The sequence below is a fragment of the Tamandua tetradactyla genome, chromosome X, assembly GCF_023851605.1.
Source record: "Tamandua tetradactyla isolate mTamTet1 chromosome X, mTamTet1.pri, whole genome shotgun sequence".
NCBI lineage: Eukaryota > Metazoa > Chordata > Mammalia > Pilosa > Myrmecophagidae > Tamandua > Tamandua tetradactyla.
Genome location: NC_135353.1, coordinates 31,817,342 through 31,889,430, shown reverse-complemented (window position 1 = coordinate 31,889,430; position 72,089 = coordinate 31,817,342).

Here is a 72,089-nt window from a genome sequence, read left to right as displayed (position 1 = left end):
TTCATGGTATGTATATATATAATATATATCAGTAAAAATCAGGAGAAAGAATAAAAACAAAAATAAACACAAAAACATATATGCAACATAAAAAGGAAGCAATCCACAAAGAAAAAAGCAATCATCAATATTTATGCACATAACTGGCAAACACTGGCAAAATTGAAATTAGAAATAGACATCTCTATGACAATAAGTGTAGACATCAATACACCACTCTCATAAATAGATAGATCATCTAGACAGAGCAATAATAAGGGAGCAGAAAACTTGAAACTTGAATAAAATGATAAATGTACTAGACTTACAACAGATATTTACAGAGCATTATGCCTCTAAACCCTAGGATATACATTCTTTTCAAATATCCATGAAACATTCTCCATGATAGACCACAGGTTCGGTCAAAAATCAATTTTCAATATATTTTAAACGATAGAAACTATGCAAAGCACTTTATCTGATCAAAGTGAAATCAAGATAGGAATTAGTAATAAGCAGAGAATGTGGAACTTCATAGATATATGGAGTTTAAACAACACTGTTACACAATCAGTGGGTGAAAGAAGAAATTGCATGGGCAATTATTAAACATCTCAATATGTATGAAAATTAGAATAAAACACATCAAAATGAAACAACATATCAAATGTGAAGGTGGTGCTGAGATGGAAATTTATGGTCTTAAACACATAAATTACAAATGAAGAAAAAGTGAAAAGTCAAAACTAACTGCACATCACTAGGAATAAGAATTCTAAGAGCAAACTAATCCCAATGTAAAGAGATTTAAATAAATAACAAATACTAGAGCATACATAAATGAATATGGGAACAAAAACACAATTAAATCAACAAAACTGAAAGTTGGTTCTTTGAGATCAACAAAATGGACAAATTTTTAGGTATATTGACAATGTACAAACATATAAATGTTCTTTCATGAACTAGAAAAAATGTACATCACTATTACAATGCATTAATAATAGAGTGGTATATAGGAAAATGCACCTTTACAAACTATGGTCTATATTTAGTAATATTTTAATATTTTTCAACAACAGTAACAAATGTACCATGCCAATATGAAGAGTCAATAATGGGGGTGGCATAAGGGTTTGTAGAATCTTTTTGAGTATGAAATTATTCTAAAATTGATTGTGCTGATGAATGCACAACTAATATGATGGTACCGTGAACCATTCACTGTATACTTTGGATGGCCTTTTAGTTTACTAAGGCTTCTGGATTGCAATACATCATAAATGGGATGGCTTTTAGAAGGGAGATTGATTTAATCACACATTTACTAATTTGAGAAGATGATGTCTATTGGCTTCTGGGTTCAAATGTCTTTCCCCGGGGTGTTTTAAATCAGTAAATCTACCTCCCAACAAACAAAATCCCAAGACAAGATGACTTCACAGATGAATTTTACAAAATTTCAAAGAATTAAGACCAACCCTGCTTCAAAAAAGAACTTCACAACCAAAGAGCTCAGAGAACACAAAACAGGATAAATATGAAGAAAAACACACCCTATCATATATTGATCATACTATAAAAAGCAAAGGACAAGGAAAGAATTCTGAAAGTGTGAGAGAAAAATGACATGTGACATACAAGGGAGCTCCAATTAGATTGAGTGCTGACTTCTTATAAAAAACCATGGAGGTAAGAAGGCAGTGGTTTGAATATGCAATATATATGCATATGTATATATATTGCAATATATATGTATATATATATTCCTGAAAAGGTCCACAAAAACTCTTATACTAGTAGATGAATTTAGCAAAGTGGAGGCAAACAAGATCAACACCCAGAAATCAGTAGCATCACAAGCAATGAACAATCAGAAGAAGAAATCAAGAAAAGAATTCTATTAACAATAGCAACTAAAAGAATCAAATATCTAGGAATAAATCTAACTAAGTGTCTAAAGGACTTGTACATAGAAAACTGCAAAACATCATTAAAAGAAATCAAAGAAGACCTAAATAAATGGAAAGACATTCCATGTTCATTGGAAGCCCAAATATCATCAAGATGGCAATCCTACTCCAAACAATTTATATATTCAATGCAATCCCAAAGAAAATTCCCAACAATCTTTTTTGGAGACATGGAAAAATCAATCATCAAATTTATATGGAAGGGCAAGGGGCTCTGAATATGTAAAGTAATCTTGAAAAAGAAGAAAGAAGTTGGAATTTTCACACTTTCTGAACTTAAAACTTAGTACAAAGGCACACTAATTCAAACAGCATGGTGTTGGCTCAAGGACAGACTTATAGATCACAGGAATCTAATTGACTGCTCAGAAAGAAATCAACAAATTTAATGACAAAAGAATTTTGACATGGAGGCAAAGACAATTCAATTGGGGAAGAATAGTCTCTTCAACAAATGGTGCTTGGAAATCTGAATCCCCATTTTAAAAAAAAGACTTTGGACCCTTAACTCACATTTTATTCAAAAATCAACTCAACATGGAGAAAATACCTAAATATAAGAGCCATGACTCTTAGAACTCTTAGAAGAAAAATAGGGAAGCATCTTCAGAATCTTGTATTAGTCAATGGTTTCTTAGAAGCCCAAGCAACAACCAAATAGCCAAATGGGACCTCATCAGAATTAAAACCTATGTGCCTCAAATGACTTTATCATGGAAGTAAATTGACATCCTACATTGTGGGTGAAAATATTTGGAAAGCACATATTTGATAAAGGTTTACTATCCAGGATATATAAAGAAATCCCTCAACTTAATAACAATACAATAACACACAACAACATGAAGGAAACTTGAAGATGTCAATTTGAGTGAAACAGGCCAGACATAGAAAGCCACATATAGTATGATCTCACCAATTTGAGTTGATATAAGCAAACTCATAGGGTCAGAATTTAGAACATAGCTTATCAGGGGATGGGGTGGTGATAGAAAATAGGAAGTTAAAGCTTAAAATGTTCAGATTTCCTTTTTGAAATGATAGTAATGTATCATTAATGGATGGGGTGATGGTTCCACAACATTGTGAACATAATTAATAGCAAATATATATATATATATATATATATATATCTGAATGTAATTTAAAGGGGAAATGGTAGATTGTATATAAGGTAACCAAATAAAAATTTTAAGACAATGTTCAGGGAATTATATTATATAATCAGTGAATCATTATTTAATCTATGAACCATAGTTAATAGTACAATTATGAAAATGTACTATCATTAATTATAACAATTGTCCCACACCAATGCAAGGTGTTAATAATATGTTGGTATATGGGATTCCTGTGTTCTTTGCATGATTGTATGTAAGCCCACAACTTCTATAAATGAAAAGAAAAAAGAAATGAAAAGTGTTATTAATGACACCACAGAACAAAATGATATTCAAGGAATCCACTATGAACATCCATATGCCAACAATTTAGGTAAAGTTGGGCAAATTCCTAGAAACACCCAAACTACTTCCACTAACTCAATGAGAAATATAAGGTTACAAAGACAGCAATAATTATAAAGAGGTTAAATCAGTAAACATACCTCCCAACAAATAAAATCCCAAGACAAGATGACTTCACAGATGAATTTTACAAACTTTCAAAGAAGAATTAAGACCAATCCTGCTAAAAATCTTCCAAAAAGTTGAAGTGGAAGGTACACTTGCTAAATAATTCTGTGAAGCCATCATCACCCTAATATCAAAACTGGATAAAAGAAAAGAAAATTGCAGATCAATATCACTTAAGAATGTAAATTTTAAAATTCTCAATAAGATAATAGCTAATCAACTCCTACTGCACATTAGATGAATTAGACATGATAATCAAGGGGGATTTACCCCACGTATGTTAGTTTGGTTCAACATAATAAAATCTATTGATGTGATATACCACATTGACAGAATGAAGGGAATAAACATGTTATCATGTCAATTGATGCAGGAAAGGCATTTTACAAAAACCAGAACCCCTTCTTGACAAAAAAACCAAACAAACACATAACTAGGGATAAGAGGAAACTTTATCAATACAATAAAGGGTATATGTATTTAAAAACTTGTTGCTAACAGCATACTCAGTGGTGAAAATAAAAGCTTTCCCTCTAGGAACAGGAACAAGTGTATTAGTCCGGGATCTCCAGGAAACAGAACTGATGACGTAAATAATGCAAATATTATTTGATTTATTATACGAATTGGCCCACACAACTGTGGGGATAGGCAAGTGTTTTAGTTTGCTAAAGCTGCTAGAATCCAAAATACCAGAACTGGAATGGCTCTTAAAAAGGGAATTTATTAAGTTACAAATTTACAGTTCTAAGTCCATAAAAATCTCCAAACTATGGCATCTAGAGAATGATACCTTGACTCAAGAAAAGCCGATGTCTGTCACATGGGAAGGCACATGACTGGCATGTGCAGGCCCTTGTTCTCATTCCATTGCTCCCAGCTTCTCAGGCCAGTGATTTCATCTCTAAGTACCTGTGGGCTTTCACTTTGCTGTTGCAAGACTCAACTCTGAGTCCTGGCTTGCTTAGCAACTCATGGGAAGGCACATATTGCTATCTTCTGGGCTCTGCATCTCCTAACATTCATATCTAGGCATGTGTCTCTCTGTTCACACTTCAAGTATCTCCAAATGACTGCATCTTTGCTGGCTCTGAAGCAATTGTAGTTTCTCCAAAATGTCTTCCTTTTTAAAGGACTCCAGTAAACTAATCAATACGCACTTTAAATTTGCAGAGCTACATCTCCATCTAATCAAAAGTCATACCCACAATTGAGTGGGTCAATCACCATGGAAACGATCTAATCAAAGGTTTCCACCCTCAGTAATTGAATCAGGATTAAGGGACATGACTTTTCTGGGGTACACAATATTTTCAAACCAACACAGCAAGTCTGGATTCCATAGGGCATGCTGCAAGCTGGGAAATCTGTTGAAGGTTTTTGATGAACTCTGCAAGAGAATCTGGCTGGCTAAAGTAGAGATGGACATTCTTCTTTCTGATTGCTGAAATCATCACTTCTCTTTTTAAAGCCTTTAACTGACTTCCCTAGTTGTTGAAGGTAAGCTTCTTAGTTCTTTATAAATATAATCAGCCATAGATAAACTGAACTGGCTGATGACCTAAATTCACGAAAATATACACAATAACGATCAGGCCAGTGTTTGCTTGAACAAACAACTGCTCATCAAAGTATGGCTAAATTGACACATAAATAAACCTAACCATCACAAAGTCAAGGATATCCATTCTTACTACTGTTATACAACATTGTACTGGAAGTTTTAGTCAGAGCAATTAGGCAAGACAAAGAAACAGGAGGCATCCAAATTGTATAGAAAGAATTAAAATTCCCTATTTGAGATGACATGATTTTGTACATGGTAAATCCTGAAAAATCCACCACAAAGTTTCTTATAGTAACAAATCAATTCAGCAAAATGGTAAGGTACAAGAACAACATGTAAAATCAATAGTGTTTCTATTCAGTGGTAATGAATAAATTGAAGAAGAAATTAAGAAAAAATCCATTTACAATAGCAACTAAAAGAATAAAATATCCATGAATATATCTAACCAAGGATATAAAGGACTTGTACACAGAAAACTACAACAAATTACTAAAAAATAATAAAGAAAAATAACTAAATAAATGGAGAACATTTCGTATTCATGAATTGGAAGACTTAATGTTGTTAATATGTCAATTCTACTCAAAATTATTCACGGATTCAATTAAATCTCAATAAAAATTCCAAAAGCTTTTTTTTGGAGAAAGGAATAATTTTATAATTAAATTTATATCAAAGGGTAAAGAGCACCAAACAGTCAAAACCATCTAGAAAAAGGAGAACAAAGTTGGAGGACTCACACTTCCCAATCTTAAAATTATTACAAAGTCAAAATATTCAAAACAACATGATACTGGCACAAGGACCAATGGAATCAAATTGAGAGTTTAAATATCTGCCTTCACATCTATGACCAATTGAATTGACTGTTGAGAAGGGTTTCATCCCATAAATTGGAAAAGAATAATCTCTTCAACAAAGAGTGCTGGAAATATTGGATATCCACATGTAAGAGAATGAAGGTGGCCCCTTACCTCACTATATAGAAAAATCAAATAAAAATGAATCAAAGACTTAATCATAAAAATAAACACTAACTATAAAACTAAAAGGAAATATAGGAACACATGTTCAGGTATTTATATTAGGCAAAGATTTATTAGATTTTACACTAAAAACATCAATTACAAAAGAAAAAGTAGATTTGACCTCGTCAAAATGAAAATCTTTTCTGAATCAGAAGAGTTCATTTTGAAAGTAGAAAGACAGCTTACAGAATGATATAAAATATTTGGAAGCCACATATCTAATAAGGGTTTAGTATCCAGAATATATAAAGAAATATTACTGCTCAACAACAAAAAGACAACACAATTTAAAAATGGTAAAAATAATTGGATAGACATTTCTTCAAAAAAATACATAAATAGCCTACGAGCACATGAAAATATGTCAGTATCATTAGGCATTAGAGAAATGCAAATCAAAACCACAATGATATAACATTTTACATCCAATAGAATGGCTGCTGTTGAAACAACAGAAAATTACAGGTCTTAGTGAGAATATGGAGAAACAGCAACACTCATTCATTGTTAGTGGGAATGTAAAATGGAGTAGCCACTATAGAAAACAGTTCAGAAGTTCCTCAAAAAGTTAAGTGGAGGATGACCGTATGTCCTAACAATCTCACTTCTACTTATATACCTAAAGGAATTGAAGGCTAGGACTTGGATAGATATTTGCACACTGATGTTCATGGAAGTATTATTAATAATTTCCAAAAGGTGGAAGCAACACAAGTGTCCATCAGCCAATGAAAGGATAAACAAAATGTGGTATATACATATAATAGAATATCATTCAGCCATAAAAGAATGAGGTTCTGATGCATGGATGATACAAGTTCAACATGGATGAAACTTCAAGACACCATATTAAGTGAAATATGCCAGCCACAAAAGGTTAAACATTGTGTGATATCAGTGATATGAAATAATTTGAATAAGCAAATTCATAAATATAGAAGCTATAATACAGGTTTCCAGGGGCCAGACCTGTGATATGGAATGGGGAGTTAATGCTTAAGTGGTATACTATTTCTGTTTGTGGTGATGAAAATGTTTTGATAATGAATGGTGAAGATAGCTGCACAATATTACGATGGTGATGGAAGATACTTGAACACCAATGTCCATAGAGCATTATTTACAATAGCCAAAATATGGAAACAACCAAGTATCATCTACCCATACACTGGGCATAGGGAGTGTTAGTCACAAGGCCTTTATATTCACACAGTCACAGAAAAAAAGCTATATAGTTTTGCAATCATTATCAAAGAGCAGGAGTACTGGATTACAGTTTAACAATATCAGTTATTTCTTTCTAGCTATTGAAGTACACTAGAAACTAAAAAGAAGTATCTATATAATGAGTCAGTAATCATAATCATTTAAAACCTAATTTCTCAGTTACACCTCCTCCCTCTCATTTGATCATTCTCTCAGTCTTCAGGGGTATCTGGGCAATGACAATTTTCACTATTTAGTGCTGGAAAGGAGTGTTGATCTGATGGGGTAGGGGGATGGAACAGTTTGATATTCTTGGAGAGGCTGGTACTTTTGGATTTCAGGAATTATCTAGCACAGGAACAATCTGGATGCCTTAAGTTTCTGAACAAATAAAGTTACTAAGAAAGACATTTGTAGAGTCTTAGAAAGAGCCTGGGGTGTTTTTTTGTTTTTTTTTTTTTTTTGGGTTTTCAGGGATGTGAAATGGTTGGGACTTGGCATACTGTGGCAATATGAAACATGTGGCTGAAGCTTGCATAAGAATAACATTCAGAATGACCTCTCAACCCTATTTGAAATCTCTTAGCCACTGAAGCTATTTTATTTCACTACCATTCCCATTTTGGTCAAAAGGGCATTCTCAATCCCATGATGTCAGGGCCAAGCACATCCCTTGGAGTCATGTCCCATGTTGCCAGAGAGACTTAGACCCCTGAGAGGCATGTGCTATGCAGGGTGGGGGGAGGTAGTGAGTTTATTTAAAAAGCTGGCTTAGAGAAAGAGGCCACATCTGAGTAACATAAGAGATTCTATGGGTGGGGGGTGACTCTTAGGCATAATTATAAATAGGCTTAGCTTTGACATTACAGGAACAATTTCATAGGAGCAAGCCTTAAGATCAAGGGGTGGTTTACTAAATTGGGAATCCCTAACATTTGAGAGAACATTAGGAACACCTCAGGTGGGGAAATGTAATAATCCCCAGTACCTCAAGGGGACTTTGTAAATATTTTTTTATTTTCTGCCCAAAACATTCTGGAATGTACTGGGATTTCATATTTGCATAATTCAGTATTTAACTTGGAAGCTACTGAACACACAATAAATTTTAATTGACTGAGCACATAGAAATTAAAATGTACATACAATTTGCTTTATTTTCACTTTTTTAATGTCAAAAATCTTATCAATGCTAACCATCTTAATATATTTTTGGTCATCTCACACATTTGATCAGGAAAACATACCTATCCTGTGCTTTCAGTGAAACATTGCGTTTTTAATGAAGAGCTAGCTGATGTAGTCTATGTCTGCTATTTCAGTTAATCAATTAAGCTACAATGGGAATAAGTGAGAGGATAAATGACTTAGACAGAATTTTTAACCTGGCACCCCTCATTAGAACCGATTCATCATTTTACCATGAGACAGAACAGAGAGAGAGAGAGTAATAATAGCCCCATAGAATGATTCCTGAGAATTACTGTGTAATGAACATCTTCACTTAGAAATTCTATAGACGGCACTCATTGTCTTCCCACAAGCCACTGTATTTTTATATTCTCTTTCACAGTGAATGGCATCACTGTCTACATAGTTGCAAAATAAATTATTTTAGAGTCATTTTAATTTTTCTGTTGCCTTCATTTTATATCCCTCAGTCCATTTCTAAGTCCTATTGATCTTACCTCCCAAATATATCTCAAATCTATCAATTTCTTTCCATTTTCATTGCCACCACCCTCATTCAAGACCCCATCATGTTATAGCATTATATAATTCCCTACCAAAATATTTATTGTATATTTCAGTTTCTTGTCTCTTACAGCTAGACTGTGAGCTCCCTGGGGTAATGTTTATTTCTAATATTCTATTCCTTGAGGGTTATGCTATCATCAAATATAGAAGTAGGTGCTAATAAATTAATGTATTGCTTTCTCCAAAGTAGGATATTTTCACTTTAACAAGGACTTTCCTGTGATAACGCATTATAACTGTATTTCCCAAGTGGTGATCTGTGGAATACAAGTACGGGTTTCCAGGTTAAATAAATAGCAGACTTTATCACTTTCTTGGTTAGTTATAATACCCATTACAATATTAAAGGTTTTGAAACATCCTTCAATAAAGCGTAAAATTTAATTGTGTATAACACAGCATTTCCACCTTTATTTGACTATGGAACCATCTTTTCGTGGCATCTATTAATGTCCTTCTGAATACTATATTTTTGGACACAGTTTATAAATTGATTCATAAATGTCCAACTGCTAACACTAACTTTCCAAACTAGGACAATTATAAAGAGCAAGAGGGGCTTAGGTGTGCCCTAACATCATCTTGAAAAGTCAAGGATGTCTCCCAAATGATCTCAACCCCCCTTAATAGCTTGATATAGGGTCAACTACATCAAAGAGCCAAATCCTTTAGGCAGTATTCTTGTCTGTCTGGTCTCATTTCATCCCAGAGTATCTTGAATACCCTTGGTGACTTTATAACAATGCACTCTTGGGAATACCAGGTGATCCATTCCACCACTTTTTCCATAAAATGAAGACTTTTTAATTGTCAGTTTCACTGTAGCTCATTAGTTCTGTTTTCCTTGGATAGAATGAGCAACCTTTTGAGTTTCTTTCCTTAATTGATATTCAAACTTGATATTAATAATCCTCAGAGAAAAGCATTATTTACCATCTTTGGAAGACCCTCTTTCCTGTATGTGTGTGTGCGCACGTGCATGTGCCTGTGTGTGTGTGGGGGGGGAGATAGGAAGGGTGGAGACAGGGAGGGAGGGGGAAGGGGGAAGGAGGAAAGGAGAAGTAGGAAGGGAGGAGGAGAGATTTATGGATTTCGACTCTTTCTAATGCACATACTTGACTAGTTCTCATTCTATTTTAAACTTCTCCAATGATCCTCCACCACCTACAAGCTCAAGCCCCAATTTCTTAGCAAGGCACATAAGACCCTTCATGATATGGCACCAGTCTGGTCTCTTAATCTAATTCCAAGTCCCTCCCTCCCCCTAGCTCCTGTGCTCAGGGCTTGGACTCAGGTGAGATAAGTGAGGTCCCTAGGGCAAAACTCAAAGAACCTTCCCAAATTTTTGCACTTTGGGCACTTTAGGTAGATCATCCTAGTCCTGATTCTACTATTAAAGCCACACTTGAGGGAACCTGTGTCCCCAAATACATGATGTGTTTTTAAATCTCTGTGCCTTTTTTTCACCACCCATTGCATCTCATAATTAATATCAGTTTGGACTTTTTAAACTTTTGTTTTTGTATTTAAGCCACACCTGTCCTGTCATTCCTAACTAGAATGTAAGCTCAAGAGGGCAGGAGGCATGTCTGTGTTGTTCAGTGGTGCATTTCCAGCAATTAGGAAGAGGAAGGTGGAAATGAATCCATCTCTAAAGCTCCTTTCTCCATGGAATCCTCCTTGGCTCTTCTTTCCCCCTACAAATACCTTTGTTCCTGATTTTTTGCTCACATAAAGCTCCATGGATAAAACTCAGTTATAGCTTTATCACATTGTGTGATATCTGCTCTAGGAATCTCTCCTTGACTATATATATAGTTGTTTTCTAATAAAGTTTTTATGTTCAAATATGTGTGAATTATGGTGAAGATAGTACAAAGTTTCTATAAACCCCACACCTAGTTTCCCTTATTATTAATTTCTTACATTAGTATGGTACATTTGTCACAATTAATGACCCAACATCAACCTATTATTATTAGATAAAGTGCATAGTTTATTCATATTTCCTCGGTTTCATTAGTTTTCCCCCAATATCCCATTTATGGTCCACAATATCTCATTCAGTATAGTACAATATACTGTCATATCTGCTTGGACTCCTTTAGATTTTGGCGACCTTTCAGACTTTCCTTGTTTGTGATGACCCCATAGGCCAGGAATTTTATAAAATGTATGTCATTTGGGCTTAGTCGAATGTTTTTCTTTTCAGGGTTAGACTAGCATTATATGTTTGGGGGAAGGAAGACATAGAAATAAAGAGCCATTCTCAATACCATAGGAAGGGTATATACTATCAATGTAACTTATCTCCGTTGCTGTCAACCTTGATCACCTGGCTTAGTGTTTGTCAGCTTTCTCCACCATAATGTTAGTCCTTTCTCTCCCTTCCCATGCTGTACTCCTTTGAAAAAAGTCACTATCAACAGTTCATACTTAAGAAATAGGGAATTATTTGGAATTCTTCTGCCTGGCATATCAGTCTATTTTCTCCCTATTTATTTACTTATTTATTCACTAACTTATTTATAATGGAATAGACTCATGGATTTTTATTTTATACTTTGGATTATAACCCAATACTATCTTGTTTGCTCAAAAATTTCTGGTTTTGGTGATTCAGTGATATTACAGCTGGTTTCAGTATGTCTTTGATATAATCTCATTTTTAAAGCACTTTCTTATTTTTGGCAGTACAATATGTTTCCAGCTCATTTTTTCTAATTCCTATCCCAATGCTAGAAACAGCCACTTCTCCAAAGAGTCCTGTTTTGTTTTATTTTATTTTTTTAAATGGGAGATGACATTAGAAACAGAGATCTGCACTCCTTGATTTTATCTTTGCTTCTCAGTCCTCACAGCTGAAAATGCAAGGAGATAGATCTGTGTTTACTAATCCCAGGTGTATACACATATCTATAAATATTTCTATATGTACCCAACTGAAACTATATTAAGTTAAATGTGAGATAATATTGATGTCTCCAACTATAAGCCATTACCACACGGATCATTCAGCCTTCTCCCTCTGCTTATCTGTAAACTCACACTTCCATCAGTAAGAAATCTGGTTCCTTCCAATCACCACCTATCTATTTAATTGTTCAGTCTAAGTATACATGTTCAACAGTATCAGAATCGATAACCTACACACCCACTGAAGACAAATTTGTTACTGGAGCACAATGTTGATTTCTAAAGTTACTCAGGTCAATTTCTTATTACACCTTCTTTGGTGAGGTTGTTCAATACACTTGTAATACATTTAGATTCTTTTGTCATATTCTGCATTCCATCTTGGGATTCTGTGCACACCTAAATGTTTTTTATAAAGTTGCCTACATTTAAATTTGGCTTTTGTGCTGTAAAGTTATGTGGCTTTTAATAATATTTAAAATAATAATTTGCATTGTTAGTGTTTTGGATTTCAGCCAACCTAATATGTGTGTAGTGGTATGTTATATCTGTTTGAATTCACAATTCCCTAATGGAAAATGATGTCATGTAACTTTTCAAGTACTTATTTGCCACCTGTGTATCTTCTTCTGTGAGGTGTCTGTTCAAATCTTTGCATATTTTACCTCAATATGTTTTTTAAAAGTTTCAAGAAATTATGGCATGCCTAAACATGCAAAAATCATAAATGACTACTTGTTATATCTTCACCAAGTAAACACACACATGCAACAAGCATCTGGATCAAGAACAACAATATTATTGACAGCCCTGGCCCCACCTTTGTGCATCCTCACATTCATTGACCCTTTAAAGGTAACAATTATACTGGCATCTAGCAGAATAATAGGTTTTGCCTATTTTTAAACATTTTATGAATGAGATCATACAGTGTGTATTCCTTTCTTTAAAACTTCTTTTCACTCAGCATTATGTTTGGAGAGTCATCATATTATTACATATAGATTTTTTTAACTTAGGGTTCACACTGTTTGTATAGTGTAGTTCTATGGACTTTTAAAAATAAATTATTCTGCTACCATATATACAATTTAACACTTCCTCTTTTAATCATATTCATATATATAATTTACCTCTTAATTGCATTCACAATTTTGTGCTACTATCACCACCATCCATTACCAAAACATTGGTTCCAATGTTCCAAATAGGAACCCTGTACAGTTTTAGTCTTAACTTCCCATTCTCAATTCCCACCTCATCCCATCCCTAGTAACCTATATTCTAGATTCTGACTCTATGAGTTTGCATGTTCTAATTGCTTGAAATCAGTGAGATTATACAATGTTTGTCCTTTTGTGTCTGAGTTATTTCACTCAACATGTTGTCTTCAAAGTTTATCTATGTTGTAACATGTATGAGGACTTTTTTATGGCTGAATAATACCTTTTTATGGCTGAATAATATTTCATTGTGCATATATATCAAATTCTATTTATCCATGAATCTTTTGATGTACACTTGAGTTGCTTTCATCTTTTGGCAATCATAAATAATCCACTATGAACATTGGTGTGCAAATATCTGTTCAAATCACTGCTTTCAATTTTCTGTGTATACACCCAGTAATGGGATTGCTGAGTCATATGCTAGTTCTATACTTAGCTTTCCAAAGTGCTGCTAAACTGTTTATCACAATGACTGCACCATTTTACATTGTCACCAACAATGAATGAGTGATCCTATTTTTCTGCATTCTCTCCAACACTTTTTATTTTCCATGTTTTTAATAGCAGCCATTCTAATGGATGTGAAATGGTTTCTCATTGTGGTTTTGGTTTGCATTTCCCTGATGGTTAATGATGTTGAGTATCTTTCAAGTGCTTTCTGTGCATTTACATATCTTTGGAAAGATGTCTATTCAGGACTTTGGTGAATTTTTAATTTGTGTTATTTGCTTTTATTTGCTAAGTTAAAGGATTTCTTTACATATTCTGGATATTAAACTTGTATTGGATGTTTCATTTTCAAGTATTTTCTCCCTTTGTGTAGGTTTTGTTTCACTTTCATGATAAAGCCCTTTGAGGTGAAAAAGTTTTACTTTTTATGAGGTCTCACTTACCAGTTTTTTCTTTTCTTGTTTTTGCTTTGTGTGTAAAGTCTAAGATACCTCTGCCAGTTTGAAACTGTTGTTTATCCCAGCACATCCATGTTCTTTAATCCTGATTCGATATTATGGGTGGAACCTTTTGATTAGGTGATTTCCATGGAGATTTGTCTCCATTTGTTCTGGTTTGCTAGCTGCCAAAATGCAATATACCAAAAATGGAATGGCTTTTGAAAAGGGAAATTTATTAAGTTGCAAGTTTACAGTTCTAAGGCCACAAGAATGTCCAAATTAAAACAAGTCTATAAAAATGTCCAATCTTAGGCATTCAGGGAAAGACACCTCAGTTTAAGAAGGCCAGTGTAGTTCAGGGTTTCTTTCTCAAGTGGAAGGCCATATGGAAAACATGGTGACATCCACTGGCTTCCTCTCTAGGCCTCTTGTTTCATGAAGCACCCCCACGGGCATTCTCTTTCTTCATCTCCAAAGACCACTGGCTAGTGGACTCTGCCATGACTCTCTTGGTCTCTCATCATTCTGAAGCTTTCTCCAAATATTTCCTCTTTTGAAGGATTCCATTAAACTCATCAAGACCCACCTGGAATGGGTGGAGTCATGACTCCATGGAAACCATCTAATCAAAAGTCACCACCCACAGTTGGGTGGGTCATATCTTCGTGGGAACAATCAAAAAGTTCCCAGCCAGCAGTATTGAATGAGGATTAAAGGACATGGTTTTCTGAGGTCTACAAATGGAAACAAACACATTACTCATTCAGAGTGGGTCCCCTACTGGAGACCTTTAAGTAGGAGCCATTTGAAAAAAGCTTCAGGGCTGACACAGAAAAGAGACCTTTGGGGATGCAGAAGGAAAATGTGCCCAGGGAAGCCTTTTGACATGAGAAGCCTGAGAAAATTCTAGTGGACATTGCCATGTGGTTTCCCAGCTGACAGAGAAATTCCAAACATCCTTGGCCCTTTCTTGAGTCAAGGTATCTTTCCCTGGATGCCTTAGTTTGGACATTTTTATAGCCTTATATTTGTAAACTTGCAACATAATAAATTCCTTTTTAAAAAGCCATTCCATTTCTGGTACATTGCATTCTAGCAGCTTTAACAAAGTAAAGCAAAACCACTGACTAACAAAATTGCTGATGATTCTTCTATTCATCTTCTTCTAGGAGTTTGATAATTCTAGCTCTCATATTTAGGGATTTGATCTATTTTGTGTTGAATTTTGTATATGGCTGAATAAGTGTCTAATTTCTTTCTTTCTTTTTTTTTTCTTGCAAATGGACATTCAGGTTTCCAGGGCCATTTGTTGAAGAGACTATCCTTTCCAAATTGAGTGGTCTTTGCCGTCTTGTCAAAAATCAGGTAGCCATAAATGTGGCGGCTTATGTCTGAACTCTCAGTTAGATTCCATTGTTCTACATGCCTTTATTTGTTCCAGTACCATGCTGTTTTTGATTATAAATAATGAACTTTTAATAGCAAGTAACAGGTTTTAAGATTAGGAAGTGTAAGTCCTCCAACTTCATTTTTCTTTTTCAAGATTGCTTTAGCTATTAAGGACCCATTATCCTTCCATGCGAATTGGGTGATTGGCTTTTGCATTTCTCTGAAGAAGGTTGCTGGAAATTTTTGCAGTTTGCTAATGCTGCTGGAATGCAATATACCAGAAATGGATTGGCTTTTACAAGGGGGGGTTTATTAAGTTACAAATATAAGTTCTAAGGCCATGAAAATGTTCAAATTAAGGTGTCAACAAAAATACACTTTCACTCAATAAAGCCAGTCACATAGGGGATTTCTCTTTCACATAAGAAGGCACTGGATGATGTCTGCTGGTCTTTCTCTCCTGGGTTGGTATCAAAATGGCTCTCTCAGCTCCTGTGGGGTCCTTCTGGCCTTTGATGGGGCATTTTCTTTCTCCAAGCATCTGTGCATCTTCTCTTAGCTTCTCTGGGACAAACTCTCGATTTCAACTCTCAGCTTAGCATCTTCCAGGTCATTTTCTTTCTCCAAATATCTGTCACATTTCTGCTTTCTACATCAGCTCTTAGCTATCACTTTATTTTCTGCCTTTCATTCTCTTCATAGAGAACTCCAATAAAATGATTAAGACCCACCCTGAATTGGATGAGTCATATCTCCATGGAAACAGCCTAATCAAAAGGTCCCACCCTCAATAGGTCTGCACCCATAAGATCGGATTAGAAGAACATAGATTTTCTGGGGTCCATACCAGTTTCAAACCAGCAAGGAATTTTTATTGGGATTACATTGAATGCATAAATTGCTTTGGGTAGGATTGGCATCTTTAGGAAACTTAGTCTGCCAATCCATAAACACAGAATATCTTTCCATTTATTTAGGTCTTTTTTGTTTTCTTTTAGCAATGTTTTGCAGTTTTCTATGTACAAGTCCTTTAGAGACTTGCCTAGTTTTTCCCTACATATTCGATTCTGTTAGTTGGCCTTGTGAATGAAATTCTTTTCCTTATTTCATTTTCTGATTGATCATTTTTTTTTATATTAACACATGGTTTTTGGTTGTTGATTTTATACCCTGCCACTTTGCTGAATACATTTGTGACCTCAGGAGCTCTGTTGTGGAATTTTTTTTTTTTTTTGGCTTTCTTTATATTGGATCATATAATCTGCAAATAAGGAAAGTTTTACTTCTTTTCCAATTTGGATGTTATTCATTTCTTTTTCTTTCCTAATTTTTCTGGCAACAATTTCCAGTATATTGTTGAATAACAGTGGCTACAGTAGGAATCTTGGTCTTATTTCTAATCTTGGAAGGAAAGCTTTTCATTTTCAACATCAAGTAATATATTAGCTGTGGGATTTTCATATATTTCCTTTATCATGTTGAGGAAGTTGCCTTCTTTTCTTAGTGTTTTAAATGTTATTATCATAGAGGGGTGCTAGAGTTTGTCAAATGTCTTTTCTGCATCAATTGATATCATGTGGTGTTTTGATTTGCTAAAGCTGCTGAAATGAAATATACCAGAAATGAATTGGCTTTTTGTTTGTTTCTTTGTTTTTTGGCATGGTCCGGTTCTGGGAATCGAACCCGGGTCTCTAGCATGACAGGCGAGAACTCTGCCACTGAGCCGTCATTGCCCACCCCAGAAATGGGTTGGCGTTTACAATGGGGATTTAATAGTTTACAAATTCACTTTTCTAAGGCCATGAAAATGTTCAAATTAAAATTAAAGCACCAAGAGAAAGATATCTTCTCTGAAGAAAAGTTGCTGGCATCCAGAGTTCTTCTGTCACATAAGGAAGTACATAGGTGGCATCTGCTGGTTTTTCGCTCCTGGGATTAATTGCTTTTAGCTTCTGGTTTCAGTGACTTTCTCTCTCAAAACCTGTGGGTCCATCAGTTTCTCTGGCTTTTATGCTCTCTCCAAGCTCTCAGGTTTTCTGTCTTTTATCCTTTCATAAATGACTCCAGAAAAGGATTAAAACCCATCTTGAATGGGCTGGGTCATTTCTCCATTGAAATGACCTAATCAAACTGTCCCACCCACAATAGCTTTGCCTCTACAGTGATGGGTTAAAAGAACATGACCTTTTCAGTGGTACATAACAGCTCCAATCCAGAATATGTGGGGTTTTTTTGTTTGTTTTTTTCTTCATTGTGTTAATGTGGTGTCAAATATTTAATTGCTTTTCTTATGTTGAACCAAGCTTGCATGCCAGGAATAAATCCTACTTTATCATGGTGTGCACTTCTTTTAATATGATGTTGGATTTGGTTTGTTAGTATTTTGTTGAGGATTTTTGCATAAGTATTCATAAGATATATTGGTCTGAAGTTTTCTTTACTTGTAGTATCTGTATCTGGCTTTTGTGTGTTAGCCTCCTAGAATGAATTAGTGAGTGTCCTTTTCTCTTCAACTATTTCTAAGAGTTGAGCAGAAATAGAGATAAGACTTCTTGGAATGTCTGGCAGAATTCCTGTTTGATAACATCTGGTCCTGGGGTTTTCTTTGTTGGGAAGTTTTTGATGATGGATTCAATCCCTTTACTAGTAATTGGTTTGTTGATACCTTGTATTACTTCTTAAGTCAATGTAGGGAGTATGTGCATTTCTAAAAATTTTCCATCTCATTTAGTATCTAATTTATTGGCATACAGTTGTTCATAGTATCTTCTTTTAGTTATTTTTTTTCAAAGGAGTCAGTAGTGATGTCCCCATTTTTTATTTTTAATTTTCATTATTTTCCACCCTATCTCTTTTTTCTTTGCTATTCTAACTAAACTTATAATCAGTTTTATTGATCTTTTCAAAGAACCAATTTTGATTTTGTCGATTCTCTCTATTTTCCTCTATTTCATTTATCTCCACTTTAGTCTTTTTTTATTTCATTCCTTCTGCTCTCTTTGTGTTTCATTTGCTCTTATTTTTCTATTTTTTCCAATTTTGAGTTAGGTCTCTGATTTGAAGTTTTTCTTCTTTTCTAATGTGAGCATTTACAGATATAAATTTCCCTCCCTACATTGCAGTCACCACATCCCATATGTGTTGGTATGTCATATTTTCATTTTCATTCACCTCAAAGTACTTCCTAATTTCACTTCTGATTTCTTTTTAACCCATGGATTATTTAAGAATATGTGGTTTAATTTCCGCATATTTGTGAATTTTCCATCTGTCCCTCTGTCATTGATTTCCAGCTTCATTCCATTGTGGCCAGAGTATATATATGGTATGATTTCAATATTTTTTAATATATTGAGACTTTTTTGTGACCCAACATATGGTCTATCCTGGACAATGATTCATGTTCATGTGCACTGGAGTAGAGTGTGGATTCTGTTTATGTTGAGTGAGGAGTGTTCTATATAACTCTTTTAAGACTAGCTTGTTGAGAGTGCCATTTAAACCTTGTACTTCCTTATTGATCTTCTGACTACATGTTCTACCCATTCTGAGAGTGATGTATTAAAATTTCATACTATTAATGCAGAACCATCAATTTCTCCTTTCAAATGTTAATATTTGCTTTATGCATTTTGGGCTTTGCTGTTAGGTGTTTATAATATATGTATATAATATATAATATATATATATACATATATATAATGTATATGTATATATACATATATATGTATATATATATAATATTTATAAATGTTACATCTTCTTGTTGAATTGTCCCCTTTATCAGTATATAATGACCATCTTTGTCCCCTGCAACTGTTCATGACTTAAAATTTATTTTATCTGATATTAGCTTAGCCACTCTGTCTCTCCTTTGACTACTACTTGCATAATGTATTTTTCCCCCCATCCTTTCACTCCCAAACAACTTGTATCTTTGAATTTCAGGTAAGTCTCCTGCAGACAGCATATGGTTTGGTCATGCTTTTTATCCATTCTGTCAATCTCTCCACTTTAACTGGAGAGTTTAATCCATTTACATTTGAAGTCACTACTGATAATACAGACCTTTCTGCTGCCATTTTTCTTTGTAGTCTTTGTGCATCTTACAACTTTTCCATTTCTGTCATTCACTTGTGTTAATGTCTACATTTATATTTATATTATTTTTGTGTCATACCGTATTGGATGCCTTCTCACTTATATTTGGAGATATTTTCATCTATTTTCTTTTATTATCGTGGAGTTAAAGTTAACATCTTATATATTTAAAACTCTTATTTGGTTTGATACCAAATTAACTTCAATAGCATGGACATATACTTTTCCTATACACCTCTGTGACCCCACCATTTTCTGTACCCATCACCACTTATAGTCTTTGTGCACTGTATGTCAAAAAATACAGATTTATAATTATTATTTGTGCATTTGCATTTTAGCACCTGTAAGAAGGAAGGAGTGTGATTACATACCAAACCAGCATCTAAAATTTCCCAAATGGTTACCTTTACCCCAAGTATTTATTTCTTTATGCTACTTTGAACTACTTTTCTAATGTCCTTTCCACTTAGTGTGAAGAACTCATTTTAGCATTTCTTGTAGGGCAGGTCTTGTGGTGATGACCTACTTCAGCTATTATCTGTCTGAGAATATCTTAATCTCTCCCTCATTTTTATTTTGAGGATCCATGCAGAATTTATTATGGCAAAGATAGCAGCAACAGCTGTATCCTTACAAAGTGTCTATGCAAATAAAAACTTTTCTTTAAGATATTTCAAAAAGCACATTGTTACACAGATATACAGTATTCAATCACTCTAAGGTCTAAGTATAAAGGTGAAAATTTGGGGGAAATTAGATCTTCAGATTTTCCCAGAAAACCAAGAATTTCTTTAACAAACATTTACTAAACAGTTTTATCACACTGTTCTAAGCACAAGTGTCAAATCTAAGACAAATAAGGCACTGTCCTTGATACTAGAATCCTTTAGTTCATTAGGGAAGAAGAGATACATATGCAAAAAATTCCAAAAATAAGTGGATTGTTACTCTGATGGAAATTTGAACAAAGCACCTTAACAGTGTGGGAGAAAAGTCATATCCATTGAGGGAGGAAAGAGAAGCCGTCAGAGAAGAAAGGGCTTTGAGCTAGGAGTTCTACTCCAGAAGTTTGCAGTTTTTTTAAAAAAATTTCATTTTTATCTATAACATACATACAAAGCAAAGAAATAAAAAAACAAAAGTTTTCAAAGCACTCTTGAACAAGTACTTAAAGGACAGATCCCAAAGTTTTTCATGGGCTACTGTACAATCCTCTCCTATTTTTCCCTCTACCTGCTCCAGAATAGAAGAGGCTAGAGGGCTTAAATATTTTCTTATCATCACAATCGGCTTTTTCCCCTTCTTTCTTTGTGAAAAATAATATGTATACAAAAAAGCTATAAATTTCAAAGTACAGACCACATTTAGTTGTAGAATATATTTCAGAGTTTGACATGGGTTACAATTTCACGATTTTAAGTTTTTACTTCTAGCTGTTCTAAAATACTGGAAACTAAAAGAGATACCAATGTAATGATTCAGCATTCTTATTCATTTGTTAAATTCTATCTTCTCTGCATAACTCCACCATCACTTTTGATCTTTCCATATCTCTCCTTAGGGGTGTTTGAGCTATGGCAATTCTAAATTTTCATATTGGAAGGGTCTGTCACTAATATGGGGTAGGGAGATGGAACTATCTGATGTTCTGGAGAGGCTGGGCTAGGTTTCAGGACTTTTCTGGACCAGGGACCCATCTGGAGATTGTAGGTTTCTGGAAAGTTACTCTAGTGAATGGAACCCTTGGGGAATCTTACGTATTGCCCTAGGTGTTGTTTAGGATTGTCTGGAATGGCTCAGGTTGGGGGTTGGGTGGTTATGATAGGTAGCAGCACAATCTTCATTCATAAGTATGCACCATCATTTGCCAATCTACTTCTCCATCAGTGCAGTCTTCAGCCACCTGTATTCATCGGGCATCATGTAGAGGTCCCAAAGTCCACAGTCCATCAATATTCTCAATTTTAGATAATTTCATTGTTCTCAAGAGAAAGAAAACCAATAAACACACCCTTGCCAAAAAGGAAAACTAATCCTCCTCTTAACTCTTGTCCCTCATCCCATTATTTACCTCTGCTGTTGCTGTAGTAGTGCTGATGGTTTCCTTTTGAACATAGCTCATAGCATGCAATGACACTTTTCCCCCTGTAACCTGGACTTAAACACTCTTTATACAAGAATCATATCTTGAAGTAATTCTTACAAGAACTCATTCATATTTCTAGTGTGAGTCAGTGGGATATGTAGGTCTGTACAACCCCTTTCAATCTTGTTCATCTTCAATATGGTGATATTACTTACAGACCCACTAGAGAACCACCTTCACGCCTATCTATTCCCTTACATTGGAGTTCAACCTCATTAGCTAATGGCTCACCCATCTCTAATGTCTACATATCTCTACATACCCTATATTCTGTATTATAAGTCTCTGATTATACTGGTCATAAAAGTGGAATCATACAGTATCTATCCTTTGTGTCTGGGTAATTTCACTCAGCATTATGTCCTCAAGGCTCATCCATGTTGTCATGTGCTTCAGGACATTTTGTCTTACTGTTGCATAATATTCCATCATATATATATATGTATATATATATACACCACATTTTGTTGATCCATTCGTCTGTTGATGGGCATTTGGTTTGTTTCCATTTTTTTGGCGATTGTGAATAATGCTGCTATGAACATTGGTGTGCAAATGTCTGTGTCATTGCTTTCAGCTCTCTTGGAAATATACCAAATAGTGCTATTGCTGGGTCATAGGACAACTCAAAATTTAGTTTCCTAAAGAACCGCCAAACAGTCTTCCATAGTAGCTGAACCATTATACATTCCCACCAGCAGTACATACGTGTCCCAGTTTCTTCACATCCTCTCTAACATTTATAGTTTCCTGTTTGTTTAATAGCAATCATTCTTATAGGTGAGAGGTGGTAACTCATTTTAGTCTTGATCTGCATTTTCCTTATGGCCAAAGAAAATGAGTATCTCTCCATATGCTTTTGAACCATTTGTATTTGCTCATCAGAAAAATGCCTATTCATATCTTTAGCCCATTTTATAATGGGGTTGTTTGTTCTTTTGTTGTTGAGTTGTATGATTTCTTTGCATATTCAGGAAATCAAACATTTGACCAATATGTGATTTCCAAATATTGTCTCCCATTGAGTTGGCTGCCCCTTTAACTTTTTGACAAAGTCTTTTGAAAGCAGGAGCATTTGATTTTGAGGAGTTCCCATTCGTCTATTTTTTCTTTTGTTGCTTGCGTTTTGGGTGTAAAGTTTAGGAAACTACCTCCTCTTACTAGGTCTTGAAGATGTTTCCCTATATTTCCTTCTAGAAATTTTATGGTCTAGTTCTTATATTTGGGTGTTTGACCACTTTGAGTTAATTTTCATATAGGGTGTAAGATAGGTGTCCTCTTTCATTCTTTTGGCTATTGATATCCAGTTCTTCCATGCTCAGTTATTGAAAAGACTATTTTGCCCCATTTCAGAGGAATTGGGGGCCTTATCAAAAATCAGTTGATCATAGATTTGGTGGTCTATTTCTGCACTATTGATTTGATTCCATTGGTCAATGCTTCTATCTTTGTGTCAGTACCATGCTGTTTTGACCACTGTGGCTATATAATAGGTTTTAAAGTCAGGGAGTGTTAATCCTCTCGCTTCATTCTTCTGTTTCAGGATAATTTTAGCTATTCTTGGTCTCTTTCCTTTTGAGATGAATTTGGCAGGTAGCTTTTCCAAATCTTCGAAGTAGGTTGTTGGAATTTTGATTGGTACTGTGTTGAATCTTCAGATCAATGTGGGTAGAAATAATATCTTAACTCTTCTTATCCATGAGCAGGGAATGTCTTCCCACGTTTTAAAATCTCCTTTGATTTCTTTTAGCAATGTTATGTAGTTTTATTTGTACAAGTCCTCTACCTCCATAGTTAAGTTCATTTCTAAGTACTTGATTTTTTTAGTTGCTATTTTGAATGGAATTCTTTCCTTAACTGACTCCTCAGCTATGTCAGTGCTTGTGTATAGAAATGTTACTGTTTTTTACACATTAATTTTATGTCCTGCCACCTTGTTGAATTTGTGTGTCAGCTGAAGTAATTTTTCTGTAGATTTCTCAAGATCTTTCAAGTATAGTATGGTATCATCTGCAAATAATGAGAGTTTTACTTCTTCCTTTCCAATTTGGATGCCTTTTATTTCTTTTTCCTACCTGATTGCTCTAGCTAGAACTTCTAGCAAAATGCTGAATAATAGTTGTGACAGTGGGCATCCTTGTCCTGTACCTAATCTTAGGGAGAAAGCCTTTAGTCTCTCTCCTTTGAGTACAATGCTAGCTATCGGTTTTTCATAAGTGCCCTTTTTCATATTGAGGTAGTTACCTCTGATTCCTATATTTTGGAGTGTTTTTATCAGAAAAAGATGCTGAATTTTGTCGAATGCTTTTTCAGCATCAATCAAGATGATCATGTGATTTTCCCTTTCGTTTTGTTAATGTGCTGTGTTACATTAATTGGTTTTCTTGTGTTGAACCATCCTTGCATTCCTGGGATAAACCCCATTTGGTCATGGTGTATAATTCTTTAAATGTGCTATTGGATCCGATTTGCTAATATTTATTGAGAATTTTACCAATTATGTTCATTAGGGAGACTGCTCTGTTGTTTTCCTTTCTTATTGCTTCTTTACCCCGTTTTGGTATTAAAATGATATTAGTTTCATAACATGAGTTAGGTGGAGTTCCTTTTTCCTCAAACTTTTGGAAAAATTTGAGCAGGGTTGGTTTTAGTTCTTTCTGGAATGTTTGACAAAATTTCTCTGCAAAGCCATCTGGCCCTGGGCTTTTCTTGGTGGAACGAGTTTTGATGACTGATTGAATCTTTTTACTTGTGATTGGTTTGTTGAGATCTTCTATTTCTTCCTGAGTCAGTGTAGCTTGCTTGTGTGTCTCCAGAAATTTGTCCATTTCATCTAAGTTGTCTAGTTTGTTGGTATATAGTTGTTCATAGTACGTTTTAATGATTTCTTTTATTTTTTCAGGGTCTGTAGTAATGCACCCATTCTCATTTCTAGTTTTGTTTATTTGCATCCTCTCTCTTTTTTTTCTGTCATGCTAATGGCCCATCAATTTTATTGATTTTCTCAGAGAACCAACTTTTGATTTTATTGATTCTTGCTATTGTTCTTTTGTTCTCTCATTCATTTATCTCTGCTTTAATCTTTGTTATTTCTCTTCTCCTATTTGCTTTGGGGTTAATTTGTTTTTCTTTCTCAAGTTCCTCCAGATATGCTGTTATGTCCTCGTTTTTTGCTCTTTCTTGTTTTTTAATATAGGCATTTATGGCAATAAATTTCACTCTCAGCACAGCCTTTGCCGCATATCATAAGTTCTGATAAGATATTTTGATATTCTCATTTTCATTCACCTACAGATAGCTACTGATTTCTCTAGCAATTTCTTCTTTGACCCAGTGGTTGTTTAAGAGTGTGTTATTTAATGTCAATATATCTGTGCTCTTTATGAGGGTTGGGAAGTTTTCCACCATTATATGCTTAACTACTCTTCCTAGCCTTAACTCCTCTCTTCTCTTCTGGGACACCAATGATTCTTATATTTGTGCAATTTTTCTTGTCAATTATTTCCCTGAGTTCCTATTCATTTTTTTCCATCTTTTTTTGCCATTTGCTGTTTTGAGTCTTCAATGTGAAATATCCTGCCCTCTATATCACTTATTCTTTCCTCTGTTTCTTCAAATCTGGTGTTGTGTGCCTCTAGTATGCTTTCTATTTGGTCAGCAGAATCTTTAATCTCTGTGATATCTGCTATTTTTCTTTTTATTCTTTCAAATTCTTCTTTATGCTCTTCTACTGTCTTCTGGATCTCCTTTATGTCATTTGCAATCCCACTTATTTTATTAAATAGGGTTTTATGAACATCTTTGATTAGTTGTTCCAATGTCTGTGCCTCCTCTGTGGTTTTAATTTGGTCATTAGGCAGGGCTCTAACTGTCTGCATTGTGATAAGCATAGTGATCGTCTACTGTCTCTGTGGCATGCAAATATCTTGATTGATTTACTTTAGGAGTTGATCTCTTGCAGTAGTCTAAGGCCTTGTGTTTGTGGGATGGTTGTACAGCAGGGAGCAGGGCATAGGGTTGAGCACTCAGTATGGTAACTTGTTTCAGGGCAGGTATGGGTGCAGGTTAGGGATTTTACACTGATGTTTATGAACATGGGCGCCTAGTGGCCATGGAGGATGCAGCTGAGCAGGTACCCCAGTCTGGGGGTCATAACCCTGGTGTGTGCTGGTCTAAGGCATGGGGTCCTTTGTGCACATGCATAGAGCTGTGGCAGGAGGTCAGCTTTAAGCCTTCATGGATTGGCAGAAGGTGTGACCTGGCTGCACAGGTCAGCACTTTCTCATTGCTGGGAAGTGAGGTTGAGGGTTGGGTGTATGCATGGTTCTAGAATGGCTGTAAAGTGTGGTTCCCAGAGCTGAATTATGTGATTGGGGGCCCTTGCACATGTGTGTGCTTGGGAGTGCCATAAATGAATGCAGATGCACAGTGCTCAGTGGGGGTGGAGTGAGGCTGTGCAACACTATGGGCAGAGGTGCAGGGGCACCCTATGTATGGAGGTTAGTACCTGCAGCCTTTATGCACTGGGAACAGCCTGGAGGGAACAGGGAGGGGAAGGTAGTGCTCAGGAGGGGTGCAGGAGTGGTGGATTTGGCTGCATTTGGGGTAGGGGTATGGGGTAGGTACATGCACTTGGGGCTGGTGGGGTGGGGGTGTCTGGAGCATGGGGAATGGGAGCAGGTGATGGGGTTCAGGTGTTAGGCACATGGGGTGAGTCACCGGTCATGGGCCTATGCTGGTGAATGTAGCACTTCCAAGGAACACGGACTTGCTTGCTTCCTAGTCCCGCACTCCCATTTGTGCACTCCTGCGGGTTCCACAACTTCACCCCTGCACATCAGGTTCCAACTTTCTGCCTCTCTGTTCCTCAGCCTCTGCAACCAGGGATGACCTATGTGGTGCAGAATGCTCTCCCAAGTCAGCTGCACTCCCGAATCGCCACCTCATTCACCTTCCTGTCCCTTCTCTAACTTTTTCATGGAGCAGGGCTAATCTCGAGCTACTCTAGTTGGCCATCTTTTCGGAAGTCTCTCTCCCTCATTTTTTTTTTTTTTGGCTTTTAATAAAAGGAGATTTATTTAGTTATAGTTCTTCAGAGGAATGGCAGCTAACTTTCAACTGAGGTTCCTTCTTACGTGGGAAGGCACAGGGTGTTCTCAGCTGGCCTTCTCTCCAGGCCTCTGGGTTCCAACAACTTTCCCTGGGGTGATTCCTTTCTGCATTTCCAAAGGCCTGGGCTGAGCTGTGAGTGCTGAGATGAGGTATGTCAAGATTCTTGGTTTGTGCTATGTTGAGCTCCTTCATTTAAGCATCCAGCCAATTAAGTCAAACATCATTCATTGCAGCAGGCACGCCTCCTAGCTGACTGCAGATGTAATCAGCGATGGATGAGCCTCACATGTCACTGACTCATGTCCACAGCAATAGAACTAGGCACCTTCAACTGGCCAAGTCGACACCTGAACCTAGCTACCACAACTACTAAGGACAATAATAAGTGTATACTTTGGCTCTACTAACAGATGTTCTATTTAGTATGTAAAAATGTTCAATAGCTCCCGAGAGATTAAATTAAGCAAAACTCACAGAAAAGCCCCAGAGAAGCTGAGAGGAAGCCATGAAGCCAGAAACTAGAAGCAATGAAGTCCAGGAAAGAAGGACCAACTGAGGCTGCCAAGTGACTTGCTATCTGACAGAAGAGCCTAAGCTTGCTGACAGCCAGTCTTCAGAGAAGCTTCCTAGGGGACTGTAATGGGCAAAAGGTAGAGTTCACATTGAAATTCTACCTTGTTCTTCCACTCATCTTCTCCTCCTCCCCAGACTGCCACTGTCTTCTTCCAAGTCAGAGCACTGGAGTAAGATGAGCAAAAGGCAAAAAGGATCTTCCTTGATTGATGCAATTGGAGTCTGGGATGGTGATTCAGGGCATGCAAACAGCAACACATATAAATGGTTGAAGACAACTTCACATCAGCTCTGACCTGGAATACTGCAATACGTGTCCACAGGCCAATAGAGGTGAGGAAGCTATAGAAGACAAATATAAAGCTATCAGAGATTGGTTTATGAGGTTATGAAAAGAAGCCATTTCCATAACATCAAAGTGCATGGTCAAGCAGCAAGTGCTGATACAGAAGCCACAGCAAACTATTCAAAAGATCCAGCTAAGAGAACTGATGAAGGTGCCTACATTAAACAATGGATTTTCAATGTAGATAAAACAGCCTTCTATTTGAAGAAAGTGTCAACTAGGGCTTTCATAGCTGCAGAGGAGAATTCAATGCCCAGCTTCCTTCAAAGTGTCAAAGGATAGAATGACTCTCTTGAGAGAGGCTAATGCAGCTGGTGACTTAAAGTTGAAGCCAGTGCTCATTCCAAAATGATAGGAATGATCAGGGCCCTTAAAAATTATGCTCAATCTATTCTGCCTTTGCTCTATAAAGGAACAACAAAGCCTGGATGACAGCACATCTGTTTACAATATAGTTTACTGAATGTTTTAAGCCCACTGTTGAGACTTACTGCTCAGAAAAAAGAGTACTTTCAAAGTATTACTGCTCATTAACAATGCACCTGGTCACCTAAGACTTCAGCTGGAGATGTCCGTTGAGATTAATATTATTTTCATGCCTGCTAATGCAACATCCAATCTATAGCCCATGGGTCAAAGAGTCATTTTGATATTCAAATCCTGTTTTTTAAGACATGTATTTCATAAGGCTATAGTGCCCATAGATAGTGAGTCCTCTGAAGGATCAGGGCAAAGTCAATTGAAAGTGCTGGAAAGAATTCAGCATTCTAGATGCCATTAAGAACATTTGGACTCATGGGAGGAGGTTAAAACATCAACATTAACAAGAGTTTAGAAGAAGTTGATTACAACTTTGAGGGGTACAAGACTTCAGGGGAGGAAGTAATTGCAGCTGTGGTGGAAACAGCAAGAGAACAAGAACTAGAAATGGAGTCTAAAGATGTGACTGCATTGTTGCGATCTCCTGATAAAACCTTACAAGAACATTCACAGTTTTGACTGCTGTTCAAATGATATTCAAGTTAGTGTTTAATATTTAGAATTTAAGAACTCTGCTATCTGAATTTATATATTTGTTCCTTGTTGCCTTAGTTTTAAATTGATTTATGAAACTTACTGCCCACACACAGATTTCACAATGATTATATGAATATTTTATTTACATATGCCTGTGGTTAAGCTAACTAAGCTATCCGGTTTTGGTGGTTCTAAGTGTATTGCTTTATTTTTTAAACAAAACATATTTTTAAAAACCTGAATAAATGAAGAGTTGCTTTTTATGGAGGAACAAAGTAAGTTGTTTCTTTTTTTTAAATAATTTTTTAAATTTTATTTTTTAAATACCAAAACAGCCCCAAATGAATGCAAACATTCCTATTTTGATCATTCCATTCTACATATATAATCAGTAATTCACAATATCATCACATAGTTGCATATTCATCATCATGATAATTTTTTGGTCTCCATTTTTGAAAGAACATTTTTCTAGATATAAAATTCTTAGCTGACCGTCATTGCAACTCAATTGCTTTTCTTTTGAGGCTTTTAGAATTGACTCCTTGCCCTTTGAATTCAATAATCTGATGAATATATGAGATTCATTTTTCTTCATGTTTCTACTGTTTCTTGTTCTCTGGGGCTACTTGGATGTGCATATTCATGTCTTTTGCTAACCTTGGAATATTCTCTGTCATTATTTCTTTGACTATCCTTTCTGTGCCTTTCTTTCTTTCTTCCCCCACTGGGACTCTCATAATGCATATATTCATGTGCTTGATGTTTCTCAGAGAGGTGTTAGGATAATTTTGTTTATATCATTATTTTTTTTCTTTCTGCTCCTCAGTCTGACACATTTCAAGGGTCTTATCTTCAAGTTCACTGATTCTTTCTTCCACTAGCTCCAATTTGCTCCTGAAACCCTCCTGGGCAATATTCATTTCAATTACTGTAGTCTTCAACTCCATTAGTTTTGTTTGGTTCATTAAAAAAATTTCTCTCTTTGCTATGACTTTCATATTGCTCATTCATTGTTTTCCTCATATATTTTAGTTCTTTTTTGTATTTTCCCTCAAGTCCTTGAGCAACTGTTTTTCAAGAAGCTTTTGCACATTTTTATTCTATACAAATTTAGATAATTTGGCCAGCTCCAAAGAAAACATATCTTCACATTTTGATTTGGATGGCATTATATGTCTATTAATTTGTTAAGAACTGACATTTTTATATTTTTAAATCTCCCTCTCCATGATAATGGTACAACGCTCCATTTATTTAGGTCCTTCAATAAAATGTCAGAGTGTTCTTCATACATTTCATATCTTTGCAATTAAATTTGTTCTAATTTATTTTATTATTTTTGTTACTGCAGTGAACGGGATATTTTTTTCTATATCTAACTAGTATTTGATACTGTAGAAGAAAGTTATTAATGCTGGCATGTTTAGCTTGTATTTAGCAATGGGCTAAAATCTGTAATTGTTCCAATTGAATTTTTAATTACCCTTTTTATTGATATATATTATATATTCACATACCATGTAATCATCATGATCACAATGTCATCATATAGTTATGACTTTGTCATCACAATGAACTGTTCTCTTCTTTTTTTGTGAAAAATAACATATATAAAAAAACAATAAATGTCAAAGCACATCACAGCAATTAGTTGTAAATCAGATTTCAGAGTTTGGTCATGGGTTATAATTCCATGATTCTAAGTTTTGGCTTCTAGCTGTTATAAGATACTGGAGACTAAAAGAAATATTAATATAATGATTCAGCAAACATGCTCATTTCTTAAACCCTACATTGTCTGTATAAGTCCACCATCACCTTTGATCTTTCTCCTGATCTTTAGGGTATTTGGGCTTTCCACATTCTAAATTTTTCATATTGAAAAGGGCTGTCAATAATATGGGATAGGGAGATGAAACTAGTTGATGTTCTGGAGAGTCTGGCCCCTCTGCATTTCAGACTTATTGGTCCAGGGAATCATCTGGAGTTTGCAGGATTCTGGAAAGTTACCATAGGGCATGGCAACTTTGTAGATCTTATATAATACCCTAGGAGTTCTTTAGGATTGGCAAGACTGTTTTTGGTTGGGATTTGGCAAGTTATGGTAGGTAGCAATGTCCAACGGAAGCTTGCATAAGAGTGACTTCCACAGTAATCTCTCAACTCTATTTGAACTCTCTCAGTCTCTGATACCTTGTTTGTTGCACTTCTTTTCTGCCTTTTGGGCAGGATGGCATTGTTCCCACAGTGAGAGGACCAGACTCATCCCTGGAAGTCATCTCCCATGCCACCAGGGAGACTTTCACCCTTGGATGTCATGTCCCACATAACGAGGAAGGCAATGATTTCACTTGAAGACTTGGGCTTAGAGAGAGAGAGGGGCCACATCTGAGCAACAAAAGAGGCCCTCCAGAAGTAACACTTCGGCATACCTACAGATAGGCTAAGTTTCTCTACTACATACACAAACTTCAGAAGAGCATGCCTCAAGATCAAGGGCTTGGCCTGACAGTATCAGGTGTTTCCCCAGTGGTAAAGTTTAAAAGTTCCGTATTTTTTCTCCCATATCTCAAGGGACTTTGCCAATACTTTGGGATTATCTGCTTAAGATACTGTGGGGTTTATCCAGGCATTACATTAAACTATACAGGATTAAAGGTCCTCAGTCTCATTCCAGGCTCCCTGTGTTTGGATTGTTTAAATGAGCGATGGAGACAGCTTGAGTTAGATTATGTACTACAGAAAGTTTAGGTTCTAGACAAAATAAATCTTTCTTCCTTTGGTATCAAAGAGTAAATGTGGTTCTAAAGTATAGGTAAGGTCTTCCTTACCCTTGTATTTTGAATTACCTTAATCCAGACCTGATTGCCTTTATACTAATCTCTAAATACCACGATTTACAGTATAAATATGACTGCTATAATAGCTTACAATCTAGGTCCCTGTTTTCCTATAAGTATTTTCTAAATGAGACCATGCAATATTTGCCCTTTTGTTTTAGGTTTATTTTGCTTCACCAAATGTCTCACAGGTTCATAAAAAATGTTGCATGCCTCAGAACTCCATTCCTTTTGGCAGCAGCACAATATTCAATCATATGTATACACCGTCATTTGCCAATTTATTTCTCAGTCAGTTCATCCTTCAGCCATCTCCATTTCATTGGGCATCACGTATAATGTTCAAAGTTAGCAGTCCATCAACACTTTCAATTTTAAATAATTTAATTGTTCCCAAGAGAAAGATAACCAATAAACACACCCTCACCAAATGAAAAATTCTAACTTCCTTTTAACTTTTGTCCCTTCTCCTATTATTTACCCCTGTTGTGGCTGTGGTACTGTTGATATTTTCCTGTTAAACATAGCCCATAGCATACAAAAGCAGTTATCTCCCTATTCCCCTAATGTATACACTCTGTACAAGATTTATACCTTTGCAGTAGTTCATGCAAGAACTTTTTAAATTTGTAATGTTAATCAGTGGGACACATGGGTCTATTCAACCTCTTTCAATCATGGTCATCTTCAATATGGTAATGTTACTTATCAACCCAGTAGTGAACTGCCTTCACTTGTACATATTCCCTTGAAATTAAGTTTCACCTCATTAGCAATTTGCTCACCCATCTCTAGCTTCTGCGTATCTCTAAGTCCCCTATATTCTTTATTATAAGACTCTGATTTTACCTTTATCATGGTCATGCAAGCAAAATCATACGGTATTTATTTTTGTGTGTCTGGCTTCTTTCACTCAGCATTATGGCCTCATCCACCTTGCCATGTGCTTCAGGACATCATTTTGTCTTACTCTTGTATAATATTCCATCATATGCATATGTCACATTTTGTTAATCCACTCTTCTGTTGATTGATACTTGGATTATTTCCATCTTTTGGCAATTGTGAATAATGCTGCTGTCAACACCAGTGTACAAATGACTGTGTAACTGCTTTCAGCTCTTCTGGGTATATACTGAGTAGTGGTACTACCCGGTCATAAGGCAACTCGATATTTAGTTTCCTAAGGTACCACCAAACTGTCTCCCATAGCAGCTGTACCATTACACATTCCCACCATCAGAGCATACACACCCCAATTTCTCCACATCCTCTTCAACATTTGTAGTTTCCTGTTTGTTTAATTGCACCCATTCTTATAGGTGTGATGTGGTATCTCATTGTAGTCTTGATTTGCATTTCCCTTATGGCTATTAAAAATGAGCATGCATTAATGTGCTTTTCTCAGCCATCTGTACTTGTTCTTCAGAAAAAAATGCTTATTCATATCTTTAGCCTGTGTTATGATTGACTTCTTTGTTCTTTTGTTGTTGAGTTATATGATTTCTTTATGTGTACAGGATATTAAACCTTTGCCCAATGTGTGATGTCCAGATATTTTCTCTCATTGAGTTGGATGCCTCTTCAACGTTCTGACAATCTTTTAGGCACAAAAGCATTTAATTTTGAGGGGCTCTTATTTTTCTATTTTTTCTTTCTTTGCTTGTGTTTTGGGTGTAAAGTTTAAGAAACTACTTCCTGCTTCTATGTCTTGAAGGTGTTTTCATACATTTTCTTCCAGTGCTTTATGTTACTTGTTCTAATATTTAGGTGTTTGATGTACTTTTAGTTAATTTTTGTGCAGGGTGTAACATAAGGATCTTCTTTCATTCTTTTGGCTCTGTGGTTTTATAATAGACAAATTCTTTAAAATAAGAAAGAATTAATCTTCCTACTTTGTTCTTCTCTTTAGGATGCTTTTAGATATTCGGGGTTTCTTTCTCTTCCAGATGAATTTGGCAACTACCTTTTCTAAGTCTTCATATTAGGTTGTTGGTATTTTCATTGGTACTGCATTGAATCTGTAGATCAATTTGGGTAGAATTGGCATCTTAATTAGATTTATATTGATCCTTCCTAGCCATGAACAGAGAATGTCTTTCTATTTCTTAACATTTCTGTGATTTCTCTTAACAATGTTTTGTAGTTTTCTCTGTACAAGTCCTTTTAATCCTTAGTTAAGTTCCTTTCTAGATACTTGATTCATTTAGTTGCTATTTTGAACGGAATTTTTTCCTTAATTGACTCCTCAGTTAGGTCATTGTGCATTGAAAGATGACTGAGTTTGCACATTAATTTTATATTACACCACGTTTGTTTATTAGCTTAAGTAACTTTGTTGCAGATTTCTCAGGATTTACCAAGTATAGCAACATGTCATCTGCGTGTAATGAAAGTTTTACTTCTTCCTTTCCAATTCGGGGGTCTTTTATTCGTTTCCCACCTGATTACCATAGCAAGGAGTTCTAGGTACAATGTTAAATAATAGTGATGACTGAGGACATCCTTGTTTCATTCCCAGTGTTAGGGGTAAAGCTTTCAGTCTCTCACCATTGAGTATGATGCTGGCTATGGGTTTGTTTTATATGTCCTTCATCATATTCATGAATTTACCTTTGATTCTTACCTTTTGAAGTGTTTATATGAGAAAAGGATGTTGAATTTCATCAAATGCTTTTTCAATGAAAAATGATGATTATGTGATTTTTCCCTTTTGATTTGTTAATGTGCTGTATTACATTAATTGATTTTTTGTGTGTTGAGCCATCCTTGCATTCCTGGTATAAACCCCACTTGGTTGTGGTATATAACTCTATTAATGTGTTGTTGTATTCAGTTTGCTAGTATTTTGTTGAGAACTTTTACATCCACATTCACTTGGGAGACTGCCTGTACTTTTCCTTTCTTGTAGCTTCTTTACCCGGTTTTGGTATTAAAGTGATATTAGCTTCATAAAATGAGTTAGGTAGTGTTCTTTTTTCCTCATTTTTTTGGGAAAAGTTTGAGTAAGATTAGTATTAGTTCTTTTTAGAATGTTTGATAAAATTCCCCTGTAAAACCAGCTGGCCCTGAGCTTTGATGACTGATTTAATCTCTTTACTTGTGATTGGTTTTTTGAGATATTCCATATCTTCTTGATTCAGTGTATCTCGTTTGTGTGTTTCCAGGAATTTTCCCATTTCATCTAAGTTATCTAGTTTGTTGGCATACAGTTGTTCATAGTATCCTCTTATGATTCTTTTTATTTCTTCTGGGTCTGTGTTAACGACCCCCCTCCCATTTTTGATTCTGTTTATTTGCATCCTCTCTCTTTTTTTCTTTGTCAGCCTTGCTAGGTGTCCATTAATTTTATCGATTTTCTCAAAGAACCAAGTTTTGATTTTATTGATTTTTTATATTGTTCTTTTGTTCCCCCATTCATTTAACTCTGCTTTAATCTCTGTCATTTCTCTTCTTTTAGTTGCTTTGAGGTTAGTTTGCTGTCTTTCTTCTCAAGTTCCTCCAGGTAAGCAGTTCAGTTCCCAAATTTTGGTCTTTCTTGTTTTTAAATATGAGCATTTAGGACAATAAATTTCCCCTTCAGAGCAGCCTTTGCCACATCACATAAGTTTTGTATGTTTTTTTCTCATTTTCATTATCTCCAGATTGCTACTGATTTTAATTTCTATAAATTTGTGAATGTGCTTTTTCTTTGGTGGTTATTGAGATGGCTTCATTCCATTGTAATCAAAGGAATTGCTTTGTATAATTTCTATATCTTTTAATTCATAAAGACATATTTTGAGCCCCAGCATATGATCTGTTTTTTGAGCTCTAGAGAGGAATGTATATTCTGGTGTGTAAAGACCTATATGTATTTGTTAAGTTTAATTCATTTATCAAATTGTTTAAGTGTTCTATTTCATTGTTGATGCTCTGTTTGATTGCTCTATCTGTAGAGGAGTGTGGTGTATTGAATTTCCTACCATTACTGTTGAAACGTTTATTGTTCCCTTCAGTTTTGCCAATGTTTGTTTCATGTATTTTGGAACTACTTTATTGGGAGCATAAACATTTATGATTGTTATTTTTTCTTGGTGAATTGTCTCTTTTATTAATATATAGTGTCCATCTTTGTCTCTTATGATGTCTTTACATTTAAAGTCTATTTTGTCTGATATTAGTATAGCTGCCCCTGTTTTCTTTCAGTTAAGGCTTTCATGGAACATCTTTTTCTATCCTTTCACTTTCAATATATTTGTATCCCTATGTCTAAGATGAATCTTTTATAAGCAGCATAAGCTGGGTTATATTTCTTAATCCATTCTGCCAATCTGTATCTTTTAATTGGTAAATTTAGTATGTTAACACTCAAAGCTATTACTATAAAGGTGTTTCTTTAATTCACCATTTATCTTTTGAATTTTATTTGTCAGATATATGTATATATTCTTTTCCCTCTTTCTCTTTATATCCTTTAAGTTACTCTTACTGGTACTCTTCAATTCTCTGTCCTCCTCCAGACCCCCCTCTCCTGTCTTTTTGTTTCAGCTGGCCAATATCCCTTTAGTATTTCTTGTAAAACCAGTATTTTGTTGAGAAATTCTTTAAACATTTGTTTGTGTAAATTTTAATCTCTCCCTAAGTTTTGAAGAACTATTGACTGTGTACGGAATTCATGGCTGGAAGTCTTTCTCTTTCTAGATCTTAAATATATCATACCACTGCCTTCTTGCCTCCGTAATGCCAGTTAAGTCATTTGAATTCAATGTTATGTGGTTTCCATTGTATGGAGTGGATTATTTTTCTCTTGCCACTTTCAGGATTTTCTGCTTCTCCTCAACATTGGACAGATTGCTTTTTGTATGTGTCTTGCAGTAAGCCTATTTAGATTTATTCTATTTGGCGCTTATTGAGCTTCTTTGATTTGCATATTGATGTCTTTTATAAGGGTTGGGCAGTTTTCCCCCATTATGTCCTCGTGTAATCTTCCTAGCCCTTTACTTCTCTCTTCTCTTTCTGGGATACTAATGATTCTTATATTTGTGCACTTTGTTTTCTTCATCATTTCATTGAGATCCAATTCAACTGTTTCCAGTTTTTTTTCATTTTCTCTTTTGTGCATTTGATATCAGTTGCCCTGTCCTCTGGTTCTTTTATTCTTTCTTCTGCCTCTTCAAATCTGCTGTTGTGTGTCTCTATATATTCTATTATTCTTTCAAATTCCTCTTTATGTTCTTCTACTGTCTTTTTTTAAATCTCCTTTATGTCATTAGCCAACTCATTGATTTTATTTGGTAGAACTATATGAACATCTTTGATTCCTTGTTCTAAAACCTGTGTCTCCTCTGATGTTTTAGTTTAGTCATTAGCCTGGTCTATATCTGTCTGCATCTTGATATGCTTAATGCCTTGTGTTGACTTCGAGGTATATAAATATCTTGATAGAGTTACTTTAGAAGTTGATTTCCTTCAGTAGTCTAAAGCTTTGTATTTGCAGGATGGATGTGGGCAGAATGCAGGGTGTGATAAGGGACACAGTAGTGCATTGGCAGGTTGCAACACAGGTATAGGCACTGGCCAGGGGTGCTACAATGGTGCCTGTGAGCATTGGGTGCAGGGTGTGGAGTTGTGCAGGTGTGGTGCAGGGTCTTTGGTGGTGGGGTGCAGCTCAGGCAGGCCTTAGAACACAGGAACAGAGTGTGGTGTGGAGCACACAGAGGTAGGGTGCCTCAGGAAGTGGATGGGGGCTGTTTGGATGAATGGCAGTTTGTGCACAGGCAGGATGTAGGTGAGCATGTGGAGCATGGGGTCATGGTAACAAGGGGAGGTTTACAAGGCTCAGAATTTGGGGCACAAGGAGATCAGGGTGCGGGTGTGTCCTTGTGCAGGGGGAAGGGTTGAGGGGGGCCAAGGATGCAGATGAACTACTGTGTAGGTGTGGGGCACAGGTCATGAGGTTGTGGGATGTGAGTCAGGGGTGGGCCCTAGTACAGTTTTGCCGGTGTGGGAAGGTTGGAGTAGAGGTACACACATGTGCTAGGGTGGGGGCTACGTAGCACTAATCACATGTAAGCACATGCCAGTTTTGGGAGAAAGGTGCTTGTGCCAGGGGGTGGGGCAAGTGCTTACACATGTGCTGGGCAGGTATTGGGGTTCAGGGGTCAAGACGTCGGTTCATAGATGCATAGGCACCCGGTGGGAAGGATGTGGCTGTGCATGTTTGCAGGTCTTTGGGAAGGATGTGGCTGTGCATGTTTTCAGGTCTTTGGGGTGGGACCCCGGTTTGTATGTGTGTAAAGCTCAGGGACAGCAGATCAGGGTTGGGCCTGCATGGGCTGGGTGCGGGTTTCACCTGGATGTTGATTGTGGAGAGCTGGGGGCGTGGCAGAGATGCACGTGTGTGTTAGCATGGATCTGGAAAGCTGGACTTTGATGTACGTGTACAGAACTCAGTGGGGCTGGGGTGGGATTGCACAACTGTATGGGCTTGGGGCAGGTGTGCAGGGAACCGCTTGCAGGGTCCAAAGGGGGGTGGGGCTCAAGGAGCCTGGTGTGGGTGCATGGGTCTTGGGAGAGATGGTGCCAGAATGTATGCTTGTGTGGGAGTGGTGGGTTGGGCTTAGGAAACCATGTGTGTGGGATGGGGGCGTGGGCAGGAATGCACGGGGGAAGCTGAGGCAGGCATGCTTGGAGCATAGTGGGAGGGCAAGTGTTGGGGTTCAGGTGCATGGGATGTGGTATGGGTCGTGGACCACCCAGTGGAGGCAGTGTGCATGAGGGTAGTACATTCAAGCAACTCCGCTTGGCTTTCTTCCTTGTCCCTGTATCACTGTCCGTGCACTCCTGAGGACTCTGGGCTTCCCTTCAGAAAGGGGCACATTAGGCTGTTTGCACTACCTGGACAGTCTCCAGTTCTCTGTGTCTCCATTCTTCAGCTTTTGAAACCAGGGCTTCCCTGTGTGGAGTAGAAAACCCTCCCAGGTCACTTACACCATGGAATCGCTGTCCCTGTTGTCTTTCCATCACTTCTATAGCTGTTCCTTGGAGCAAAGGTGAACTCAACCTATCTTATTTTGCCAACTTCCTGAACTCAAGCTCTGAGCGTCAGCATTTTAAGTTCATTTTTAAAATAATATTTGGTATGTCCCCATTTTGCTCTTCTTCATTAGTCTTTTCTGGAGTTTTGTCCTCTTCCTTTATGTGTGCCATCATTTCCTATTTTTTCTTTGTCTTGTACTCTCTTGTTGCACATTGTTCATTTTAATATTCAAAAATGCTAACTCTAAGATTTATTCCCTGAGATACTTTTCATTGGTTTTGAAACCAACTGGTGATAAGACAGAAATTTTCTTGAGCTTCAGCCCTCCAATCAGCAAGGTCTACCCAACATGCATCAGTGTACTGGGTTTTCTCAGACTTTCTGGGCCTTGGTTTTCTCTTGGGTCTTTGCTTGCTATTTGTTTTGAAGTTCTCCTTTTTACAGGAGTTTGGCTGTCACCTGTGTTTCCCGGGAGACCAACCTCCCTCTCCTAGGTGTTTGAAGCCATCAGTCCTTTGTCACACACTGTCCCTCTTTTTGTTTTTTACAGTCTTTTCCTTGTCTCAGGTTGTTTTTACCTGGTGGAAAAATTCTGGCAGGAGGGCACACCCAAGAGGACTTTTCAAAATCGGTCTTTCCTGGCCAAAATAGGGCGAGGGACCCACAAAGTGGAAGTAGACCAGTGCCAAAGTGCCCTGGGGAGGGAATCAGGAAGGACACCAAGAGCTTCTCTGATGGCTTCCCAAGGGTGAGCTTTCCTGGTCTTCCCAGCAAATGCAGTACTTCAACTAACCGAGTGCTGAGGAATCACAGTATCTTTAAGTCTCCAATGCCACAGCCCCTCTCTTGGGTTGGTTGAGATTTTTCTCCAGTTAGACAATGGCTGCCCACAGAGCCAGGCCCCCAGAGACCTGAATTCACGAATCAAAAGCCATGATCATTGACCAGCCATGCTCACTCCCATTTGAGAAAGAGGATTTTTATGTCCCTTCTGCCACCAGTGAGCTAGCCAATGGCTGAATTCCTTGGTGGCCTGCTGTGAGAGTGGGAAATGGATGCCCGCAGCTGCCATACAGAAAGGGTAATATTCTGTTCTTTACCATAATTTATCAACCTCTTCCTCCCACACTTCCCTGGATACTGTGCGGTGTTTCTCTGACCTCTGGAGATTTAAAGTAGTTTCAGACAGCTCCTGCCTGTTTAATAATTGTTTCATTGGAAGACTGAGTCCCGGAGTGCCCTCCTCTGCCATATTTCCACAATCTTCTCCTCTACATGTACTTTGAATTATTCATTCTCTTTACTATATGGTGTTCCTTTACATAAATTTATTGATCGTTTCTGCTGTTGATACAATTTTGTGTGATCTCAAGCTATTACAAATAGTACAGCTATGAATAGTCTTGTGCATATACTGCTCTGAATATCCCTGTGCACATATGCATCACATATTTTGGTGTCTATGCATGAAAGAATGTTCATGCTATAATGCAGTGATATATGCACCTTTAGCAAATATTTCTAAATAATTTTTCAAAATTGTTATACAAATTTATACTCTCAATGTGTAAAAGAGTTCTAGTTTCTCAACATTCTTGACCACACTCCTTATTGTTAGACTTTTCATTTAAGGCAATTTAATGGGTATTTATCCATTTTGCTTTTAATTTTCATTTTTCTGATGACTAATGAAGTTACACATCTTTTCACACATTTATTTACCACTTGGATATACTTTGTATGCAGTGCATGTTTAAGAATTTTTTTCATTTTTTAATTCAGGGGTCTGTTTTTTATTTTTAATCTGTACTAGAAATTCATATGTTCCTAATATAATTAGTTAGTTGAATATATACATTGCAAATACTTTTCCCAATCTGTAGAGTTTTTTGATCTTCTTTCATAATTTATTATGATGAGTGGAAATGAATGATTTTGATATAATTTATAAATTTTGTCTTTTATGTTTAGCACATTTTGAGTCTTAAAAAATATCTTTATCTACCACAAGGTCAGGAAGAATTGTCCAATTTTTTTTCACAAGCTTTATTGTTTTATTTTTTATATGATATGAGAAATGGGTCAATAATTATTTTTAATAAATGGATATCCATGTTCTTCAGTAGTAGTTATTTAAAAGGCTCTCCTCTACCAAGTCTTTTGCAATGTCAATAAATAAGCAGACTGTCTATGTATCTTTGTAATAGGCTTAGATAAATGGCAATATAACTCTTAGCTGCTTCAAATATGTTTTGTGCTCCTCCAACGTAGATCTATATTTTGCTTTTCTTTTTCCGAGGGCCTATCTCAGTAAATATCCTAGCCTCCTTTCTATCACCAAACTTCTGGAGTAAGTTATTTAAATGAGTTTCTTTTACCTCCTCACTGTCTTCTTCTTCATTAAATCCCTGCAATTAACTTTCTGCAATTCCGTGTAAAAAAAGTTTTCCAAGATCACCAATTGTAGCAGACAAATGTCGTTGCTCCAATTAGATCTCAGATCCTATTCTTGGAGCCTCTTGTTCTGGTATGCTTTCTATTCCACAGCCTGCACCTACATCCAATTTTCAGGTAACTGCTATAAGGCTATCTGGATCTCCATTGCCTACATGCATGGAGAGTCAGAAGTGTCTGCACATTTTGTCCCTGTTGGTGGCCTTAACCAATCGTTATTGGAGTGAAGGTGTATGAAATCCCAGGCTCTGTGGACTCATATCAGCACAACTCTGAAACAAGTTATACAACGGTATTCCCCTATGGGATTAGACTAAAGCTACCCTTTAAGAGACTTTGCAGGCTAGTAGAATATTGGCATGTTCTCTTGAAAACAAAGATAGGGTAGCATCTTGCAGATGATGCCTGTGATTTGGGGGACTTGTCTTTCAAGAGACAGTCTATATCTTGAACCAACAGTCATTATATACTGGTCTATTTCCAATAGGTAGAATATATAGATCTATAGGAAAATGTGTAGGATTAAGTACACTTACCATCATTCCCAGTGACCCACTTGACAACTTTGGGTTCTGTGGTCTCATATGCCCTGGATTCCAGAAGGTGGATGCTTCCATCAATATACCCTGTACTTTTATTGTAAAAGTAAAGCTTTGACTGCCACTTGGTACTTTGTTTTTTATGACATTTGAGCAGCAAGTGAAGAAAGAAGTCAATATGCTGGATAGACTAATTGAGCTTGATCATCATGCAGAGTTCCTATGCCCATTTAAAAATCTTTTTTTACTGTGCAATATAACATATATGCAAAGCAAAGAAAGAAAAAAGCAATAGTTTTCAAAGCACTCAATAAGTAGTTACAGGACAGACTCCAGAGTTTGTTATGGGCTACCATATGGTCCTCTAAGATTTTTCCTTCTCACTGTTCCAGAATATAGGAGACTAGAAGGAATAAGTATTTTTTAATCATTACAATTGACATTTCTTTCTTTTTTTTGAAAAATTACATATATACAGAAAAGCAATACATTTCAAAGCACAGCACCAAAACTAGCTGTAGAACATATTTCAGAGTTTGGCATGGGTTACAATTCCACAAATTTAAGTTTCTACTTTGAGCTGCTCTAAGATACTGGAGATTTAAAAGAGATATCAATTAATGATTCAGAAATCATATTCATTTATTAAATCCCATCTTACCTGTATAACTCCACCATCACCGTTGGTATTTCTATACCTCTCTTTAGGGGTGTTTGGGCTATGACCATTCTAACTTTTTTCATGTTGTAAGGATCTGTCAATAATATGGGGTAGGGAGAAGGACTATCTCATGTTCTGGAGAGGCTGGGCCCTCTAGATTTCAGGACTTATGTGGTTCAGGGACCCATCTGGATGTTGCAGGTTTCTGGAAAGTTACTCTAGTGTATGGAACCCTTATGGAATCTCATATATTGCCCAAGGTGTTCTTCAGGATTGGCTGGAATGGCCCTGGTTGGAGTTTGGCAAGTTATGATAGATAGCAATGTCTAACTGAAGCTTGCATAAGACCAACTTGTAAGCTATAAGAGCTTACAACCTAGGTCCATGTTTTCTTATAAGCATTTTCTAAAGGAGACCATATCACAATTGTTCTTTCATTTCTGGATTATTTTGTCTCCCCAAATGTCCCACACATTCATTCACATTGTTGCAAGCCTCATGACTTTGTTCCTTTTTGTAGCAGCATGATATTTGATTATATGTATACACCATTGTTCACCAATCTACTTCTCAGTCAGAGCATCCTTCAGTCACCTGCATTCATCAGGCATCACGTATAATACCCAAAGTTCACTGTCAATCAATACTCTCAATTTTAGATAATTTTTTGCTCCAAGAGAAACATAAACAATAAGCACACCCTCACCAAATAGGAAATCTAAACCTCCTCTTGACCCTTGTCCCTCCCTCCATTATCTACCTCTGCCATTGCTGTGGTAGTGCTGATGGTTTCCTTTTAAACATAGCCCATAGCATTCAATAGCAGTTTTCCCCCTGTACCCTGAACTTAAACACTCTTTGTACAGTAATCATACCTTTGAAGTAGTTCTTGCATGAACTAATTTATGGTTCTAGTATTAGTCAGTGGGACACAAAGGTCTATAAAATCCCTTTCAATCTTGTTCATCTTCAATACGGTAATGTTACTTATAGACCCACTAAAGAAGCACCTTCACTTCTATCTATTCCCTTATGTTGGAGTTCAACCTCATTAGCTAGTCGTTCACCTATCTCTAGTTTCTATGCATCTCTAAGCCCCCTATATCTGTATGATAAACCTCTGATTTTACCTTTACTATGGTCAGAAAAGTGGAATCATACAGTATCCATCTTTTTGTGTGTTGCTTATTTCACTCAGCATTATGTCCTAAAGTCTCATCCATCTTGTCGTGTGCTTCAGGACATCATTTCATCTTACAGCTGCATAATAATCCATCATATGTACATACCACATTTTGTTAATCCACTTGTATGTTGATGGGCATTTGGTTTGTTTCCATCTTTTGGTCATTTTCAATAATGCTGCTGTTCTAATTTTCTGGCTGCCAGAATGCAATATACCAGAAATAGAAAGGCTTTTAAAAGGAAGAATTTAATAAGTTGTTAGTTTACAGTTCTAAGGCCAAGAAAATGTCCTAATTAAAGCAAATTGACAGAAATATCCAGTCTAAGGCATCCAGGGAAAGATACATTGGTTCACGAAGGCTGATGACATTCAGTGTTTCTCTCTCAGCTGTAAGGGCACATAGTGAACATGGTAGCATCTGCTAGCTTTCTCTCCAGGCCTCTTGCTTCATGAAGCTCCCTAGGAGGCACTTTTCTTCTTCATCTCCAAAGGTCACTGGCTGGTCGACTCTGTGGTTCTCTCATCCTTCTGTCATGGTTCGGCAGCTCTCTCCTCAAAGGGGAATTCTCTCCAAAATGTGTCCTCTTTTATAGCATTCCAGTAAACTAATCAAGACCCACAAAGAATGGTTGGATACATGCCTTCATCTAATCAAGTTTAATAACCACAGTTGATCAAATTACATGTCCGTGGAGATAATCTAAACATGTTTACAACCTATAGTGCTGAAGAGTGATTAGAAGAAACTGTTGCTCCCACAAGAATGATTAGGATTAAAACATGGCTTTTCTAAGTTACATAAATCCTTTCAAACCAGCACAGCTGCTATGAACATCAGTGTGCAAATATTAGTTTGTGCCATTGCTCTCAGCTGTTCTGGGTATATACCAAGCAGTGCTATTGCTGGGTCATGGGGCAACTCAGTATTTAGTTTCCTAGGAAATCATCAAACTGCCTTCCATAGTAGCTGCAGCATTGTAGTCTCCCACCAGCAGTGCATGTTTCCCTATTTCTTCACATTCTCTCCAACATTTGTAGTTTCTTGCTTGTTTACTAACAGCCATTATCATAGATGTGAGGTGGTAGCTCATTGTAGTCTTGATCTGCATTTCCCTTATAGCCAATGAAAATGAACATCTCTTCATGTGCTTTTGAGCCATCTGTATTTGCTCTTTAGAAAAATGCCTATTCATATCTTTAGCCCATTTTATAAGTGGGCTGTTTGTTCTTTTGTTGTTGAGTTGTATGATTTCCTTATGCATACAGGATATCCAATCTTTCTCTGATATGTGATTTCCAAATGTTTTCAACCATTGAGTTGGCCACCTCTTCACGTTTTTCACAAAATCTTTTAAGGTGCAGAAGCATTTGATTTCAAGGAGTCCCCATTTATTTTTTTCTCTTCTTGCTTGTGCTTTGGCTGCAAAGTTTAGGAAGCTACCTTCTATTACTAGGTCTTGAAGATGGTTTATTACATTTTCTTACAGAAGCATTATCATGCTTGTTCTTATGTTTAGATGTTTGATCTACTTTGAGTTAATTTTTGTATAGAGTGTAATGTATGGGTCCTCCTTCATTCTTTGGGCTATCGATATCCAGTTCTCCCATGCCCATTTATTGAAAAGATTATTTTATCCCAGTTCAGAGGATTTGGGGGCTTTGTAAAAAATCAGTTGACCATAGATTTGGCTGTCTATTTCTGCATTCTCGATTAGATTTCATAGGTCAATATTTCTATCTTTGTGCCAGTACCATGCTATTTTGAGCACTGTGGCTTTATAATAGGTTTTAAAGTCAGGGAGTGTGAATCTTCCCTCTTTGTTCTTCTATTTTAGGATACTTTTAGCTATTCTGGGTCTCTCCCTTCCAGATGAATTTGGTAACTAGCTTTTCCAAGTCTTCAAAGTAGGTTGCTTGTATTTTTATTGGTACTGCATTGAATCGTTTTCAGAAAAATTGACATCTTATCTATATTTAGCCTTCTTATCCATGAGCAGGGAATATCTTTCCACCTATTTAGACCTTGCTTGATTTCTTTTAGAAATGTTATGTAGTTTTCTGTATATAAGTCCTTTATGTCCCTGGTTAAGTTCATTCCTAAGTAATTGATTCTTTTAGTTGCTATTTTGAATGGAATTTTTTCCTTAACTGACCCCTCAGTTAGGTCATTGCTTTTGTATAGAAGCATTACTGATTTTTACACAGTAACTCTATATCCCACCATATTGCATTATTTGTTTATTAGCTTAAGGAACTTTACTGTAGATTTCTCAGCATTTTCCCAGTATAATACCATGTTATCTGCAATAACGAAAGTTTTACTTCTTTCTTTCCAATTTGGATGCCTTTTATATCTTTGTCCTGCCTAATTGCTCTAACTAGAACTTCTAGCACAATGTTGAATAAGAATGGTGACAGTGGGCATCCTTGTCTCATTCCTTATCTTAGAGGGAATGTTTTTCATCTCTCTCCATTGAGTATGATGCTGACTATTGGTTTTTCATATATGTCCTTCATAATATTGATGAAGTTACCTTTGATTCCTATCTTTTCAAGTATTTTTATCAGAAAAGGGATTGAATTTTGTCAAATGCTTTTTCAGCATCAATCGAAATGATGATGTAATTTTTACCTTTTGATTTGTTAATGTGCTGTATTAAATGGTTTACAAGAAAAACAAATGATTTTTTTGTGTTGAACTATTTTTACATTCTTGGTATAAGCCCCACTTGCTTGTGGTGTATAATTCTTGTAATGTGTTGCTGGATTCAATTTGCTAATATTTTGCTGAGAATTTTTGCATCTATGTTCATTAGGGAGACTGGCTTGTGGTTTTCCTTTCTTATAGCTTCTTTATCCAATTTTGGTATTAAAATGATATTTGCTTCATAAAATGAGTTAGGTAGAGTTCCTTTTCCCTCAGCTTTTGGGAAAGGTTTGAGTAAGATTGGCATTAGTTCCTTTTGGAATGTTTGATACAATTCCCCTGACCCTGGGCTTTTGTTTGTAGGAAGATTTTTGATGACTGATTGAATCTCTTTACTTGTAATTGGTTTGTTAAGATCTTCTATTTCTTACTGTGCCAGTATAGCTTGTTTGTGTGTCTCCAGGAATTTTCCCATTTCATCTAGGTTGTCTAGTTGTTGACATATAGTTATTCATAGTATCCTCTTATGATTTCTTTTATTTCTTCAGGGTCTGTGGTAATGCACACCTTCTCATTTCTGATTTTGTTTATTTGCATGCTCTCTCTTTTTTCCTTTGTCAGTCTTGATAGTGGCCCATCAATTTTTACTGATTTCCTCAAGAAACCAATTTTTGGTTTCATTGATTCTTTCTATTCTTCTTCCATTCATTTAACTCTGCTTTAGTCTTTGTTATTTCTCTTCTATTTGCTTTGGGGTTAGTTTGCTGTTCTTTCTCAAGTTCTTCCAGGTAAGCAGTTAAGTCGTCAGTTTTTGCTTTTTCTTGTTTTTTAATATAGGCATTTAGGGCAATAAATTTCCCTCTCATCACAGACTTTTCCACATCCCATAAACTCTTATATGTTGTATTCTCATTTTCATTCATCTCCAGATAGCTACTGATTCCTCTAGCAATTTCTTCTTTGACCCACTGATGTTTAAGAGTGTCTTATTTAATCTCCATATATTTGTGAATGTCCTCTTTCTTTGGTGATTATTGAGATCCAGCTTCATTTGTCTATGATCAGAGAAAGTACTTTGAATAATTTCAATGTTTTTAAATGTATAAAGACCTGTTTTGTGCCCCAGCATATGATCTATCCTGGAGAATGGTCCATGAACTCTAGAGAAGAATGTATATCTTGGTGTTCTGGGGTGCAATGACCTATATATGCCTGTTAGGTATAATTCATTTATCAAGTTGTTTAACTTCTTATTTCTTGTTGATCTTCTGTCTGATTGTTTGATCTATAAAGAAGCATGGTACTAGTATTGTTGAAACGTCTATTACTCCCTTCAGTTTTGCCAATTACTGTCTCATATACTTTGGAGCTCCTCGATTGATAGCATAAATATTTATGAGTGTTATTTCTTATTGGTGAATTGACCCTTTAATTAATATATAATGTTTGTGCTGGTTTGAGAGGATTTATGTACCCTGCAAAATCCATGTTTTAATCCTTATCAAACTTGTGAGAGCAACGGTTTCTTCTAATCTCTATTCAGTACTATAGGTTGTGAAATTGATCTCCAGAGGGATGTGACTCAGTCAATTGTGGGTATTGAACTTGATTAGATGTACATGTGTCTCTGCACATTCTACATGGGTCTTGATTAGTTTACTCAAATCCTTTAAAAGAAGAAGCATTCTGGAGAAGGCTTCAGAATGCCACAGAACCACAGAGCCGAGAGTCCACCTGCCAGTGACTTTTGGAGACGAAGAAGGAAAATGCTCCTGGGGAGTTCCATGAAGCAAGAGGCCTAAAGAGAAAGCCAGCAGATGCTGCCTTGTTCACCATGTGCCCTTCCAGCTTAGAGAGAAATACTGAACATCATCAGCCTTCCTGAACCAATGTATCTTTCCCTGGAAGCCTTAGATTGAATATTTCTACAGGCTTGTTTTAATTGGGATATTTTCTTGGCCTTAGAACTGTAAACTAGCAACATATTGAATTCCCCTTTTTAAAAGTCATTCCATTTCTGGTATATAGTATTCTGGTAGCTAGCAAACTAGAAGAGTGTCCTTCTTTGTCTCTTATAATGTCTTTACATTTGAAGTCTATTTTGTCTGATAATTGTATACTCCTGCTTTCTTTTGGTTACAACTTGCATTGAAAAACTTTTTCCAACCTTTCACTTTCAATCTATTTGTATCCTTGTACCTAAGATGAGTCTCTTGTAAGCAGCATATAGCTGGATTATACTACTTAATCCATTCTGCTAATCTGCATCTTTTAATTGGTAAATTTAGTCCATTAACATTAAAGTTATTACTGAAAAGGCATTTCTTGAATCCACCATTTTATCTTTTGGATTTTATTTTTCAGATCTATATATTCTTTTTCCTCTTTCTCTTCTGATTCTTTAAGTTCCCTTTACTGGTACCCTTCAATTCTTTGCCCTCCTCCAGACCTCCCTCTCTTGTCTTTTTTTTTCTTGTAGGACTTATTTCTTGGTGACAAATTCTTTCAGAAATTGTTTGTGAAAATTTTAATCTCTCCCTCGGTTTGTTTTTTATTTTTTAACTTTTTTATTGTATGTATAACATATATACAAAGCAAAGATATGAAAAAGCAATAGTTTTCAAAGTGCTATTCAGGAAGTACTTACAAGGCAGATCCCAGAGTTTGTCATGGGCTACCATACAATCTTCTCATATTTTTCCTTCTAGCTGCTCCAGAATATAGGAGACTTGAAGGCTTAATTTTTTTTTATCACAATAGACTTTTTTCCTCCTTTTTTGGTGAAAAATAACATACTTACAATAAAGCTATAAATTTAAAAGCACATCACCACAATTAGTTGTATAACATATTTCAGAGTTTGACGTGGATCACAATTTCACAAGTTTAGGTTTTTACTTCTAGCTGTTCTAAAATACTGAAGACTAAAAGAGATATCAGTTTAGTGATTCAGCATTCATATTCATTTGTTAAATCCTATCTTCTCTGTATAACTCCACTATCACCTTTGATCTTTTCATCCCTCTCTTTAAGTGTGTTTGGGCTACGGTAATTCTAAATTTTTCATATTTCTCCCTCAGGTTTGAAGGACAATTTGGCTGGGTACAGAATTCTTGACTGGAAGTTTTCCTCTTTCAGGATCTTAAATATATCATACCACTGCCTTCTCGCCTCCTTGGTGCCAGTTGAGTAGTCTGAATTCAGTCTCATGTGGTTTCTCTTGTACGTAGTTGATTGTTTTCTCATACCACTTTCAGAATTTTCTGTTTCTCTTCAACATTTGACAGACTGATTAGCATGTGTCTTGAGGAAGCCCTATTTGGATTTATTTTATTTGGAAGTTTGTTGATCTTCTTTGACTTGTATATTTATGTCCTTTATAAATGTTGAGAAGTTTTCCCCTATTAAGCCCTCTACTTCTCTTCCTAGCCCTTTATTCCTCTCTTCTCCTTCTGGGACAGCAATGGTTCTTATATTTGTGTGCTTTTTTTCTCCATCATTTCTCTGAGATCCAATTCAAATTTTTGCATTTTTTTTGCTTTTTGTTGCTTTGAGTGTTCGAAATCAGTTATCCTGTTCTCTAGTCCGCTTATTCTTTCTTCTGCCTCTTCAAATCTACCGTCGTGTGTCTCTGGCATTTTTTTTATCTGGTCTACTGAATCTTTAATCTCTGTAGTATCTGCTATTTTTCTATTTATTCTTTCAAATTCCTCTTTGTGTTTTTTCTAGTGTCTTCTTGATCTCCTTTATGTCATTAGCCATCCCACTTATTTTACTTAGTAGAGTTATATGAACATCTTTGATTAGTTTTTCCAACATCTGTGTCTCCTCTGGACTTTTAATTTGGTCATTAGACTAGGCTTTATCTGTCTTCATTGTGATATGCCTAGTGATCTTCTTTTGTTTTCACTGCATCTAAATATCTTGATTGATTTACTTTGGAACTTGATTTCTTTCAGTAGTCTAGAACCTTGTGTTTGTAGGATGGGTGTGTAGCAGGATGCAGTGCACGGGGTGGGGTCCAACAGTGCGGTGATGCATTGCAGTGCAGGAATAGTTGCAAGTTGTGGATGCTACGTTGGTACCTGTGAACGTGGGTTCCCAGTGGCATAGTAGGATGTGGCTGTGCAGGTGCATGGGTCTAGGGGATGTGGTCTAGCATGCACTAGTCTAGGGAATGGGGCCTTTTGTGCACATGCGCACAGCTATGGCATCAGGCCGGCATTATGCCTTCATGGGCTTGGGGACAGATATGACTTGGCTGTGCACGTCAGCATTTTCCTAGAGCTAGGGAACATGACTGGGGGCCATGCTCATGTGTATGTCTAGGAGTGCCAAAAATTGCTGTTCCTGTGCAGAGAGCTCAGCAGGGATGGGGTGAGGCTGTGCGACTGTATGGGCTGGGGGCAGGTGTAGCCTGGGTATGGAGGTAAGGGCCCATAGTCTTTATGAGCTGGTGACAGCCTGCAAGGAGCAGGGTGGGGGAAGAATTGCTTGGGAGGGGTGCAGGAGAGGTGGGTTGTGCTGCACTTGCGGTGAGGGTGAGGGGCAGGTACACATGTGAGAGGTTGGCAGGTAAGGGGCACTTGGAGCATGGAGAGTGGGGGTGGCTGATGAATTTCAGGTGTGTGGGGTGTGGAGTGTGGGGTGTGGGGTGAGTCGCGGGTCACAGGACTGCACTGGTGAGGGTAGCACACATTCAAGGAACTTGGGTTGCCTTACTTCCTGGTCCCCATCTCCCTGTCCATACACTCCTGAGGGCCCCAGGCTTCCACGTTAGGATGTTTGCACCTGCCAGATGTCTCTGGTTCCCTGTTTCTCAGTTCCTCAGCTTTTGCAGCCAGGGCTGCCCTATGTGGTGCAGAAGACTCTCCCAGGAAGTTACACTCTGGAATCGCTGTATAAGTTGCCCTCCTACCTCTTCTCTAACTTTTCCTTGGAATAGGGCTGAACTGGGTCTATCTTATTCCACCATCTTCCAGGAACTCCTCACCCATGCGCATTTTAACTATGAATGTGTTAGGTCAGAGTCCTTGAGGAATCTGAGTAGGACAGCAAGTCAAAGCTTAACAGATTTATTGAAGGGAGAAAGCAGGTGGGAGCCAGCAAAACCTGCCAGTGAAAGAAAAGAAAATGGCTCCAGCAGCTCATTCTGGGAGCTTTATTTTAAAAGGAAAATTACACCAGGAGGGGAGGGGGCCCACTAGGTGGTATCCTGTCCCTTGATTGTATGGGGGCTCATTGACTTATGAACTGATTGGTTGCTGGGGTTCTGATGCACTGCTCTCCTTTGAGTGCAGCGGCATGTACCAGCAAGGGTTATCAAGCAGGTCTTCTGGTGGGTGCTGCATTGGCATATCTGGGGCTCTCAAACATCCTTTAACCATAAACCTTGTGATTGTTTATCTTGCTACCACATCTCGTTCTGGAAAAGAAATTGAGGGCACCCTTAGTTAAAAGTCTCTTTTATATGTGAAGCTCTTTTTCTGAGACCTGACTTTCCTGGTTGGGTTTGGGTTAATGCCCTAGCTTAGCTCAAAACAATTTTTAAAAGAAGCAGGGATGCTGTGTACTTTTTTTTGGTTACTTGCTACTGGGTACAGGTGTAGTTGGAGGGGGGGATTGCTTTGAGCTGAGCATGGGAATTATTAATTGGATTTTGGGGCATCTTCTGTTGGTGATGGGAGCAGATTTTCAAACTTTTGTTGCAGCAGGAGTATGCTTTCAGAATTTTGCTAGTTGGTCACAGTTGCTATTGCCTGTGAACAAACTGAATCAGACATTGTAAGATGCAGGGAACTAGGAGGAAAATTAATATGAGGTTGATTAAGGTCCCAATGAGAGGAAGCAGAATAGCTCATAAAGGGGTGGAAAGAATGAAAGAAAATTTGAGGGAAAAATTTCTAACCAAGATGAATTTGCATTTGTTAAGTTATTACTTAGCATGACCACATTTTTCTTTAATATTTTTAAGTTTTGTTTTTATGAATTGTAAATCTATTTTGAAATTTATTACGAAGTTCTTTGGGGTTGGGTTGGTTACCTGTATAAAGCAATCAAGGCTCCATGGGTTTGAGTTGGCTACCTGCATTAAATCCAACATTTTGGGGAGCTTTTTGTTTGGCTTGGTTATTTGTGAAATTGGGTTGGCTGTCTGCATAGAGTGGAAGTCCATTATGAAGCTTCTAATCATGAAGCTCCTGTAATATTACAGTCTGGAGACATTGCTCTGAAGGCATCCATCCCAGTTTCCTCGAGTTGGAAGGCTTATATTGTTGTGATGGGTTCCATTGTTCCCAACAGAGAGGGCTTTCTGGCTTAATCAATTATACCCAGGAGTTAGCCACAACATGCCATCCCAAAGTTGCCAACGCCCCCTTTCTCTTTAATAGTTAAATGCTCAGCTTTATTGTCTAAACATTTTGCATGTTAAATAGCCCCTTCCACTGTTCTGCTATATGAAAAAGAAATGGCATGTCCTGGGATTTGCTGTAATGTAGCAGTTTGCAATATTTAGCTGAAACTTGCATAAGAGTAATCTCCAGAATAACCTCCCAACTTGATTTGAAATCTCTTAGCTGTTGAAACTCTATTTCTTTTCCCCCTTTTGGTCAGTTCATACATGATGTCAGGGCCAGTCTAATCCTTGGAGTTGATGTTTCACAGTGTCAGGGCCAGTTATGCCCTGCAATGCAGATCTAGTTATGTTTCACACTGCCAAGGTGAGGCTAACACCTTTGAAAATTATGTCCCACATTGGGGGAAGCTCAGGGTTTGTCTTAGAGAGAGACCACATTTGAGCAACAGCAGAGATTTTCTGGAGATGGCTCTTATGCAGTAATTCCAAGTAAGTTCAGTTTGCTGTTACAGAGATAAGTTTCATAAAGACAAGCCTCAAGATTGAGGCCTTGGCCTAACAAATTGAGAGTCTCTCTTGCTTAAGAAAATGTTAGGAATTCCCCAGTTGGGGAAGTTTAATAGTTGTATTTTTTTCCCAGTCCCTCAAGGGACTTTGCAAACATTCCTCCACTGACTTCCCCAAATATTCTAAAATGCATTATGGAATTGTGGTAGTTAGATTCAGTTGTTAACTTGGCCAAGTGAGCATACCTAGTTTTGTTGCTGTGCACATGAGCCAATGGTACGTGAACCTCATACGTTGCTAATTACATCTGCAGTCGGTTAGCAGGCGTGCCTGCTGCAATGAATGATGTTTGACTTACTTGGCTGGTGCTTAAGTGAGAGAGCACAATGTAACACAGCCCAAGCAGCTCTGGCATTCCTCATCTCAGCACTCCCAGCTCAGCCCAGGCCTTTGGAGATGCAGAAAGAAATCACCAGGGGCCTGGAGAGAAGGCCAGCAGAGACCATCCTGGGCCTTCCCATGTAAGAAAGAACTCAGTGGAAAGTTAGCTGCCTTTCCTCTGAAGAACTAATGAAATAAATCCCCTTTTATTAAAAGCCAATCCATCTCTGGTGTGTCGCATTCTGGCAGTTAGCAAACTAAAACAGGTATAAAATTAACTTGTAGAGAATATTAAGATTATATTACTTATTCCATGGTCTATATTAAATAAATGTGAATTAGATTGTTTAAATTAACTGACTACATAGATTAAATTAGATAGTATGCTAAAGAGAATTTGAATTTTGGAAAAATTAAATATTTTTCACAAAAGATAAAGATTTAAAATACAGAAAATATTATTTTTACCTTGTATATTGATTTAGCTTCATTTAAATGAGATTAGTTTCATAACATCTTTAATAAGAGTTTGATCTTTGTCAGTTGTTTTTCAACAGTTGCTATATGGGCTCATGCTGACTTTTAGAGCTGGAGAACCAAATCTGAGTTTCAGATGCCACACAGACACTTAAAGTTCCAGGGAGCTACTAGGCTGTACAAAGAGTAAAGCACCTCAGAATTTAACAATAACAAAGTTTACAATATAAGCTCTAACTTTAAAAGTATTTTTTAATAAAGCTATTTTCAGAAATAAATCATTAGGTAGTTGTTTTATGTTAACAAATGATAGATGTTTTGCTCTGTTTCACCTTTGCACATTTACCAGACTTATGTTAATTAAAAGAAAAACATATTTTGTATATTATCTTTCTTCTCATTTAAAGGTTTTTCTTTTTATAGATGGAGCTCTGACCTATAGTAGACTACATATGCTTTAAGTGCTGTATTAGAACAGAGTAGTACAACTGACAATTTCACTGTTTTTCTGATTTGTAGCTTTTTAAAGCATAACAAATGCATTAATTATATTACTGTTTAACATCATATTGATTAATATCAGGATATAACATGGACAGTGAGAACATTGTTAAATTTTCAAGAATTTTATACAGGTTCTGAGCACATTAATATTATTTTACCTATACACATTTGACTGACAACAGGATAGAAAACTTGTTTTAATTAGTGTATTATTTTCTAAACTCTTCTTGTGCAGTAGATTAAGCTATTTTAGCACCTTACTTCTACATAGTGAAAAAACAAATTATTTGTGGCAGTTTTTCATTAACCATGAGAAAAGTTGTTTTCTGACATAAAGGATGATAAGGCCAACATAAGCATTAACAAGGATATTTTTCTGACATAAAATATTCTAGTCACAGTATTTGGATGATTAGGAAAAATTGCTTTTGAAAATATTTTATATTAAGAACATACTAATAATCCATGTTAATAGAACACAGAGAAAACTCAACTTTAGTTTTGTATGAAGACCCAGCTTGACACAAAAACCTTCTTTTTTTTTGAAACATGTGGCAAACAGACCTATTAAATTTTGGTTAACACTGACTATGACAGACAGAATTTAGTTTTATAAACTCCTTCTTTACAACTTTTTATAATCATTTAGAGCTTATAATTAAAATTTATTATAACAAACAAAATTCACTTTCCCCAACTCTCTCCTATTTTGTGTACCCATTCAGGGCTTATAGTCAACAATTACTATAAAAAAAACAAAATCTATTTTATGGGTATGGCATTCCATATTCATTCTATCTATAGTTTTTATTTATCCAGACTGCATATAATTAGAAATAAATTTGATAATAAATTCATAAAGCTTTTGATCCTGCATACTTTCTTTCAGTAACAATATTTATGAAAGAGAGAAGAGACAAAGATATTATAAAATAATGGAGGAGGGGAAAAATGTATGTTTGGGTTTAGAACATAGCTAGGCATCTATAAACTTTATATTCAGAAAACATAAATTATTATTTTATAATATGTCTAAAATCTCTCAGTTTAATTTAACATTACCTTCAGAGGTTAGGAAAGCTCCAAGTTTGAAATATAATCAGATTTTTGACATTTAAGGGATTTATATCCAGAAAAAAGTTCCTCTGAAAGCTAAATTGAAGCAATTACAGGCATACCTGATTTTATTGTGCTTCATTTTATTGCATTTTGTAGATATTGTGTTTTGTTTTGTTCTTTTTTTCCTACAAATTGAAGGTTTATGGCAATCTGCATTGAGAAAGGCTATTGGTACCATTTGTGCAACTGCATGTGTTCACTTCATATCTCTGTGCCACATTTTGGTAATTCTTGCAATGTTTTCAAAATTTTCACTATTATTATGCACATGTTACAGTGATCTGTTATCAGTGATCATTTTTCTTCACTTTGTTTTTTTTTAGAGAATTTGTGGGGTTATCAAAAAATCGTGCAAAAACTACAGGTTTCCCATATACCACCGCAACACTATTTTTATACCACCCCAACACCATGTTTGCATTGGTGTGAAACATTTATTACAAGTTATAATAGCATATTTTTACAATTTTACTATTAATTAAAGTCCATGGTTTAATTTGGCATTCACTGTTTGTATAATGCTGCTCCATGGATTTTTAAAAAAATGTTTATTCTGTTATCATATAAATAAAATCTAACATTTTCCCCTTATATTCATATTCAGATATATATTTCAGTGCTGTTAATCATATTCACAATGTTGTGGTATTTTCACCGTCACCCATTACCAAAATATTTCCATCATTCCAAATAGAAACACTATACATTTTAAGCCTTAACTTCCCATTCCTTATCCCCACCTTCTTCCCTGGTAACATATATTCTAGGTTCTGACTCTATGAGTTTGCTTATTCTAATTGTTTCAGTACAGTGAAATCATACATTATTTATCTGTCTGTGTCTGGCTTATTTCACTTAACATGATCTTTTTGAGGTTCATCTACATTGTCACATATATCAAGATTTCATTCCTTTTTATGGCCGAATAATATTCCATTTTATGTATATACCATATTTTATTTATCTGTTAATCAGTTGATGGGCACTAGGGTTGCTTCTATCTTTTGGAAACCCAATGTTCTGCTATGAACATCAGCGTGAAAATAGCCATTTGAGTCCCTGTTTTCAATTCTGTTAGGTAGACAGATAATTGTTAGATTGCCAGGTCATATGGTAGTTCTAGTCTTAGCTTTCTGAGGAATGGCAAAATTATCTTTCACAATTGTTGCACCATTTTACATTGCCACCAGCAAACAATGAGTGTTCCTGTTTCTCTGAATCCTCTGCAGTGCTTTTTTTCCCCATTATTTGAAAGTAGCAGCCATTCTAATGAGTGTGAAATGGTATCTCATTGCGGTTTTGATTTGATTGTCCCTGAAGGCTAATGATGTTGAGCATCTTTACAAGTACTTCTTGACCATTTGTATATCTTCTTTAGAGAGATATCTGTTCAAACCCTTTGACCCTTTTAAACTTGGCTTGTTTGTCTTTTTGCTGTTAAGTTAAAGTATTTCTTTATATATTCTGGATATTAATCCCTTATTGGATATGTGGTTGCCAAATATTTTCTCGCATGTATAAGTTGCCATTTTACTTTCATGATAAAGTTCTTTGAAGAACAAAACTTTTGAATTTTGATTAAGGCCCCATTTAATTTTTTATGTTGCTTTCACATTGGGTTTAATGTTTAAGAAATAAGAACAGTGATCATTGATGTCACTATTGTAATTGTTTGGGGGTGTTGTGAACTGTAGCATTATAAGATGGCAAACAATCGATAAATATTGCATATGTTGATAGTTATGCTGACCAATCATTGTCCCATCTCTCTTAACTGGGGCCTCTATATTCCCTGAGATACAATGTTGAAATTAAGCCAATTAATAACCTTGCAATTGTCTTTAAGTGTTCAAGTGAAAGGAAGAATCACATGCCTCACTTTAAATAAAAAACTAAAAATGATTAAGCTTAGTGTGGAAGGGAATGCCAAAAGTGAAGATAGGCTGAAAGCTAGGATCTTGTCCAAGTTAGCCAAGTTTTGAATGCAGAGGAAAAGTTATTGAAGGAAATTAAGAAAGCCAATTTACTGAACACATGAATAATAAGAAAGTGAAGCAGTCTCATTGTTGGTATGGAGAAAGATTTAGTGGTCTGGATAGAGGTTCAAACTTGCCACAGCATTCCTTTAAGTTAAGGCCTAATCCAAACCAAGGCCTTGATTCTCTTCACTTGTTATGAAGCGTGGAGAGGTGAGGAAGTTCCAGAAAAGCTTGGAGCTAGTAGAGGTTGGTTCAGGAATTTTAAGGAAAGTAGATATATCCCTAACATAAAAATTCAAGATGAAGCAGAAATTATTGATATAGAAGCTATAGCAAACATCCTGAAGATCAAGCTAAGACAATTGATGAAGGCAGCTATACCGAACAACAGATTTTCAATGCAGGATTAAACAACTGTATATTGGAAGAAGAAATCATCTAGGACTTTCATAGCTAGAGAGGAGAAGTGAATGCTGGCTTCAAATCCTCAAAGGACAGTTTTACCCTTTTGTTAGCAATAAATACAGCTGGTGATCTGAAGTTGAAGCTCATTTATCATTCAAAAAAAATCCCAGGAGCCTTAAAAATTAAGCTAAATCTTCTCTACCTGTGCTCTATAAATGGAACAACAAAGCCTGGGTGACAGCACATCTATTCACACCATTATTTAATGAATATTTTAAGACCACCATTGAGACCTACTGCTCAGAAAAAGGATTCCTTTTGAAATGTTGCTCATTGATAATGCACCTGGTCATCCAAGAGCTTTGATGGAGAGGCACAATGAGATTAATGTTGTTTTCATGCTCAGTAACACAACATCCATTCTGTAACCCATGGTTCAAGGAGTAATTTTAACTATTAAGTCTTATTATTTAAGAAATACACTTCATAAGGTTACAGCTGCCATAGATAATGATTCCTCTGATGCATCTGGGCAAAGTAAATAGAAAAACTTTTGGAAAGTTTTCACCCTTCTTGATTGCACTAAGAACACTTTTGACTCATGGAAGGAGGTCAAAATATCAACATTAATAAATGTTTGGAAGAAGTTTATTTCAACCCTAACGGGCAACTTTGAAATGTTTATGACATCAGTGGAGATGTTTATGACATCAGTAATGTTGATGTGATGGAAATAGCGAAAGAACTAGAATTAGAAGTGGAGCCTGAAGATGTGATTGAATTGCTGCAATCTCATGATAAAATTTTAGCAGATGAGGAGTTGGTTCTTATAGATTACTTCTTGAAATGTAATCTACTCCTGGTGAAGAATCTGTGAAAATTGTTGAAACCGCAGCAACTTATTTAGAATATTTAATAAACTTAAGTGATGAAGTACTTGCAGAGTTTGAGGAGATAGATTCAAACTTTGAAAGAAGTTCTACTGTGGGTAAAATGCCATCAAACGACACCACATACTACAGAGAAATCTTTCATGTATGGAAGAGTCAATCAATGCAGCAAAGTTTATCATTGTCTTATTTTAATAAATTACTACAGCCACCCTAAAGTTGAGCAACCATCATCCTGATCAGTAAGTAGCCATCAACATCAGGGCTAGACTCTCCACCAGCAAAAAGTTGATGACTCACTGAAGGCTCATGATGGTTGGCAATTTTTAGCAATAAAATAGTTTTAAATTAAGGTATGTATATTGCTTTTTAGGCATAATGCTTTGTATGCTTAATAAACAACAGTATAGTGTAAATATAACTTTCATATGCACTAGGAAACAAAAAAAATTTGCATGGCATGCTTTATTGGAATATTCACTTTATTATGGTGGTCTGGAATCAGACTTGCAATACCTCTGAGGTATTCCTATATTTAGTGTTTTCTGAATGGGCTTCTTCTTTGAAACTGTGTGCTAAGTGAAAGAAGACATACACAAAAGACCCCCTATTGTATTATTTCCTTTATAAAAATTATCTAGAATTACTAAATCCATACTGACAGAGAGCAGGTTAATCATTGTCAGGGGTTGGAGAAGTGGAGAATAGGGAGTGAATGCTTAATGGGTGCAGGTTTTCTGTTCAAGAAGATGAAAAACTTTTGGAGTAAGGTGGTGAGGATGGTTGTACAAGATTGTGAACATATTTAATGGCACTGAAATGTATACTTTAAAATAGTTACCGTGGTAAAATGTATGTGTATTTTGGTGCAATAAAAAGTAGATTCAGAGTAGTGTTTTGAACTGAGAAGTGTAATGATCTGACTTACATTTTACAAGGATCACTCTGGCTGCCTCTGAAAGGGCTGATAGGTGAATGGCAAGAACAGAAGCAAGTCGTGCGATTGTGGCTCAGCCCAAGATGGTAGTGATGAAAGTGGTGAGAAATTAGATTGAATACTGGAAATATGTTGGAGGTAGGGAAAACAGGTTTTGTTAGTATATTAAATGTGGGAATTATAAAAAAAAAAGAATAGTAAAAAATGACCTCAAGGTTTTTTTTTAATCTAACTGGAAGAATGAAGTTGCCATTAACTGAAGGAGGAGCATATTTGAATGGAAAGCTCAGGAGTTTTTGTTTGTTTATTTGTTGGATATGTTAAGTTTGAAATTCCTATTAGATATACAAGTGTATTATGTTGATTACACAGTTGGATATAGGAGTCTGGAGCTAAGATTAGGTTTCTGGGAAGGAGATACAAATTTAGAAGTCTTCAGCACACAGATGATATTTAAATACATGGTACTGGTTGAGACCACCAAGAGATGGTTCTCCTATACTATACAGACTAGTTAGCCTCTCACCATGTGAAGACCCTGATAAAGGTTACATGGCTTCTTTACTCTAAGGAATCCTCAACATTTAAAAGGAGATAGTTTTCACCTTGGGAAGGCTCATCTGTTGAGAGAAACTATCACTATATTTATGCGTTCTAAACGTGAGGGAGAAATGATGGTCTCCTTACTCTATAGATACACCAATCAGGTCAAGGAGATTTTGTCTCTCCCCAAGCCAGAGAAGAAAGAGACACGGTCTCCAATGGGGAGGCTCCCCCAGTCTGGTGAGGAAGACATAGTCTCCACTCCAGACTTCCTGGCACTTATGCTTACTGCTCTGGGGATGGAGCACAATCAGCACCAGCAGTGGAACAGCCCACAGACTTAATGTTAATAGTGAAGTTAGCTAAACTTATTCCAGCCCAAAAGTTCAACACCAGCTAATGTCCATAGCAGGGAAGAGCAATTAGAGTTCATTAATTGAGTTGCTGGTAATACTACCATTCTCAAAGCTAATTACCCTTAAGTAGATTTGTCCAGTTTTATAATATGCATTCAGTTCCCTTCCATTCAAGTTACAATGTTCCAGACACTATTTCAGACACTTCAGGGCACCATGCTTTAAGGAACTCAATGTTCAGTCATGGGATCAACATAGTTTCTGGATAACTCCAACTTAAGGCAGAAAGTGATGAATTCTGTAGAAAGTTATGTGCTAGAGGGAGAGCAGCACAAAGTTAGGGAAAATTAACTATGTTCTGGGGATGTGAAGAATTGAATGGGGCTTTATAAAAGAAGCAACATTTGATCAGGGACTTAAGAGAAAGAGTACAATTTCCACGAGTAGGAGAAAGGCCTTCTAGGCAGAGGGACCAGTATAAGAAAGTGATTAGAGACTGGAAAAATGCAAAACATATACAATTTTATTTATCTATTTATTAATTTGACTGCTCATTTATTTCATTTAATTTAGCAAATATTTATTGAGCGTCCATTATGTTTCAGGGTCCATCCTATGTGCTTTGGATACAGCAGTGAAAAAACTATTTCCCTTCCCTCATGGAGCCTACATTCTAGAGGACTAAGGCAGATCAGAGACAAATAAGCAAATAAATATCTAATATTTTAGTTAATAATATGTGTTCTGAAGCAAAATAAAACAGAATAAGGGGTTAGAGTGAAGGAGGAGGGTTGGTTCTATTTTATATAAGGTAGTTAAGGAAGTCTTCTCTGTTAAGATATCAACTGAGCAGAGCTTTAATGAAATGAGGGAATGCACCACATAGATATCCAGTGGAAGAACAGCTCAGATGGACGAATTGGCAAGTGGAAAGTTCTTTTGGTAAGAGTATGCTTGCAAAATAAATAAATAAATAAATAAAAAGAGTATGCTTGCTACATCCTAGGATAAGCAAGACTTGGGCAACTGGAAGGATGAAGTTTCTATTTATGGAGATAGAGAAGGATGGAATAAAAGTATGCTTGGGGCTTATGGAGGATCTTCAGTTTAGTTTAGGGCCTCTAAAGTTTAAGACTTTTGTTAGCTATCCAAGTATAAGTATTCAATAGGAAATTGGCTAAATACACCTGTAGTTTAGGGTGGAGTTCTAGTATGGAGCTAAAAATTAGGGAATTGATGTCACATAGACGGTATTTAACACTGTGAGACCAGATGTAACCACAAGATAACAGTAGTTAGTGACTTGGTTTAATAACTGAGCTTTGAGGTGATCCAATGTTAAGAGTTTGGGTTTATGAGGAGAAATAAGCAAAAGAGACTTGAAAGAAATGGTGAGTAGTAGATTTTGTAAAAGTGATGTGAAGAGGTCATGAGGCTCTGGATAACAGAAATGGCATGGGGATACAGAAATTTGGAAACTCCTCACAGGAGTACGATCATCAAGACTGGACATACGTGTGGAGCACGGAGGTAGGGGAGAACAGGAAATGGGAATGGCACAGGAGGATTTCCTGGTGGGATGTTGGTAGATGGTGGTGCACTCTAATAAATATGGCATGAGCAGGAGAGGGGAGAACTGATCTGAGCAGAAGGAAGTAGAAGGGAGGGTCAGAGAAAGACAGGGTTCAGTTTGGGACATTTAAGTTTGAGATTCTTGTGAAACATTCAAGAGTAAATGTCAGAATGCCAATTGGAAATGTAATATCTGTAGAACAATATAAAACCTTATATTTTCTTCTGCAATCACTAACCACTGTGTGTCTATCACTCAGTCCCATAATGTGGTGTCTACTGATGGGTCATGGTTGGAGGGGAGAAAGACTTCGTAATAAGGAGTTTCAAATTTTGGAATCTTATCTGCCACTTATTAACTGCATGACTTTGAGCCAGTTATGTCATCTCTCTGAGCCTAGGCTCCCTCACTGGTAAAATGGATACCTCATGAGGTCGCTTTGAAAATTAAATGAGATATTGTGTGAAAAATATTTTTTAAACAATAAATACTTACAAAAATTTGGTTGAGTTAGACTATGAATGAAAGAATAATTTGAGCACCTCCCAGGCACCAGGGGACTCCCAAACAGCTGCAAGTAGGAAGGATATAATCCAAGGGTTTTCTATCTGGGGCATGAGTAGGTATAGGAGTACAAAGAAACTTTCTGGATGTTTCTGGGTCTCTAATAATCCTAGAAATTTAAGAAGTACGCTTCAGGAAAGGCTGTAGGGAACTCCCATTTTACCCACATGGCTGAGTTGATTTGTACATACAGAGCACAGAAACTGCTCTGTTTCTGTGGACCCCACTTTGGTGGTACAGGGGGCCACTCCCATTGGGAAGGCCAGTTGTTGGGCTGCCTCTACTAATTACTCTAGGGATAAAGATGTTTATAGGCGCTTGGTGGGATGGGGTGGTCAGTAGGTTGGCTGGGACAGATGGAGAAACAGAAACAGACAAGATAAAGGTGGATAGAAAATCAAAGCAACAACGAAAAAAATCAAGTGAAATAGGCAGAGATTCAGACAGAGGATCTGTAGCTGAAATCAATTCAACAAATATTTATTAATCCTCTATTGTCTTCCATGTACTGGGAAAATAAGAGACAGTGCTGAATCACAAATAGCTCCTGGATTCTACCAGGCTGGCAGCCTTGTTAGATAGCAGTGCTGGAAGGCAGTCACTGTTCTCAGTTGTCCCCAGTGCATGGGTATCCCCCAGAAAGTCCTTAGCCTTCCTACTTCTGGAGTGCTTTAGGGTCCCTGTCCCTATTATAGGTCAAACTCCAACAATACAAACAAATATGCTTTAATATGTTATTACCAGACAGAATTGGAAAGGAAACTCAGTTAGAATGCCAGACACCATGGTTTAAGTCTTTTCTTCTGATCTTCACCAGAACCATGAAATACAGGCATCATCTTTCTAATTTTAGATATGGCAAAACTGAGGTTCAGAGAAGTTGAATAGCTTATTAAAAATCATGGTAAAATATCCAGGATTCAAACCTGGTTCTGGCTGTTGGTCAGTACTCTGTCCACTCAAAACCCTTACTCTATTTATGAGTTCTGTACAGAACCAGCCTCCACACCAACTTCCAAAGACTGGGTAAGTGAACATGTAAACATCTGAAGCCAGCATATGGTGAACAGAGGAAGACACTTTAGGGGTGTGGAGGATGGGGATATTATTTGTCAATGGTTCTTATATTAGGGACTGTAATATAAGAATTCTCCCAGTGAAATTCATTCATTCACTCACTCCCCATTTACTCATTCAACCACTCATATATTTATCCATGTTTCAAGCATGGATCAATTTAATTCTATGTATCCAACATAGTTGTGAGTGCAAATGTAAGTGTCTGATATGGTGAATATGGAGAAGCGCTCACAGCAGGGAGAGATGGTGAAACCAAGAATAACAATGATAGAAGCTAACATTTACTGGGTGTTTACACCATTGAAGCAATTTTCCATGGCTTACCTTATATTATAATCAAAATAATGTTATGAGTCATAGGTACTGTTATTTGCCCCATCCTACAATTAAGGAATGGAGACCCAGAGAAATTACATAACTTGCATAGAGTCACACAACAGCTAACTTGTAGAACCAGGATTTAAACCCATAAAATCTGGCTCCAGCGTTCCCTAAATGACAATTTCCATTGGGATAATGGCCAAATTCTTCAGCTTCTTCTCTCTCTAATCTTCACATTCTTTCTTCTCCAGTTAAGGGACACTTTCTCCCATTCCTGCATCATTCTTTTTGCCATCCCTATGCATTTGTTTCTTCTATTTCCTTTTCCTCAGATCCTCTCCCCACTGCTTAATATTTCTTTATGCAAATCCCTCTTGTACTTTAAACGGCAGTGCAAATGTTGCCAATTCGTTCATGAAGCTTCCCATGAACCCACATAACCAAAGTGAAATGAGGTCTTCCTCCTCATCTTCAGAATGTTATGGTCCTTGGCTTCGATCTTCCATAGCACTTACAACGAACTGCTTATATTGTTGTTATTGGTACACTTATCTTTCTTCCCACCCCCAACTAGATTTCAACATCGTTAAGAGCTAGGACCATGTCTGAAGCTCCCTTCCCCCAAATTTTAGCCCAGTACTGAAGAGTGGGTGTCAGTCTGTGTAGAAGTAAGTTATCTGATGCTTGATCCTCCACACATCCATGAGCCTCATGATGAAAGTCTTAGGCCATGTGTCTAAGTTACTTCTCTACTACATGCTTCTTAAAGGCATTCACATCATTGCTGTGGCTGTGGATGACGGCATGGAGCATGGGTATGATGGTGCCATAGAACACAGCAGTGAACTTGTTCTCAATTTGTGACTCCTGTGAATGAGTAATGCATAAATAGACTTATGGTATTACTGCCTGCCAGTCACAGCTCACTGAGGCTTGTGTCAGAATGCCGGCTTTAGTACAGTCTGAATCTTACAAGTAAAATCATCAAAGACATAGGGGACCCCCAGTGATATGGTGACCATGAAGACTTCAATGAAGTTATGTGCTGTTAGCCAGCACCTGACTGCCTGTTCCACATAGACCCTGAGCTCATGATGAGTGGGTAATGCAGAGTGTTACAGATAGCCACAGCTCAGCTGTAAGCCATGTAGCCTTGTTATAGCATTCCATGGGGCCCAGGGTGGGGATTTTGCCATCTGGGCAAAGTAGTGGACCAGGGTGGAAATTGGGCCATTGGCCAGCATACGAGTGTTTCTATGTTGCAGTAGCAGATAACTAAGAAGAAGAGATTTCTGTTGAAAAGAAACATAGGACTATATAGATGGGGGTCAAGCCAGATGAGAACATTGAAGACATTGCCAATCATAGACACAAGATAGTCAAGCAGAATGATGCTGAAGAAGAATGATTGCACTTGTGGATAATTGGGTAAGTTCAGGAGCAGGATTCTCCTGTTCTCTGGAGTCCCAACTCTAGAATTCTGTCTGTTGTCTTCTTCAAGGCTGGCTTTCTGGGAGAAATGACCATAAGTCTTGGGACTGTCTGGACTGATGATCCCTTTATCCTGGCTGCATACTGAATCCATGAATATGGCCACAGATTTAGTCCCATAAACACAGAATAAATCCTTCACTGGTGGAGTTGCAGCCAATCAAAATTTGAAACACTTTTGTTCACATATTGCCAAGATTTATCCTCCAAACTTGAACTCCTCTGTACAGACTTAACCTATTCCAGGAATTCTCAGGGAGTGTGGTCTTTTTGAAGATTTCTTTTTCCCAAATCATCAAAATGCACAATAAGGGAGTGGTGACTTGGTAAACTCAGTGCATGAAAAGGTCCTTCAGAGGTCTCTGATTTTTTTGGGCCTCATTAGATACCAGATAAGTTTTTTAATATATCCCACTAATTAACATGCAACTTCCACCCCCATCCAAAGCCTATCAACCTTTGTGTGTTTTGTTTATGTGTGATTGGTAATTTATGCTTTCTCTTTAGGAAATTTAAGATTTCCAAGTTCATCACTGTGGATGCAGAGGAAATGGAATAAAGGGAACAAAAAGATCAACTGAACCCGTAATCAATTTAGTTCAAATTGTTGAGTCAATTCATTGGAAGCTACCTTTGATTATGTAGAGCTACAGGATCACAGAGATATTAATTTTACTTTTCAGATATTCATTGTTGATATGCAAGGCATGGCCAAAGAATCAAAAGAAAACTCGTGATATTAAGTCATACTCATATCTAGGTTTTTAGTCCCCCAAGTAACCAGTTAATTCAGTGACAAAACACCGCTAAGTGACTTGTGGTGGAGGGATACGGACTGAAATGAAGATCTTGGCTTTTGGTTTGCCCTTGAGTGGTGTGACTGGCATAATCACTAGCAAATAGTACTCTGCTTGAAGCCAGCATGATAGATTAAAATATAGATTTATAAAACATATACACTCTGAGACTTTCTATTATGGAAAGATTCTCCCTTGCATTTTCAAAAGATTGGATTTGTTAAAACAAATCAATCCATGGACCACGTCTCAGGAGAGAGCACAACTGTTGCATGAAATAAAGAGGACCATAACATGGGGAAATATTGCCAATGAGCCACATTTTCTTTTAATTTCAGAGCCCAGCACTACCGTTTCCTAAAGACATCAAACCCAAAATAAATTTATTTAATAGTCTGTGAAAAGACCAGGGAAGGACAGCAGATAACTCAAAAGATGTTGTTTAAGTTGAAATCTTGTGGTGTCTGTGTTCTTGGAATAGCCCATAGGACTTCCATAAATATGCTTGTGCTTGGAGATATCTAGTGTGTTTATGATTTCTTCACTATCTTGACTTTAAAAAATAAAAGTCATTTTAAATTCTCTTATAGGGCTGGGATGAAGCAGGGTACATGTCCTGAAGTCTCTGGAAAATTTTTGGAGATAGAAGATAGGAAAGCCTCATTGCTGAATACTGGTGGAATCACCTCTCAGCAGATGGTTTAAAGGTTTTAAAAATGGAAGTGTGGGAGATGAGAAACTTTTCTCTCAAGCCACCAGGCAAAGACGAAATTGTAGTTTAGTAATCTCAGCTCTATTTGAAGAATGTTTGCCCCGAAGGCTTTGCAGTAGGCTAAGCTAGACTTGAGGAATTGAAGTTTTATTTGAATGCAAAATGCAGTATGTAGAAGAGAAGCTGCCTCTGCAGGAAAACCACAAAAAATACAGCTTGGTTATGCTCCAGATCAGAGACTAATGTCTTCAAGCTCTCCTATCTTGAGGTTGCATTATCTGCAAGTTTGGCTTCTAAAGGATAAAATAGAACACAATGGGACCTCTGAGGAAAATGTGTGAAGGCACTGGTGGTAGACAATGAAAAGGTTAAAAGCTTCTTGTTCCTCTGTCTCTTCCATTCATTCCTTGCAGCCTTTGTTTGGTATCTCAAATTGTGGATATACAGTTTACTTAGTTTTATTCATGGACAGCTTGCTCAATACAAAGAAATGTTACATTTCAGAAAACCTGTGTCTAGTTATCCTCTGGATGCCACACAGAATAAATGTAAACTTTTTTTTAAATGACAATTTTTGAACTATTTTATTCTCATCACCTAATATCTGAATCATTCAATATCTCCCAGCTAGGTCTTCCAACTCTATTCTTTCTAATGTATCCTGCAAAAATCCAATCACCATAAAAGACCCCTTATATCCCATAATTTTCTTGCTCTAGATACTAAAATGCATTACATTTATTTTTGTTATCATGTTTTTTTTAACAGTTAGGTCTATTGAGGTGTTATATACAATAAAACCCACCATTTATTTAATTTTTTAATTTTTAACTTTTTTATTGTATAACATATATACAAAGCAAATAGTATAACATATATACAAAGCAAAGAAATAAAAAAGCAATAGTTTTCAAAGCACTCTTGAACAAGTACTTACAGGACAGATTCCAGAGTTTATCCTCTCATATTTTTCCTTCTATATGCTCCAGAATATAGGAGGCTAGTGGGCTTAAATACTTTTTTATCATCACAATGGACTTTTTTTTCCTTCATTTTCTGTGAACAATAACATATATACAAAAAAGCTATAAATTTTCAAGCACAGCACCACAATTAGTTGTAAAACACATTTCAGACTTTGACACGGGTTACAGTTTCATAATTTTAGGTTTTTACTTCTAGCTGCTCTAAAATACTGCAGACTAAAAGAGATACCAATTTAATGATTCAGCATTCATATTCATTTGTTAAGCCCTATCTCTATGTGTAATTCCACCATCAACTTTGATCTTTCCATCCTTCTCACTGGTGTTGTTTGGGTTATGGCAATTGTAAATTTTTTATATTGGAAGGGTCTGTCACTAATATGTGTTAGGGAGATGGAACTATCTGATGTTCTGGAGAGGCTGGACTAGGTTTCAGGACTTACCTGGACCAGGGACCCATCTGGAGATTATAGGTTTCTGGAAAGTTGCTCTAGTGCCTGGAACCCTTGTGGAATCTTTTAAATTGCCCTAGGTATTCTTTAGGATTGGCTGGAATGGTCCTGATTGGGGTTTGGCAGGTTATGATAGGTAGCAAGGTCTACCTGAAGCTTGCATAAGAGCCACCTCCAGAGTAGCCTCTCGACTCTATTTGAACTTTCTCTGCCACTGATAGTTTGTTAATTACACTTCTTTCCCCCCTTTTGGTCAGGATGTAATTGTAGATCCCACGCTGCCAGATCTGGATTCGTCCCTGGCAGTCATCTCCCATGCCACCAGGGAGACTTTCACCCCTGGATGTCATGTCCTATGAGGGGGGAGGGCAGTGATTTCACTTGCAGAGTTGGGCTTAGAGAGACTGAGGCCACATCTGAGCAACAACAGAGGTCCTCCAGAAGCAACTCTTCGGCATGCCTGTAGGTAATCTAAGCTTCTCTGCTACCTACATCAGCTTCACAAGAGTAAGCCTCATGATCGAGGGCATGGCCTATTGATTTGGGTGTCCCTAATGTTTGACACAGTATCAGGGGATTCCCTGATGGTAGGGTTTAATAGTTAAACCCACCATTTTTGAATGTTCAATTCTGAGTCTTGACAAATATAGAGAGTCATTTAATCACCACCACAGCAACATATAAAATATTTCCCATCAGCCAAAAAAGTTTCCACATGCTCCTTCAGACTCAATGCCCTCCACCAACACCTACTTCTGGCAACCAGTAATCTGACTTCTCTCATAGCTTTGTATTTTCCAGAAAGCCCTAAAACAGGAATAAAAGAATATGAATTCTTTTGTTACCTTTCTTCACTAGGCATAATGCTTTTGAGATTCATTCATTTTGTAGCATGCTGCAATAGTTTGTTTCATTTTACTGATAAATAGTATTCTGTTGTATGAATGCACCACAATTTGCTCATCTGTTTCCCAGTTAATGGAAATTTTGGTTTATCATGTTTTGTTAGCTATTTTGAATAAAAATTCCTTAAACATTAGCACGTAGTTTTGTGTGTTCATATGTTTATATTTGTTTTGAGTAATTGTATATAACTGGGACGGCTGAGTCTCTAGTGAAGTTATATATTTACATTTGTGAGAAACTGCCAAATTGTTTTTAAGAGTGTATGTTGATTTGGATTCCAAACAGCAAGGTGTGAGAATTCCAGTTGCTCTGCAACCTCACCAGGCATTGTCAAGGTATTTTTGTTTTGTTTTGGCCATTCTAAGAGATCCTCATTGATGTTTCAAGGTGGTTTTAATTTGAATTTCCCTAAAGAATAATTATGTTAGGCATTTATTTTGAAGTGTATGTTTAAAATTTTTCCCCAAGTTTTCATTCCATGGTTTGTTTTATCATTATTAAGTTGTGAAGGTTACTTATATATCCTAAGTACAGTACTTTATCAGATATATATTCTAAAAATATTTTCTCTCTGCCTGTGTCTGGCCTTTTTATTTTGTTTAACAGTGTCATTCAAAGACCAAACTTTTTAATTATGATAAAGTCAAATTTATTAAATTTTAATGTCATTGTCTGAGTTTTCTGTGTCCTTTCTAAGAAATCTTTGCCTGACCCAAGTCATATTGAATTTCTCTAGAAGCTTTAAAGGTTTGGGGTTTATATTTAGGATTATGACACATTTGGGTTTATTTTTCTCATATGGTGCATTATATGAATTAAAATGAATTTTGTGACTCTGGAATTGGTGGAACAGCTGAGATCCCACCCAGAACTATAAGTCTCCCAAGCCATGGAGGGTGGCAACCTTCCTCCACTAGCATGGCAGTCCGTCTCAGAGTTGGTTTCTAGAAGCAAGGAAAGTAGCTCAACTAAACTCCAATTGCAAAATTAATAAATACAATCTGAATATAAGCTCTGAGCACAGATAAACTTGTAGCAAGCATGAAAGGAATCCAGAGGTTTCACCCTGGCAGAGAGGGGGTGGAAAAAAAACAGAAACTTTTTGAGTTGGGCGAGCTCAAAATACTGCAAAAGGGGCATGTAGAACTGGGTGCAAACTCCAGCTCTTGATTGGCCAACCCAGGGCCTGGGATCCAGCTTTGAAAAGGATTTTTTCTCTTCTTTTTATTTTAAATTCTTGACAGTCAATTAGATAGAAATGGGGGCTTTCTCAGGCTGTGGAACTGCCTCAGGCAAAGGTGGAATTAATATATGTCTGAGTAACTAGTCAGGTGAAGGAGACAATTCCCTAAAAGCATATCTTTAAGTAGTCTTTACTGGACGAAAGGGAAGGTACATCAGCCAAACACCAATTATGACTTTAATCCCAGAAGAGAGGAGGAGGGGCTTACAGACAAAAATAAAATGAAATAAAATGTAAAACATATACAGACAGAGGATTTTGGAGTCAGCCTGTCATAGTGTACTGGAAAAGGGGACAGGCACGTAGAGCTGGGTACCAACTCTGGATCTTGACTGGTGAAACTTGGGGACTGGGGACTGGCTCTGAAAAGGAACTTCTTTTTTTCTTCTTCTTTTATTGAACCATTCTAAGTAACTCATTTGAGAAAACCTAAGGTATTTTCAATTTTCAGCAAGACTAAGACAAGGGCCAACTTAAGAGAGATCTGAGAGACAATGGAATGTGTCAAGTGGGGAAGAGAATTCCCTAAATGGTGTATCTTCCCTAATAAAATGGGGGTGGGGCTCAGCTTAAGTGATGGCCCTCCTCTGAGAAATTCAGGCACCAGGGGTTGGAAAACAGAAACAAACTAAACCCATGTTATACCTCATTGTATTAGTTTCACAATTGCTGCCAGAATGCAATTTACCAGAATTGGAATGACTTTTTGTCCAAACTAAGGCATCCAGGGAAAGATATATTAATTCAAGGAAGGTCAGATGGGTCAGGAATACCTCAGTCATGTGGCTGGCATCTGCTGGCCCCTTGATCTTGAGCTCCATTGCTTTCAGCCTCTGTTCCTGTAGGGGTTCCTCACTTTGCTTCTCTGGTGATGGATTTCATCTCTTGGCTTCCCTTGGTTCTCTCCAGGTTCTGGCTTGCTTAACATCTCATGGCAAGATCTGCAGAGTTCCAAGCATCTGTGTCATCTCTCTTTCTCTGTCAGCTCTGTTGTTTCTGTAGGCTCTCTCTGTTGGCACTGAGGTTTCTGTCATTTCTGACTCTTTTCAAAATGTTTCCTTTTTACATGATTCCAGTAAACTAATCAAGACCCACTTGGAATGAATGGAGTCAATTCTCTATGTAATCAAAGGTCACACCCATAATTGGACATGCCACATCTCCTTGGAGATAATCTAATCAAGTTTCAACTACAGTGCTGAATCAGGATTAAAAGAAACATCTGCCTCCACCAGATTGGATCAGGATTAAAACATGGCTTGTCTGGGATACATAATACATTCA